Below are 69,582 nucleotides of genomic sequence, written 5' to 3'. Positions count from 1 at the left end.
TGTTCTCATGTGAAAAAATTTATTTTCGGTGCAGTTTCTCATTTTGGTTTCTTTATTTTTCTTTTGTGTTTTGGCTGATGAATTTCCTGTATGAAATAAAAAGAAAATTGTTGGCTTTATTTGCTTTCAACCATGATTTTTGTGGCAAAGTTAGCAAGAAACAATGTTTTAATCTCTTTGATTTGAACTGGTTCATATCTTTTGATGGTGAGGATGCTTATTATGGATTATGGTTCCTACTGTACTATAACAATCATCAGTATAAATCATATCTCATCGTCCATTTTAAATTTGTTTTGTTGACAACTTACATCCAATTGATAATATTTTTGTTGTGTCTAATAAAACTAATTCTAGTTGAGTATACTGCATCTTCAGTAGATGTAGATGAATTGATGTTAAAGGTCATCATGGTAGTGGTATTCGGTTGAATCATGGTCCGTATGCTTTGGTCAATAGTAGTTGATGTCTCTATTTTTTAGAAAGCGGCCCAAATTACAATATGTTTGGGTATCCATCGCCATGGGCTAATCCAGGTTGTGACACTGAAAATGTAGGAAAATAAACTTTTGGGCTGTCTGAAGTCTATAGATTTTTGTATTTTTTTAGTCATGAAGTGGGGGGAAAAGTTCAGTACAGTTAATAATATAAAATAAAGAAAAATGCTTACTGGAATTGCTCACATTGTCACACTGCCAATGGCAATCACATGGCTTAAGTTTGAACCCCTTGTGAAGGTGGGTTATTTGAGTCCCTTATATGGCCTGTGGACTGGATTTTGACACCAAAAAAAAGGAAAGGACTACAAAGCCACACTGAGGCTGGTGAAATTAAGATTAACTTGCGAAAATGAGTTTTGACAATTCTTTTTTTTTGTGTATGCATATTCTGCTAGGTGTAGGTTGTCTTACCAATTTTTTTAGCACCATTTGGTTTTTAACTGTGCTTCTGCACTGTAGTTTCATCTTCTAAGTTTCATATCTAACTAGGGAAGTTATTAGCTGAATGAATGAATTAGCTTGAATGTTACTTATGAATAGCTAATACTAAAGAAGGGCAAGTGTGTGAGAGGGATCTGATACTGTTGTACCTTTGAAGTGATCTATTACCTATGAAAAGATGTTTCTGTACAGATTATTCATCTCACCTTCTGAGACCATTGCTAATCTTTTTGGTATGATAATGTAACGTGTAAGAGACCTCGTTTTCTGTATGTTTGCTACAGTGATGGTTGAGACGTATTCTCAGTGTGTTCCATGGAAATGGGCCGTAGATGACATGCCATCTCTCTTCTTTTTTGGAAGCGAGAATTTCATTCATAAGAAAATGGACCTTGCATCCCTCATCAATTTATGACTCATGTTTTTCATTTGGCAAAGAACACTTATTAATATTATATACTGCAAACTGTGTTTTACCAGATTTAGGATTAGTAGGAAATACACTAGCCAGAGTCAATATTTTATCGTAAGGGACTAACTTATATATTATCTTAAGGTTATTATTTTATTTCTTTTCAGTTGGCATTTTTTTATAACAAACTACCATTCCAACGCTATCAATAAAGAAACTCAATTCAATTTACAAGAAGCGACTGATATAGTCAGTTTATATATTCTGCTATTTATAATTATGATGGTTCAAGTGAGAATAACTTTTTTATACAAAACCTGTCAAAGACACTGAGAAATAAGCATAAAAACATTGGCAAAAATCTTACGACCTTTTCTTTCTCTTAATTTAAGTAGTACTTAATAATTCACCTGTGATTTTCACATAAAATTGTTGAAGATGGAAGACAAACTCTGAGAAAATCTGTTCACATACAAAGCATTTATTTGCTACGGTTATAAAATTTTATGAATTAAATAAATTCGAGAAAGAAAAAGCATGGTGAATAAGTAATTCATGTTTCAATTTCATCTGCAAAATTTTACCAAATAAGAGGAAGTGTCATGAGAGATAGACATAGCAGGGAATTTTTTGGATGTGACAATGACGTGCTGTAGCATTTAATATAGACAAATTCATTTGAAAGGAAAAAGATTACTCAACAAAAAGATTGTAAAGATTTAGGAAACCAGTAAGAACTTTGCTTTAACTGCATCTCAAGCCGTTAAATGCTTAGATTTGTTGTTGCTGTTTTCCTTTCTCTTCACCTAATTATAGGCTAAGTACACCCTTCCCTTTCTTCTCTGTCTTCAAACTGCTAAAAGTAAAATACCACACCAAATTGAGAAAGGAAAACAAACTCCAATGAAATGTTTCTTTCTCTTGTGCTTTTCTAGACCATCTTCATTAATAATACCCTACACATTATAGTAGTAAACCAAAATTTGAGCCTCAACTCCTTTTTAACTCCTTTGAACAAAATGGTGTGAGATTAGTAAATAAAGCAGATATTTAATAGTGTGAGGACAACATGTTAACTTACTCTTTCCTAGATCTTTACAGCATATCCATGAAAAATTGACAACATTCTCATTTATTATTGTCACTGAAAAATACCCATCTGGAATTTAAATGGTCAGGTCAACAAATTGCCACATTTAGATGCCCTAAACAATGTAGTCAGTGAGTTTCCAAAACCTCTACCACAACATCATTCTCTGTACTAATTGGTGTTTAACCCATTTCTCCTTTTTTTTTTTTTTGTTTTTTTTGCTACTTCATTTACTGCATAAACATGACAGTTTCCCTGTGGGAATTGCCGACAGTACATTCCTTGAATTGAATCTGAGATCAAAGTTCATGTAACATAGACAAAAACTACACACTGAGGTCATTGCTTGAGATTGACTCTCCCATTCATGGGGTTAAATTATTTGAATCTAACCCTTTTGGTGAACTAATTCTGGTTTAGCTTTGGCTTTCAACTTGTGGAAAGGGTTTCACAGTTTTGCACCAATCACTCATTCTGATTGCTGTGGTGAAGAGTAACATAGAGTTGGTTGGTACTTGGCACACCACTTTTCACTTTCAACTCTTACCTAGATTAACTAGCCACAAACACAACATCAAAACTTAAATTAAATTAAATAAACAATAATTTCTCTTAACGAATAGTAAAGTAATCATTTTGTTACAAAATCTTTGTCCAATTGTGTATCATTCATTGACATAATTATCTACCTATCAGCTTTAAAAAGTCTAAAAGCTAAATCCACACTAATCCATTTTTTTTCTCTCTCTACATCCCATCCTTTCGTTTCTCCCTTTAATATATTTTTTTAAAACAATGAATAAGTAAAATTTATGGTAAATTTTTACTCGACATTTAAATTTGTTGAACTCTAAATTAAATATGTTAAACTAGATTGACTTTTAATTTTTAGATTATCATATTTTAGGTATTATTGCTTTATTTTCTTACGAATGTGTTTGATGTTACCATTTTTTTAAAATTTATTATATTATTTTAATAATATGTTGACTAAAAAAATTAATAATACATTTAAAGTAGTATCTGCAAAAATCTAAATATATAATAAAAATCATTAAATACCAAATAATATTTTCTTTTGCATTAGGATAATATTAACTAGTATATGAAATAAATAAGAAGTAAAACTCAAAACTCAAAACTTTAAAATATAATAATTTATTTTTATCATAATCACTAAACCAGTCTAATTAAGTATTAAATATGTTAAATTTACTGTAAACCCAAATTAATCTAATCCACACACTCTTACAATTCAACCTCAATTATTACTTCCATGATGATTTTTTTTTTTGGTGATGGTGTGAGTTTAGTTACAGAGAAGTAACAAAAAAAAAAGTTGAGAAAGAAGGGTTTAAAATGACAGAGAAGAGAAGAGAGTCACAGACATGTGAGTGAGTTGTTTGTGAGAGAAAGAGAGATCCAACATTGTAAGTCAACTGAGTCCTGCTCTTACAGCATCTCTGACACAACACAACCTTCAAACACAAAACACAAACACAACACCCACAAAACAAAAATTGCATCTTGAAATGACCCTTTTGCCCTTCGCTCCCTCCCTACTTCTGCTCTGACTCTCATCAACGCCACCGCTCACAATGGACGCCTCCGCCGAGCCCAGCCCGAGTTCGGAGCTACGCCTCAACGGGGCATCCGAGGATCCAAATCGAGGTGGGTCGGGTCAGAATTCGACGGCGAGGTACAAGCTGATTGCGCCGGCGAAGCTTCCGATCTCGAGGTCGCCGTGCATCACGATTCCTCCAGGACTGAGTCCGACATCGTTTCTGGAATCACCGGTTCTTCTCTCTAACATGAAGGTGAGTGAGTGAGTGAGTGAGAGTGTGTGCTCTTTTGCTTCTACTTCTTCCTCCTCTTTTTTGGGAACTCCAATTGAAGTGTTTACTTTGGTGAATAATGGAAATAAGTGGGTTGGTGTTTATGGGGGAGAATTTTCATTTTTTCAGAGGGTTTTATGTGTTTTCTGAGAGGAGATGGAACAGAAGAAGGAAAGCTACATGCTTGAGTGAATTCAGTTGGAGAATGTTGTCGTTTTTAGTTCATTTTGGGCAAAGGTTGTGTTTTACTGTTCTTTTTTTACTTGACACATATAAGGTAAAGGCCGCTTATAGCGAGTGGCATATAAAAAAATTGTTCTTTTCACTGTGATTTTGTTGGGGTTTCTCAGTACCCAATAGGGCTTATCTGGGTTGGTGTCAACTCTTATCGATTTGGTGGAATAATTTGATGATTTAGAATGACTTGATTTGAATGCTGGTGAGTAATGAGCTGCAGATGCTTTTTTTTGTTATGCAAAATTCGAAATTCTTATATGCTGGTTCAGCCTCGTGGAAAATGGTTTCTTTAGAGCTGGCTCTTTACTCGTTTGATCCTTCACTTAGTAGTACATTTTTTGAGTATGGGTCCGTTAGTTTCTGATGCTTTTGCTCTTATAGGATTATGTATTGGCTGCCTTATGCTTAAATACGGTATTCTCTTTGGTGGAATATAACTTTAGCTGAGGATCGCTAGACATTCTCCTTTTATTTATTTTAATGTCAGTGTTGTTTTTTCACATAATGAATCTTCTTTTTTGTTGGTGCTTGCCCTTTTTGTTTGTTTTTGTTTCAACGGTGCAGCAGAGTGCACAGAAAAGCCCTCTTCTTTTCCTTTACTATTTATATATGTGGAGCAAACGAATCAAGCATTACCGACGATTAGTGGATTGATTTTAGTTATGTGTGCTGTGAGAATAATATAGGGAATGTCAGAAAGGTTGTGGGTCTGGATTTTTTGAAAGGACTTGTTTCTAGACGCTAATAGTCTGTATGGTCCTAATTCGAGTGGAATTATTTGCTACATTCATTTAGGAGAGTCTTTTCTTTGTTATGATTGATTGTTTATATAACTAACTTTTGCAAATTATAACGACTGTGGTATCTTTGTCAAACGGGCTCCAAATAAACAATATGCAATATCAGCAGCAGGAGAAAGTAAAAAACTTTGCTTACGTTCAGTTATAGTGGGTTGCTTACATCACTAGCTGATAAACCATTCAATTAGTTTAGGTTTATTGGTTTACTCAGAAGATTATATATGTGGTTTCTTTCTGCTGTTATTACGGATTTCCTAGGTTTATTGATTGCTGTTTGAGGCCTTAGGGTTTTCAGAAATTCAGGAACTTGCTGTTTTTTGCCTTTTTCCTCCTCTCCTTTTATTGGTTTTCTGAGAAGATAAATTGTTCCTTGTATCTTTCTGTGCATTATAATTTTTCATCACTCCACAACTCTTGCTCAAAAAGCTCATAGTTTAAATATTTTTTGTCCATGCGTTGCAGGTGGAGTCTTCACCAACTACAGGGTCCCTCCGCAAGCTTCAACAAACAGTACATGGTTCTAAGGCCTCTGCTACATTTGCAGTAACCACTGCATGCTTCAATACCAATACTGTTGATGACAGGAAATCAAGCTTCTTTGAGTTTAAACCACTCAACAGGTTGAATATGGTAATGCAATTGATGTTGGCAACACTTTGATTAAAATAAATTTCAAATGACATGGACGAATGGGCTCAAATTTTGTTTTCTATCCTGATTTTACTTGGTTTAAATCTGTATACTAACTGACAAAACAAGATAGGATAATTCTTCAGAATTCAAATTTATCAAGATGGATATTACTCATACTTTGTCGCATGAGACAAAATAAATTCTGAAGTCTTGTTTCATTTGAATGGTTTTATAATTTACAGTCGTATACATGATTATAGTGTTAGATAAAAACAAATGGTGTTTCCATGTTCTGATTAATATTATTTTGAAGATTTGCTAATTTCATAGCACTTATCCAATGCTATTTGCTCATGTTAAGGTTCCTGCAGACTTCAATAACCATGTTATCAAACAATCAACTCAAGCAGAAGGTCTAGGAAAAGCACAATCATTTGTTTCCTCACCATTAGTTGAAAGTGAGATAGCAGTTCCTGCTAACGAATTAAGTCTATCATCACCTGTACAAATGGTTAGTTCTAGTCCTAGTGCTCCTGTTGATGTTGATTTGGATGACGTTAACCACAAAAGCAACACAGCTACTGGGCTTCAAGAATCGCATGTTGAGGTTAGAGGCAATGGAATTTCAGTTGCAGCTGAGAAAACATCTGATGATGGATACAATTGGCGAAAATACGGGCAAAAACTTGTTAAAGGAAGTGAATTTCCACGCAGTTATTACAAATGTACACATCCTAACTGTGAAGTGAAAAAACTGTTTGAACGCTCTCATGATGGTCAAATCGCGGAGATAATTTACAAGGGAACACATGATCATCCTAAACCTCAACCAAGCTGCCGATACTCTACTGGTACTATTATGTCTATTCAAGTAGAGAGATCCGATAAGGATTCTTCTTTGGCTGGCCTAGATGGTAATACCAGCCAGATGCTTATCATAGCTTCCATGTTAATATAACTTATTGCAGAGAAATAAGCTGAATTTCTTTTTCTTCTAATTTTTTCTTGTAGACAAAGCATCCTCCATGTATGGTCAGTTGTCCCATGCTGCTGAGCGCAACAGTGCTTCTGAGCCATCAACCATAGCAACAAACGATGATGGTTTAGAGGGTGTTGGGTTTGTGTCAAACAGGATTAGTGATGACACTGATGATGATGATCCCTTCTCAAAGCGAAGGTATGACAATTTGGTTGAAGCTCTGAATTTCTTCAGCACGTGTGCCCACTTGCTGCTGCTGAGTTTTTTTCTTTTTTGTTGAGTAGAAAAATGGAACTTGGAAGTGTTGACATCACTCCTGTAGTGAAGCCTATCCGGGAGCCACGGGTTGTTGTACAAACTTTGAGTGAGGTTGATATATTGGATGATGGGTATCGCTGGCGTAAGTATGGCCAAAAGGTGGTGAGAGGCAATCCTAACCCAAGGTATGTCCTCACTGAGAATAGAAGTTAAATTAATAAGTTCAATTTAATGTATGTGATTTGTCAAATGATATTTTTTACTATTGTCAAGCATTTGATCTTGTACTTGCTGTGTAGACAATAATTGAAGTGAGGAATTAACATGATATAATAGTTTTTTGAAACTTGAATATTCACTTTTCAATCTTTATTTTTATCATGATTGTTGTTAGCTAGTCTCTCGCATTGAGACCCCTGTTGCAGCTATAGCTTACCTTGTCCATAAACAAAGTCTGCATCTTTCACTAGATTATATTCAGACATGCAAATGCGAGGGCTATATATATATATATATATATAGACACACACACACACACAAAGTTGTACAAGAAGGAAGAAAGTTTATTATTGTTATTAGGCTCTTGTTAAAAGTAAGCTAGACAAATGAATCCCGTAACAAGAACATTTTGGTATGGGATACTTTGATGGAGCTATGGGCGAGGTAGATGATATTTTACAGTTTCAAGAACAGCATTGGAAAAATAACTTGTTAGATTATTAGGTGGAGGAATTTCTCTTGGATGACTTTGAAAGCTGTTTTTAATATTCATTCAGAAGCTTTTTATTTTTCTCCTTTGTAGTATAAAGTTGTTGAGAATGAGGAACTAGAGTGATTAAATTACTTGCATGGGTATGACAAACTGAAAATTAATAGCATGATTGCTAAAATTTTGCTACGAAGCACGGTGGAGAATTAAAGTGGCAGTAGACTATTAATTATAGGAAAGTATTGACGAGTAGATGTCCCATCCAAAAGGAAAGAAGCAAACATTATTTTTGTATATACCCTACCAAGTTGTGAGAAAATTTAGGGTGCGGGGAGGGGAAGGACAAGAAGATATTCATATCATTGCAGGCTTTATACTCAGTCATAAAGATTGAAGGACATGTGGACAGTGTATTTTATTTTGTTCATGAGGAAAGTAGGATTACTATGTTGCTTGTTTTAATGAATGACTGGTGTATCTGTTCCCAATGTCACAGCTAAACTTGCTGTCATTTGATGAAGTCAATAGACAGTTGTGAGCAATTAGTTATAAGTTGGGCTACATATACATGAATTAATTTTGTTGTTATAGTTGTCCTTGGAAGTGTATGTACCACCCTTTCTATTTCATGGAGACAATCATCAATGTGGATGTCATTATTAAAGACTCAAAAGGTTACTTCTCATGATTCCTCTGCTATATTAGTGTGCTGTGTGGCTACTTCAGGAAATGCTTTAAAAGCATGGAAGTCAAATCAAATATGTGCTTTGTAGACCTTGATATTCTTGTTGCATGTTTATGATCCATCCTTATGATTCATACTAACTGCAGTGCTAAAATCTGCTACTCAACTACATATTTCTTGTTAACCTTGTATCTTACTATGCTGCTTATGTAGGAGTTATTACAAATGCACAAATGCGGGTTGCCCTGTCAGAAAACATGTGGAGAGGGCATCTCATGATCCAAAAGCAGTGATAACCACATATGAGGGTAAACACAATCATGATGTACCAGCTGCAAAGAATAGCAGCCATGACATGGCAGTAGCTGCAGCTGGACAGACAAGAATTAAGTTGGAAGAAAGTGATACTATTAGCCTTGACCTTGGGATGGGAATTAGCTCAGCTGCTGAACATAGATCAAACGCACAAGGGAAAATAATGCACTCTGAATTTGGGAGCACTCAAACTCACACTAGTAATTCTAATTTCAAGTTTGTTCATACTACCTCAGCTCCAGTATACTTTGGTGTTCTAAATAACAGCTCTAATCCCTATGGTTCTAGAGACAATAGGAGTGATGGTCCAGCTTTAAACCATGCCTCGTATCCTTGCCCACAGAGCATGGGAAGAATACTAATGGGTCCATGAAGTTGATCACACAACAGACATGAAAATAAAAGTTCTGAGTAACATTTTACTTTGTTTTTAATTTTTGGCGGGTATAGCTTCAAAGGTGTAACGTCTCATTTTCTGTACGGAAATGCAGATAGTTCTTTTATGTTTATATCACTATTTGAGAGCTGCCGTTATGTAGAATTGGTAGCAGCTCCATCATGTTGACTTTTAAATCTCTGTAATTGTATAATTATTTATAATCATATCCAAATTCTTCTGTATAAATATGAGGCTGATGTCAAAGTTACTCCTACAAAACCTTGTAAAAGTGCATAAAGCCTTTTACTAAATATTGTATCTCGTGTTCAGTATTCCACGTTGGTTAGACTTGGTCCCTAGTCCCCACTGCACTGATTTCAAGTCGTACATACCCCGTGATTGATGATCTGTTTTGATATAATGAAGTTGGACTGCACGTGATCTGTAAATGTTGGATATTCTTACTGTTTTGTTTAGATTAGACTTGCATAATTTTTTATCTTGTTTGGAAATGGAGCACGGATTTGGTTTTTCACATCAAAGTGAGGGCTACAAGTTTTAGCTTTAGCGTTTCTCTCATCGTTGTCATGATTTTCTGATCTCTGAACGTGTTTCAAAACACCCTCTTGCGTGACTGACAAGGATGTGAGGTGAGATAGATAACCATTAGATTTTTACATAGATAGATGTGTCTTCTCAATTCACAGACAAAAAACTCGGTGGACGTTATGTTATACGTAGTTACGTACATATATGCCTTATCCTTACTTTGGCAACTGATAAAGCGAAATCCCTTGGTTTCAGCATTAGAAAAGGACACAGTCCCTTTCAGACTGTAATTTGGAGGGGGGGACCAGCATTGCCGAGTGTGCTGTGCTTGTTTGTTTCTAGAAAACTGAACAGAAAGAAAAAAAATAGGGTTTTCTTTTCTTTTTCTTTTTGCAAATTTCCTAGTACATTCCATTATCATTAGTTTAGCAGCTATATTGTATTCAGTTGTCACATGTCAAGACGTGATTAGCATAGGTAGAAGAATTTTAGGTGCATTCAAGAATGTTTCTAGAAAGAGAAAAACAGCTGAAAGGTTGCATAATTAGAATTGAACGTGCAAGCTTGATGAAATACCAAGATGAACTTTAGAACTATTTTTACAGTAAATATATCAGCAACCGAGATTTGCATAATGCTAGCCTTGGCATCTTGATAGAGTACACCCTTGATGACGATTGGATTCTCTTGGCTTTATCTTTGAACCGGTCTGACATGTTCACGTTGGCCTTTAATTGCGATGCAAGTAAAGTACAACTTTCTTAAATTCATATATTTGTCTTAGCTTAATCAGGACTGAAGAATCATGCTGCCACGTCTTGCTCCATTTGTGGAACCAAGATGTATAGATTCCGGGCTGATCCTTGTCCCCTCAGAGTCAGATGAAGCCACCCATGAGCACAATTCTGCATCCTTATCATACCATCATTTTGAACCCTTCATAGCATTATGCCAGCTCAAATGGTTCTAGATTTTACACAAACAAACACTAAATTAGAGATAAGAGAGTTTGTTCTCTTACTTGCTTTATTTGTCATGTAAATGGAAAAGCAGTTGCAGTGCTAGTGGCATGACTCTTTATACCAAAGAAAAAAGACAACCATGTTTCTGCATGATTGTGTCTTTGATATGTGAAGCGACTTTTCAGAACCATATACAAACGGCCGATATTCTATGTTGTCTTTAGACTCGAGCAGATCGCTTTTTCTTTTTCATAAATCAAAAGAGAAACTATATTTATACAATAAGTTTAAAGTCTGTACAAAAGAAAAATAATGTTGTAAAGAGAAATACAGAGAAAAACTGATACTGCAAAAAGTCTTCTATGAGTAATATAGCTAAAAAGTAAGGTTAAACACATTTCATGATTGAACTGGTGCAGTTAATCTTACCTTTTTAGACAAATTTGATTAGCTTAGCATTTGATATTGACATTGTAAGTAAATTTAAAACAAACGACCGCTTGGACCAAAACTGACAAAAGAGCAATAAATGGCTAAGTAGAGTCCACTGGTGTACTGCCTTGCTCAAAAACATTCCAGAGTAGACATTTCTTTCTCATTTTGAAAACATATCTAGCATATGTGTCCCGTAGTGACAGAAGGAGAAAGAAAACGTTAAAAGATGTTTGTCTTGATACCAAATGAATTTTAATCCAGAATGTGTACCAAAAGACAGTTTTAATTTTCTTTTAATGGTATTCCCTGTCTTTGTGCCGTTACAATACTCTAAAAGTAACACAAGGTCATGGTAAAATATATAAAAACTAAATAAAAGATAATTATATATATAGAGACAAAATTATAATCTTTTATCTCTATACATACATTTTAATTTTCGTGAACATAATACAATACTATAAATGGTTTTAGTATTCGAAGTAAACTTGAAATTCATCTTTGTTCTAAAATTTTGATAAATTTAGACTCCAAAATTCAAAAAATGAGTGAAATATAATTCTTTTAATTTAATTCTATTAAATTTTTTTGACAAACATATTTTAAATTAATGTTTAAATTATTTACATGTTTAACAATTATAACTCAAATGCCAATACCATTTAATAAACTTTTAGATAAAAATACTATATTAATTTTTAAAATTTAAAACCAAAAATGTATTAAGTTTCCGAACTAAAAATATATTTAATTTTAAAAACAATTATACTTATAATGACAAGATTTTATATATATATATATATATATATATATATATATATATATGTTGGTAAATTTTAAAATTGGAAATGAATTTAGTGAACAAAAGTTATATTCTTTGTTTTCTTTGCCCTTCACTTTGTGCATGTTACTGAGACAACGAACTTGTTCACTACAAACCATTTTTTCTGTGGTCATATATTCCAGTCAGCACAAAGAAGAAGAGGAGCAAAGAACAAGATGCACGCCTTATGGGTCTCTTTGAAGGATAATGTCAAATGTGGAAACAAGATCAACGATGTAATCAAGCAGCAAACGAAATGCAGCAAGGGAAGTGGCTGTGTTTCAGAATGGGAGAAAACGAATAGCTATAATAGATCTCTAATGCAAACCCCAACTAGCCCAGTAGTTTCAAGACCAAGCAATACACTGGGAAGGCTTCATGGTAAGATACTAAGCTGCATTCTGCTCCTATTTGCATCGACACAACATGCTTTCATGTCTTCAAAACTCAGTGTTTTCACTATAAAGAAGCTTGAAATATAAAAGTTATGATTTTTCAGAAGTCATTGTAATGTAACAGGCTTGTAACTTTTTAAGAGGAAAACTAATTGGAGTAGTTGAGGTATACTTGAAACTTCCTCTATCCTTTTTTTCACTAAGTGTATGTTAAATGCTGCGAACTCGTTCACATCATTATAAAATTTTGGCAGAACTGGGTGTTGGAGACCCATCAAGAAAAATTGTGGAAATGATCTTTCAAAAAGCTTGGCTCAACACATCAAAGCCACTGAAAAAGGTTAGAACAGTCCTCAGGGTGAGCTACTCAGAAGAAGTCCTTGAAAGGTTTGAAAAATATAGAGAAAATGTGAAGAAGGTGGCCTCTGAGCAATATCCAAGGCATCCAAGGAGCACAGTTGATGGGAATGAGCTGTTGCGGTTCTATGGTACTACAGTGAGATGTTTCCATGGGAAATCTACGAAGAGAGTTCATGATCTTTGTAAAGATCCATCTTGTTATCTATGCCAAATAATTCAGTTTAATTTCAAGATACAATACGCTCACTTGAATGCGAGTGACAAAGAGTTAAGTAACAGAGCAACTGCCACTGCCAGGGTACATAGCGTGAAAAAAGCTGCAATAATTTGCAGGATAATTGCTGGAATTCCAGAAAATGAAGTTGATGGTGAATATGAAGGACCTGGCTCAACTGGGTTAGGAGAAATGCAGTTTAGCTTAGAAAAATTTGTAGTAAAAAATCCCAGTTCTATTCTTCCTTGTTTTGTAATAATTTTCAGCTAACAAGTTTTGCAGGTGTAAATTGTCATTATTCTTTTTATCTTTGTAAGGGGTATCATAGAAAAATACATAATACACGTTAGTACTGGAATTATTGTAAGGGGGATCTAAATTTTATGTATCGTGTTTGCTGGTACTGGAATTATTGACATAAATATAGTGTGTTCTAACAAACTACAGAGTAGTTTGACTTTGAAACGAGGAATTCTGCTAGGATTAGGATGATACATAAACTAACCAAAGTCTGCAATAACAAATATGAACCAGTTGCTTTGGATCATCACCTCCAAGCACAAGAAGTAATAAGAGCTTGATTCATCCAACCAAGACATAGAGCTCCATCTCTCTCTTCTAGAGTGTAATGTCCTTGGTAGCTTTGCTGAAGATTTTTAATCGAACTGGTAATAAAGGAGTTCAATGGATATGGTGAGAATCCAGCCATGGTGAAACGTGATCTCCAGTTCTTGAGAAGCTCGTGACGTTCCACTCTTTCTGCCCCTTCACATGCTACTAAGTTGACAACTTCACGAGCCAAACAGTGCTGTTCCACGTTAATCCTTTCTTTGTTCTCCCTTGGAAGAGCAACATCAATTGATTCGAAAATAGCCAAGTAGTAGTTCATTGTCTCAACAAAACGGGGGAAGAATGGGAGGTTGCTGGTATGTGATTCTTGCTCAACTAGTGTCACGATCTTTGGAGACAAACACTTTGCGAGTCTCAACAACCGGCCACGATGGTTCTGACCATCCACACTTTCATCTGGAAGATGGTGCAGCATCATGGCAAAATTCACAGCAATAGCTTCACCAGGTCGAAGTTCAAGGTCTTTAATTTCAACCTCAGTGGGAGCAACTTCTAAGGCACGGAACTCAAAGGGTACATTATATGATTGTGCGAGTGCTGACAACCTTTCTCCCACAATTTCAAGACCTCCTTCCCTGGCATAAGCTGAAGTGGAGTCATCAAAACCTGTTATTCTGATCTTGGGGGGTCCTCCATGTCTGCCAGCAAGAGCTTGGATTAGGCTCACCCATTGTATTCCCTGGTTTATCTGAAAATCAATTATGTGGACTTCAGTTTCCCCCTTCACGACTTCAGCAATAGCTCCATTTGCAGACATGTAACCAAATTTGAGATATGGGCTGATTTCATAAAGTAGGTGCATGTGTGAAAGGAGTTCCCTACCAGTAGGCTCTTTACATTTCAAGGCTTTGTAGATTGTGCTTCCTGAAGAGGCCAGTCTTGCAACAAGAGCCTCCAACATGTATGCCCCCAATCGTTGGATTGGGTTGCCAGAAACTGAGACCATTTTGCGTAACTCTGACATCAACCATTCAGTTGTCTCCATATCATTTCCTGCCACTGCTATTGCACATGCACAAAGCATCTCTTTCAAATCCCCTCTAGATATCATCTCCATCATTTTCTTCCACCTTTCTGCCTCTAGCAAAAATGAATCAGATTCCTCCGGAATTACAGTATCATACATATCGAGAATATCTGCATCATGTCCCAACATAGCACTTTCAAGCTCTCTTATCTTGTGCCTCAGCTCATTGTCATTATGCGTCAAACATGATTCATTTTCTATTGAGTCATTAGTAATTTCAAGAGAACTATGTGAACTCAACACATATGATTTTGGTTGTAGCTTTGAGAGTGGGCTATGGTTAGGTGAGAAGCTGACAGTAGTTGGGGAATTTAGGGAAGGAAAACTGTTCTTTGTAGAAGATTCCAGGGTGCAATATTGCTCTAAAGTACGAACAGAAGGGTAGGTTGCATGGCTACTGTTATCAGAGGATGAATAGTAGTCTAGGTTCTCACTTTGTAGGAAGCAGCATGACCCAAGATTTTGGACAGCCTCGTAGGACATATTATGTTTCTGAGACATTTGCATTTGAAAATTAACCGGTTCTTTGAATATACGTAGAAAACACCAACACCAATGTGTTTTTCTAATATAAACAATCCAAACTTAAGTGTTCTCTCCTTTTTTGGAACAAGAATTGTTGGTGCTATTTAAGCTGTGCTCGTTGTCCACATTTTACTCAAATTCCAGCTGAATTTGACCACTGTACTCGAAATCTGTGATATTCTGCAGAAATGGTGACACAAAAATTAAAGCAACAAAGTTAGATAACAAAATAACGAGAGCAATAACTATATAAAACAAGAACGCAGTCTCAGTCCTGAAAGAACAACAAGCAGGTAGAATTGAGGCTATTGCCTAAAATTAGTATTCTTTTGAGGTCAGAAACCAAGGTCTTTGGAATATATTGCTCAAATAAAGTCTAGAAACCAGTAAAAGCAGAGTTGGATTGTTTATTGAAGACCTAAGAGAGTGTCTGATTTTTCACAATCCTCATGCATACAATAGCTCTTAAGATATGTACAAAACTGCGATTTTATCATTTTATACGAATCTTTTCACAATTATTACTTATCAGCCTCTGCTTTAGCTTTTAACTTTCCACCATGTTATTGTTTGTCTTTCAAATTTGATGCAATCTAGAAATGGAGATTAGCTTGATAAACCAATTAAATGATGAATCTTGGAACACCTGCTGCTACTTAAAAGGAAGAGCTTTTTTCATTCTTTGTCCCATTATTCCTTCTTCATTATAAAAGTGAAAAGATAGGATTGTTCAGAAAGGCATCCCATATGCCATTCATGATTTTCAATTCCTTAAAGAAATAATACTCAGAAGATCCATTTGTATTTTCTTGAACTCAAACTTGAAACATGCTCAAAACTTCAACTCAACTACATAGAAAGGTGAATAGGGACTTCCTAGTTTAAACCAAAAAACGTTTAAGGAATCAAATACAAATAGACTCCAAGTTCAAACACACAGAAATTCTGAAAAATCACCCTGTTTACTCAACAAAATCCGAAGTGTTCCACTAAACTTTTCCCTAAGAAAACAGAAAAGCAGGACAAAAAAAGCGAAAAATCAGCAAGCAATTCTCAAACTTCAAAGTGATTGCTCCCAATTAAACAGAACATATTGAAAGTTAATCAGCAACCAATTCTCACAAACTCAATAACTGCCATAAAAAGCAACTTTTTTCTTCACTGGTCAATAAAACAAGGAGCTGCTTCTCCTTCAACTACAACTTAAACTAGCACAGACACTTGTATGGTAAAATATGTAAAATCAGTTTCCTCCCATAACATCATCATACAAAAGAAGATCAGCAAATACTTTCAGAGACTCTCACCTTAACTGAAAAGGAAAGCATGATCTGCACTTTGAAGCCAAAACAACAGAGAACAAATCCAAGGACGAAGCACTTCTGCAGCTAAAAGTAACCGGGGCTTGTCATGCATGTGGGCTTTTGTTTATTCAAGAATGGAGGCAAGACCAAATACAAGGTTGTTGAGTGCTATATTTTATAGAAAACGTTTACTTAAACAACGAAAAAGTCTTTTTTTTTGGCTCATGAAATTACTTTTAAGCCACTAAACTAACGTATTCAATCACGTTTAAATTTTATCTCCCAAAGTTTTCGTTTACTCGGAGTCAATAAACTTAGTTAAATTCCTGTAATTTCTATTAATCTCCTCTTAAGCTTATTTTATTTCTTCATTTTTCTAAACTCATTTTCTTACTGCTCCCTCAATATGAAACTAAATAGCATCTAAATTTTAACACAACTTAAAATTCTCTATTAAAGAATAAAATTAATTTTGTTTATTAAAATAAGATAATATATATATATATATATATTAATATTAATATCATATTTTAAAAAAAATTACTTTACATATTCACCTGTTAAAATTATTAATGCATAACAAAGAAGTATGAAACTGCTGTGTTCTATTTGGTTCAAACTGTTCCAAATGCTGACACACGTGCATGACGTGTAAACATTTTTAATTTAGATTTTAAATTTGTTTATTGAAATTATAGATTTAATATTTATTCTTTGCCTCTCACTCATCACTGTTTTCCTATGTATTTTTTTACAACTTTTAAACTTTATTATCCCATGTCTCTTTTTTTTATATATGTAACGAGTGATTTTAAATTTGTAACATACTAAATTTAAATCTCATAAGCAATATCTTACATTTTTTTGAAATTAATATATACATAAATTATAACATTTATTACAATGATTAAATTAAATTTATAATAAAATAAAAATACAAATATGTAATGATATTAATTCCTAAGATATTATATATTTTAATCTTAGAACATGAAATTACTTTAGTGGAAAGTTTGTAGGTAAAGCAAACCCTAAAGATATACTATGTGGTTTCTTACATCAATCAAACATCTTCCACATCAATAGAAGTAATTAATTTTGATCGACATGAAGTTTGGTCGGCGATTTCTCTTGTGTTCTGTGCGTCTCAGAAAGGCAAAAGAAAGTGTGTGCGTGTGTTGTCGTAAAGGTGGTTGAATAGTGTTTGTTCCATTGACCCCACACGCTTTCCCATTCTCAATACCATTATGGTCAAGCCAAATTCAAGCTGAAAATTTTAACTTTACAATTTAAATTACTAACTCTACTTAATATATATTTACAAGTGTTTTTGACGCACACATTGATTATATATTTTGAATTTGTTTAACATCCAAACTTAACTTATCTTCAATAAATATCATATTTTTAAGATATTTGACTGTTAAATTAAAAAATAAATAATGGTTAATGATTTATTTAGTTTTTAAATTTTAAATTTTTACGTAAAATTAAAATTTATTTCTATTATAAATTTTGATAAGATAATCATACTTTAACAACATTTTAACTTCATATACGTATCATTCTGTTATTGGTTTATGTTGGTGTTTATGAATGTTATTATTGATTGTGAAATAATTTTGGATCAATCACAGAATGACACGTGGATGATGTTAAAATGTTGTCAAAAAAATATTGTCAAAGTATCATTATCCATTTTGATATAATTCTCAAATTTAAAAGACGAATAAATATAATTTTTATAATTTCATTTTCTTTTAAAAAATTTTAACTAGTAAAATATTAGGCATGAACATTTTCAACTTAAACTAAAATATCATTAAACACATAAAACGAAATTTTACGTTATTAACTTAAAATGATTAGATTTATTATTTTTTAAATTTTAGACTAAAATATATTAAAATAAACTTTAATTTTGCATCTAAATTTAAAGAATAGAAATGTATATAATTCAAAAGTAAATAACTAGAAATGACTCTCATAAACTGGTCAACTAAATTGATCCATTCTATTAAATTATCCGCACAATGCGATGGTTGATACCAAATTATACATTTAATTAACCACCAACTCCACGTTTTTGGGTTCAATTCAACCACTTTTACGAGCAATCGCACCGACATGCATAAATGTATCTTTATCTGTTTCACATCAGAATTAATGCTGCATTTCTTTTCTTTCTTTTCAGTCTTAAAAACCCGTTTTTTTGTTATCCAGTTCTGAAATTTTAGTTTATTTGAACTAAAATGTCTTCATTTGTTCTTTTCCGTTTGTTCTAACTTTCAATACCATAATTATTGCCCATGTCATAAATCATAATATACGATGACACGATTCTATTGTCAGCCATACGTCATACATTTCTAATGGCTATCAATTTCTTCTTCTTTTTTCCACTTTGTTTTACGGCTACTCAATAATCGCAAGATTGGTGCACGTTAATGGAAGATTGACCAGTATTTTGTGAATTAGTCAAATGACTTTAAAATTTCTCAGTGTTGACTAATATTGCAGAAAAAAATGACTAATTTTCATTAGCATTGACCAATTGCAATCAACTAGTGTGCTCCAATTGATGTGATATTCAACTGCGATTTGGTAGAGTTTGAGCCACAAATTGGACGCATAGTGTATGGATAGTATGATGGTCCGGTTAATATAAGGGTGAACGATTTTATTAGTCTAAAATTCTAAATGAGTCTTTAAATTAATTCAATTCTTGAGTTAAATAAAGATTAATGTTAAGATGATTGCATCAAAGTAAGATATTATTAATTAAGTCATAATTAATTAGATTGACTAATTCAAAATCTATTTTAAAATTTATAAATATAAATTCAGAGACATTTTAATAAGTTGATTCCATTTATTACGCATTGGTAAGACTATCAAATTCTTATTGATTTTAGAATAGGATTACCTTCAATTCTCCTGTTTATGATAACAAGTGTAAAGCAAATGTAAAGCAAATGAAAAACTTTGAATGTGTTTAGATTTTGAAAACCAGAAGAATTGACTTCGATCCCATGAACCGAAAAAGTAAAGAATTCACGGTCATCACATCACCTCTTGCTCCAAAGCAAGAAAATATACCCAATAAAGTTACAAAAATTTGCAGTTGAAGTCCATCAATAATATTAAAATTTCCATTGATGATACAAAAACATTGAAGTCCAAAAGAGTGGCTGTACCAACTCAAGCACCAAGCCAAGGATTCTTAAATGTAAAGCAGAAAAAAAAGAAAATAGAGAAGACAGGGAATAATCACCATACAACCATAATTACTAACGTGGCCCTTAAATTTTTGTCACTAAAGTCTTACCTTACTGCAAGATCCACGCAGAGAGATGGTGATGCACTGTTCAGAGTCAATATGATCAAGTCATGAAAAAGTTATCAATTATGTGAGACTACAGACCAAAAAAGTAGATGAAGATAAGAAGTGAAGATTTTGTCACAGATTCGTGTAGACTAATTTCGGTAGCCAAGGGTCAACTCACAATTACTCCTATCTGTCATAATGACACAATGAAGTCTGCATAATTTGAAAAGAATCTTCTTATGTAGTTGGTATTGATAAAGAAAGATTTTATGTAATGTCAGTGTCCTTTAGTACACTTGGCCCTTTTAGCAGAATAAATGCTTAAGAAAACAGATTTTGACCACCTTAATCCGAGGTACATTATTTGTGGATGGAACAAACAAATCAACCTTAAAATGATAATCTTCCCTTGAGAGACTTTACATGATGAAACTGGTTTTCAATTCTTGGTTTTTTCAATGAATAGCGAAATGGACATGATTGGTGTAAAAGATGTATATTATTTGGATAAGGGATGAGAAAAAACAGCTAGGAAACCAAGCTTCTACCACTTTCACAAATCGTCTAAGTATTGAGACTCCGCAAACATGTCTCCGTTGCTGCACATTTTTTTTCCTTGTGGGCATATCAATAAGGTAGCAAATACCATTTCTCTCAGAAGGAAATTACAATGTTTCTAATGAAAATGGTAGTTGGTATTGCAAATAGCTTTACTATGTTGTTTACGTTTGTGTATGATAGAGTATTCTCACAAACATTGAATCTCTGTTAAATAAATTTGTCATTATTGAAGTATGGTTTTTTTGTACAACGCTGTAGAAACTAGCCTGAAAAGAATCTTTTCCAGGACTGCCAAGGAAGGAACCCACCTGCAATAGAAAGCATGTTAAGGACTGCAAGATAATGAATTATACAGGTGGTTGGGTAGATCAACAATACATAAACCGGAAAGACAAATTAGGAAAACAAAGCAACGAGACATAAAGCTCTTCATACTCTACGAAGCATGGACACGGATGCCTTGTCCTGTGTACGGCATATGCCTGGTGTAACTTATAGTTCATACTTACGATCATAATTTGCCAAATTTCTATATCAATTTCATACTTTTCTTCCTTCTCGTTGATACTTTCAGAGTAATAAAGGGTTTGAAAAGTGATACCAATAACTTAAACGTGTAGCAAGAACCTGCTGGGATACCAACCTAAAAGAGTTTTTGAGAATTTATCTGTTGAAAAGAAAAACTCCAAACTTCTAATAGAAAACCTTGACACTTTTAATGAAAAAAACTCTTGAAATGTTCTACGTGATATTGAAGTGACACTGCTGGAGTGAAATTACTGAAGAAATGCTAGAATTGACCAATGTATCACTTGTCACAGCTCCTCACAACCAAAATGAAAGGAATTGTGGACCCAAAGGGGAAGGGCCTATGAAAAATCTCCATTTAAACACCAAAATATTCTCAGGTTGACAATGGATATTCAAATTAGCTTGGTAATGCAAGGTTTCTACAATTCCTAGGTATTCAATGTACATCCTAGTAGGTTGTAGTTGACCCAGCAAACATGAGATTTTAAATCTTCTTACATTCAATATTTTGAGTTTGATGTTCAATTACTGGACACATCAGAAATTAATTAGGAATATTTCAGAGTGATACATTGAAATTCTACCACCTGCATACTTAATTGCTTGAACACAGTACAAGACATGAGAAGAAGTGAATGCAATCATACCACATTCTGGGCAGCGGAAGTATTCCTTTTCCCTTAGAACAAGCCCCGACCCACCACACTCCTCACATCTTTTTTGAGCTATCTGTAACAGCATTCAACAATGAAGACATGAAACACGCCAGTTTCATACCTAATGACTTACAAACAAGTCATAAACTCAACCAAAGGAGTGACTTACAATTCTTTTGCGAAATTCGATCCCTGCCACCACAAAAGGGGTAACCCCAGCTGAAAAATTCAAACCCAAAGAAAATCAAATCCCAATTTCTTACACAAAAACACCATTCTCTTTCCATCAATATAAGAAAAACACAAAACAGCTAAAAGGATCTGCCTTTAAGATTTGTTTGTCCCTTAGATAAGAACATTTCTAGAAAAGTGAAAACTTAAAAGGTTGTGATTGTGTGAGTTAAGGTACCTATAGCTCCGACCACAATTTGCCAGGTGACTTCCACCGGAGCTGGATCAAATACCGTGATTATATCTTCCACATTCGCAGCACTCACCCTTACACTTCTTCTTCTACTTCCATTCTTAACCAAAACATTACAACCTTGTCTCCCAGACACGCGAGAGATCCGAGACACTCTGCTCCTAGTTTTTACACTCCCCAATGAAAGAAGAGACAAAGAAGACGCTGCAACTGCTCCTTCCATAGTTAACTAACTCCCCAACCTCATTCATTTCACACTTCACAGCACCACAACCGTTATAAAGAATGCCACGTGGGCTTTTTTAGCCCACGGGCTCGCGCCACCTACGCGTTATTTTGTGTGACTCATGTTCCAGATATGGTTTTAAGTAAAAACGACACCGTTTTAGATAGAAAGAGGATAAACCTCTGGTATTGCAGAGAGAGATTCTGACTTAGGGTTTTGGAGTATATTCTTTTCTGTTTCTCTTTAGCAATGGCTGCTTCTGTGTCTCTATATCCCTATAAACCCCTGCTATACTTTTCCACTCCTTCCTGTTTTCAGTCTCAATTTCGGAACTTGGAGAGAGGGCATTTGGGTTCTGCAAGGTTGAAGAGTATAGTGAAACTTGCAGCACATTCAAATCCGAAAATTCTCAAGACCAACAGGAAGTCAAAGTATGGAGAGGCACTGTCGCTGTACGATAGTGATGAAGACGATGAAGAAACTGACGAGGAGGAGGACGACGAAGATGATGATGATTGGCTTTCTGATGTGAGTTGTGTGCTTTCATTGCGTGGTCAAAGTTTTTGCTTTAAATTCAATGGATAAGTGAAGTGGGTTTTAATTATGCATTTGAAATATTTCCTTTGTCCAAAAGGTAACAAAATTGTGGAATGCTCGATTATCTGCTGAAATCTGGTATTGATGTTTGTTTGTTTATTATTAATTTCCCTTTCATTGTGTAACGTGTGTGCAGGAGGAATTTGCTGAGCCTGCTAAATTTGATGTTAGGAACAAGAGATTGAAGTCGAAGACAGTTAAAGGTATGTATAACTGAAAGAGTGTTATTGAGTGATTTAAAGGGGAAAGTCGGATATTCATAAGTAACCTTGTTTGTGCAGGAAAGAATAAAGAGCAGGAGTGGGAGTGGGGTTTGAGATCTTTGGACAACGAACATAGCATTAGATTGCCTAGAAGTGAGAGAGTGGCATCCTTACAACGAAATGAGAGTGGAAAGGTACCAAATGGTGATACGGTGAGCTATTTAGTGTCAAATCATGTCATTAATGTACTTGTTCTCCTCTTGAGCTTCATTTTTCTTTTTCCAATTTGCAGGTTAGTAGAAATGTAAAGAACAAAAAATATCCGCGGTTGTCCGAAGAGATTCCTTTGGACTTGAAATGGTTACCACTTCTTGATTACCTGAGCACCTTTGGAATGAAGGAGTCACACTTTATCCAAATATATGAGAGGCACATGCAAGCACTTCAAATTAATGTTGGTTCCGCACAGGAAAGGTTAGAATACTTAATGAGTGTTGGTGTTAAACATAGAGATGTAAGAAGAATCCTTTTGAGGCAGCCACAAATTCTTGAGTATACAGTGGAGAACAATTTGAAGTCTCGTGTTGCATTCTTGAAGGGCCTGGGCATACCGAATTCTAGAATGGGGCAAATCATTGCTGCTGCTCCGTCTTTGTTTTCTTACAGTGTTGAGAATTCATTAAAACCTACAGTTAGATATTTAGTTGAGGAAGTAGGCATCAAGGAAAAAGATTTGGGTAAGGTCATTCAGCTTAGTCCCCAAATTCTTGTGCAAAGAATTGACATTTCATGGAATATGCGTTATATGTTTCTTACCAAGGAGTTGGGTGCACCCAGGGATAACATTGTGAAGATGGTGACAAAACATCCCCAACTTCTCCATTACAGCATAGATGATGGATTACTTCCAAGAATAAATTTCTTAAGGAGCATAGGAATGAAAAATTCAGATATCTTGAAAGTATTGACTAGCCTTACGCAGGTGATTTTTAAATTCATTTCCCTCGTTATTAATTTATGAAACGTATCCTGTTTCACTGTTCCAGATTTCCATTCCTTCTTTCCATTTTGTATATTTTGAATTGATACTCGTTATATAATATGTAAAGAACAGTTTGTACCTGTTGTTAATGCTGACTACTGTGTCTGCAGGTGCTATCTCTGTCATTGGAGGAAAATCTAAAGCCCAAATATTTGTACTTGGTAAATGAACTTAACAATGAGGTGCAATCCTTGACCAAGTATCCAATGTATCTTAGTTTATCCTTGGACCAGAGAATTCGTCCTCGTCATAGGTTCTTAGTTTCCCTAAAGAAAGCTCCAAAAGGACCATTTCCCCTTGGATCTCTTGTACCAACTGATGAATGTTTTTGCGAACAGTGGGCTGGAACAAGTTTGGATAAATATTTGGCATTCCGTCAGAGATTATTACTTCAAAAGTTTGCTAAGAAATATGAAAGAAAAATGTGACAGAACAGAATCAAGTGAATATCAGTCAACTTGCATGAGTACTGGAAGAGGAATTTGTTGAAATATTATTGTCATGGAACGAGTTGATACAAAATGTTATTTATGGTCCGTTTCGTGGCTGAAAACCTCAGTCAGTCATTAGAGTTTGTTCAACCTACTGGCATACCGTCTGCACATGATTTCATGACATTCGAATCAGTGTCTTATTTTCGGCAGAAGCTGCTACACTAGTGTGAAATTCATTCTTGCTGTTCGTGTTTGATTCAACAGTTTTTAACAAAGTGCTTGTGGCTGAAAATCAGAACACACGGTTCCTTGAGGTGAGTTTGTTGCTGCTTAATACTTACCACATTCAGTATGTTGTTATTAACCCTTTAGTCCCTAATTTATCACAGGTTGTGGACAATATTGCAAACTTATATTGGCATAATTTGAAGAACGAAGCTGTATCAACTTTAAGATTGAACTTATGGATTCTGTCATCGCTACTCTCATGCTTCGTTTTTACCTTCAGTGACATGTGTTTGTAGATATATTTTTCCTCTATTTTCTTCTTTTGTGTATCTGAAATGAATAGGGCTCATTGCCATCACCAGAACTGTACAATTTTTGTTACCTTGCGGCAGTTTTCATTAATGTGAGTTGATGAAATAACATTCTTATTCTCCAGTTTCTCGGCATAAATTCTACCTCGTTTATTAGATGTTATACATTTTCAGTTGGTATAATATATCACTTTCATAATCTCACTTGTAGAAAAATGAATAAATGGAAAATCTTTTAATCAAATATTGGTAGATTATTCATGGATTATAGTTCTTATTTTATTCTATCATGGTGACTCATTTCATAATTTTTCTGTGTTGTACTCAATTCTCCGTAGCTTGTTCATTATCCTGTATTTATATTAATTTGCCGGTTTAGTAATATAAAACATGTAATGCAAAACAAACTATTTTACTTGTTTCTCAAACATCTTTGACCTTCAAATAGAAAAGAGGGTTATAACGGAAGCAAATTGCAAATTATAAGATAATCAATTTAATAAAAATGGCCAATCTACTGGTTAAATTTTCTAACTATAAGTTTCTAACTATTCCTATCTTATTGTCCAAAAACGTTTTCAAGAGAATATCTACTTAAGCGTTCAAAATTTAATTAATTTATAGATTAGATGGTCAAAAGGGGTTTAGATCTCTCAATTAAAATCACAATGATTAAGTATCAAAGGCACCACAATCACAATCAAAACGTCAAATCACCCATTTAAAATATTAAATAAGAATGTAAACATAGTTCTAATCTTACTTTACTTTTATTTCTTTTCTTTCTACCAACCAGCCCAAGAGAAAGATTCAACCGAAAACATGACAGTGCTGAACATTGAATAAAAAAATTCATTTTGGTAGAACTGCATTTATCACTAGCCTTAGATTTTAAATCATGAAAAACCAAATTTTGGGATAAAGCAACCATTTGATTGACTTAGTAGCATCAAGTTTACCATCAAATAGTGCCAAAAAAAAATAGAATATAATACTTACATGAGGGATAAAAAACTTTATTGAAGTTGTTCACAGTCAATACATCCCTTAGTCATAGACAGATTCTAAGGTTCTTAAGCTAAGAAAAACTGTGGACAACAAAATATTAGTTCTTTTCATCCACTAATGACTTCATCAAACAAAATATAACTATAACTATATGTTCTAAAATTCAATGCTTCTGCCACCTGCCTCCTGTCTGTTGTAATTAAAAGCTATAACCTTCTTACATGTATCATTTAACTTTTTGTTAATGCCACCAATTTCAATTGTTAAGAGGAACTCCTTCCAATGTCTCTTCTTCAGCATGTATGCACTATCTGGAATTTTGACTAAATTGCTGCACTGGTTGAGAAAATAGTTTAACACAAGAATTGTCTTGTGTATCAAAAGAAAGCTGATACCTCGGGCCTTGATCTATTTGAACTCTATATTTCTTGTATATGTATCTGAAACTATGATTTGTTTACATCTCACTATCTATTGGAAACGCGAATGGACTGTCTGGGAGGTTGAGGCCTTGATAGCTGGATAGAATTGAAAACATAAATTATATGATCCTTAGTCAACAAAATATTTCAGGAGATGTGGTTGCAGCCAAACTGCATTTTTGCAAACAAATAATGTCATCTACACATAAATTGTATCAAGTCTCATTTTCTACTTCACAAAACAAAAGCTATGTTAGAAATGGATGCATACCTGGTTAAATTCAAGCAACAAATTATTAGGATACCAAAATTGACATTGACCATAGAGTAAAATTAAACCTCAATGTATTAAAAAACAAGCAGGCAGTAGAATGTAATAGAAAAGTGAAATGAATGCATACCTTTCCTCATCAGAGAAATTGTCGTCTGTATGTATGGATTTGGCATGCAGTGGAAAACGGAAAGATTCTTCTGGTGGCTGAAGATTGAAGTGATCTGCATGATAATTTATTTCAACCAACGTAAGATAGATAGAATATATACTAAAACTTGATAAGCAAACATCCAATTTATTCTTACACACCATCTGAAACTCTTGTCTCATCCAAGGAGAAACCAAAATGAGGTGAGCTGGATAAAGGTTTTGAGGAAAACTGCAGTTGTGCAAGGCTTCTCCTCTCATGTTCCAGGGCCTGTTCTTGCTCTTGCAGCTGCCTCCTAAAAGATTTATGGTTCCCCAAACTTCTTGGAGCTAAATAAATTATAATTATGCATTAGATTGTACAAAATCTTCTTCCAAAAAAGGGAAGATAGAGAAAGCATAACATCAAATAACTTGGATGAGAAATTATATTCTCTTCTAAAAAAGAAATTAAAGAATTTAGGTTCCAGACTAGATAATATCATACTTGAGTTAAGTTCAGAATCTGTATCTACACAGTGTGGTGAATAACAAAACGTGTGCTCAAGTCTATCTGTGAACTTCCTGCATCCAAATTGAAATGCAAGTGCAAATTATTATGGTAAAAGGAATATAAGAAGAATTTAATATTTCTTAAGATGTAAATACTGATTCAAGATACTACATCAGTCCATCTTTCTTCTGAATTTAAAAAATAGGCTACAGACACAATCAGAGAGAGCAAACTAGTTTTTGACAGTTCAAAGAATGTATTTGAAATCATTATATGTATTTGTTTAATTATTTGGTATGCCTTGACTTAGAGTGAATTGACCATCTAATCTCTTTTAGAGTCAATGTGATAAGTCAGATACTCCGTTTGAAGGACACATAATGCAGTAATTTGCATCCTGAAACTTATTAAAGTTGTTCTGAGAAAAGGTCTCTTATATGACAACAAAAATCACACAAGTAGTAGGACGGCAGGATACTGTATTTCATATTAAGCAGGCACTCCCTACTGAAAGGATATTATCACTTTTGGGTACTGCATTCCTATAGTGATACATGTTATTTCTATGAAAGCAAGTGCTGTTGCAGGCCCAATGCAGAAGTATAATGTTAAACCATGGCCCTAGCCACCTGTAACTTAATTTGACTAAAAATGTATCATCAAAAAATTGAGGTTCGGGGAAGTTGCACCAATGATACATGTTTGTGACAATCAGGAAGTCCTCCGTTTTGCTTTAAATTCAATCCTTATTGACTTGAGGACCAAACATTGAGAGATCACCACATCATCAAGGAAAAGATCTTATCAGGAGACATCCCTACTGAGTTTGGCAATTCAAATGTTCAACTAACAGACGTCCTCGAAGGCACTGAACTGAAATGTTATCAAATTATCGGTGATAGATATGAGGCTGTGTAATCATCAAGGAGGAATAACTAAGAACAATGGAATCATCAAGGAAGAAAATTTCATCAAACTTTTCTATCTCTAGCAAAACAGATAACAATTGTTTAGTCATTTCAATCCAAAAGCTATAAGCTTTGATCTTAAAACATGAACTTCAAATAACTACAGTTAAAAGAATAAATGAGAATTTGAAGCCATAATACTACAAAAACCTGCAATAAAATAACAAATTGAAAGGAAGCGACAAGGAATTCACCTTTCATTAATCTTTGCTTTCTCCCGGTAAGGTTTCACAAGAACCCGAGAACCCCGAACACAATGAGGATTCCCTTTATCCAAAACAGTTTTGACAGTTTCTGAATGAGCAAATGTCACAAATCCAAACATCCTTCTCTGCTGGTTTGGAATTCTAACATCTGCAACAGGCCCAAATGTGCTACAAATGAAAAGTATAAAAGTCAGTTCATTAGTGCAAATAATCAACTGCAAATGCAAAGTAACGTGAGCATGAACTATAACAACAAAAAATTGTAATATACTTGAAGTAGTTTGAGACATCATCCTCTGTGAAAGTGCTGTCAGCCGGAAATGTCAGATATATCTGTCGTGAAGCACTGATATTTCGAGGAAACTCTCCCTTCTTCATTTGTGTGGGAGCATCTTCTGCCAGAGTCACTGAATGCTGCCCATGAGGTCTGTAATTTAACCACAAAAAAAGTCAAATAAGGATCACAAAGATCAAACACTAAATACGCAATACATGCAAAAAAATATAAGAATTTACCTCACTATTAGCCGAATACTATTTTTCAGTCGCGCAAGAAGCTTTGTCAAACTATAGCCAGACTTACCGTGTCTTTGGCTCTCAGTTAAATAACCATCTGCTTGCAGTACCTTCTTATATCTATCATAGTACGCCATTGGCAGAGAAGCAATCGATATTGCATCATCCCTTGATCTTAGAAGCTCAATAATTTCTTTCTCTAGCTGTGCCAGTGACCCTGGGGAAATCACCTGATCCTCACCACTAGCATCACTTCCATACATCTGAGATAAATTCTCAGGGGCAACTTGCCCATGGTAGAATCTGCAGTTATTTCCATGTTTGCAGAATCCTTTGTTGAAATAGTGACAAACTTTCATTGGATATTCAGAAAACCTTTTCCCAGCTTTGCCACCCAAATTGGCAGCAGAAGCATCTCTATAGTAATCGTTGGCAACCCCTACAGTCCCAGTCTTTACAGCATCTATACGATTCTCCAAACTGCACAATTGTGTCTGCTTCTGAAGCTCAATGACAGAATCCATGTAATTCATTGCCATAAAGTCTTGATTGATATTGCCAGCAGGTTGTGGATCCCAATAGAGAGGGGGAACCTGAAAGTTTGGTGTAGTAGGAGTTCTAGGAGACATTATTGCTAAATGGCCATAACCTTGTTGAGGGTTGACCATATGTGAAATTGGAAGGATATCTGGTTTCGCAGACAATCTGAGAAGCTCCCTTTTGGCCTGAAATGCCACTTCACGGATGTAACAGTCAGGGTACGAAGCCCATTTTGCCATTTCTAGTTCTCCATGGTCTTGTAGAAGGAGATAACCGATTATCTTTCTAGCATGCTCTGGCTCAAATTTATGAATTTTGTCAAAGACAATCCTTGTATAGTGAGAAATATCCATAACTCTTATATTGTCACTGAAAAAGAAAAAGAAATTACCGTTTAAACAAGTTTGAGTGAACACTGTTCACAGAACAAGTACAAAGAAACTCAACCACATCGCAAAAAAAAAACAGAGTCCTGATCTTACAAAGCGAAATTGCAGACCTAATATACCATAAGAATTAACTAAAAAAAAAAAACAGAAGAAAACTTTAAAAACTGGGAGCATTAGATTTAACAAATCCAACGGAAACAAAAATGGTGATGCTCCTTCGCAAAAAGAGGCCTTGTTCCAGGGATCAATTATAAATAACCTAGCAAGACAGGAAGTGTGACAGATACTAGGAATGGAAAAACACTCCACAGTGCATTATATTTTCCTCAATTTTCTCTGTCATCACCCAAAAAGGAAGGATTTTTAATGCAGCCCAGAAATGGAACTTGCTCCTAATATGGAAATGAGCACGAAGCGCCGCTCAGAAATACCCACATGCATTAATCACATACCAAAAATTACAAAGTCATAGCAGAAAACAAATGATTACAAGAAAACTGACCAGCATTTGCGAATTAAAAACCGGGAACAGACATTTGAAGATGGATGTCTAAAGGTCCTTTCTTTTTGGAAAAGTAAAGAAAAGTCGGTTTAACTCAAACACCCTTCTCGAAAATCAAGTACAATCCCCCCAAATAAAAAGAAGAAGAAACAAATAATAAATACAAAAATCTTCAAAAGCTGCAGCATACCCATAAAAAAGCAGGAGATAAACAGTGCAGCAAATGTTTAAAAAACGGAACTTTTTCATATATTGCTCATTCCATCAACCTTAATCTCTGTACTAGGAACTTCACGTACAATCAGAGAGGTGTATAATCCTAATCCAAAAGACAAACAGATAAATGATTTTCGGAAAGGCTCAAAATCCAGAGAGTGACAAAGACACCATCTATCGATCTGTCTTCTCTTTTTCAGAATCAACTCCAGTGAACTCTACACACTCTGAAGCAGTGACTGTGCAGTCTTTGTTTCCTTCCAAATTTAAAACCTTTAGAGAATCACAGATGTTGAATAGTCACGAACTCCAGGCAAAATATTTTGCTTAATTTTCGTCGACTATAACTGCTTGGAACTGCTCAATTTCCAGTATCACCCTCTTAACTCTCCTTTTCTGATTATAAAATAATAACAATAATTCGGAAAATCCAACGTGGTACTAAATTTAGGACTTCAACTTCTCAACCGCGCAGCAAGGTCGGCAATCTTTGTGACAGAAAAAACTGCAACTTTTATCTGTCTATATTTAGAGTTAAACTATTTCTTTCTAAACCATTATGTTTAGGAAGATTGAACATGAAAATTTGCATATATATAAAAAAAATCTAAGCATTGTTAAAAACTTAGATTTTAAAAGTTTATCCAAATAATCACGATTAATGTATTAAAAAATAGATAAATGTGTGGCATTGGCTATGATCATGAAGATTTATAAACTCCAAAGGGGGACCATTGGAGGGAAAATGTAGACCTTGGAAATTGGCTAAGCTTAAAGGGCTGGTTGTGGTGCAACATTTTGCATTTCAATTTGTTTGGGAGGGAACACACACAATCACAGATGGGACAATGCTACATCTCCAAATCTTTATATTAAATACTATAAACTAAAAGTTGCATAAATCAATGTCACAAAGCCAACTTGGTGAAAGGTCCACACATTCCTTAAGTTGAGTTCTTTGTTATGGGAAATGGGGCCCTTCAAAATTCTGAGAGGGTCCACAACATCCAACAATGTCATTTTATAATCTTAATGATGCTGATATGGCAATTCATTCTAAGTTTTGTTATACTACTATTTTACACATAGCTATACCCTACCTGTGGGAGGGTATCAAATGAAAGGCAAATATTCCTATATCTTATCCTTTCATGCCACCTCAAACCTTAGTTTTTGTGGTCAATAATGGATCAAGGTGGGTTTTCTTTTTGTTAGGCTTAATTCTCATTCTGGTTTATGTGTAATTTTAGAGTTTTGTAATTATTTAAATCACTTTGTTGTTATAAAATTTCATCTAATAATTAGGATGGACGAGATGTAAATAATTGATGTAATATTAATCTATATAGATTTTGTAAAAGAATATATATATAAAGTATCTAAATAAAAATAAAAATATTTTGTGTTACATTTTTCTATTTAATACTTTTGGTTTACATAAATCAATTATATAGTTTTGGAACATACTATATAAAATTTTGAGGTAAAATAAATTATTTGAATAATTAGAAAGTTAAAAAATGGAAGTAAACCCTAAAAACAGACCACCTATATAAATTAAAGTATTTGAAAAAAAAATTCTTTTATTTTTTATATTTATTAAAAAATCCTAATAAAATATTATGGTTGAGTTGTTCTAAGGAGTCGTTTAAATATTTTTGTTCTTAATAAGATTATTATTCATTAGTTTTAGCTTTCTTAAGACGTTTATTAGCTGGATAGAACAAAAAGTTGTGCTTTATTAGGTATAATAGAAGAAATAGTTGTTAATCATAACTTAACATATTATTTGTTCACTAATTGGTCAAGAAAAAAAATTAATGTAGCTGTATTCAGGATTTGATGATAGAAGAGTGCAATAATTATCTTTTGAATACCATTTATAATATTTATTAAATTACATTAAATATATTTCAATGTAATGTAAACGAATATTTAAAAATATAAATGAGATTATGTATTTTATTAGAATATGCAATACTTATAATGTGTTTTATTATTGAGTGGAAGAATTGCATTGTGAATTCAGTTCAATTTGTTTTGATAGTATTATTAGCTTCTGTTATGTCAGTTATACCATCTCTCTATATATGTCAGCTAACACTTGTAAAATCAATATTTTTGTAATACAAATATAAAAAAATTATACTAGCAATACATTTTATTTAAATTTTTTTAAGTATGAATTATTATTTTATTAGAACCACTAATGAAAGATGTACTTGAAAAGACATAGCTACCAAGATGAAGTGGTCAATTAAAATAAACAAAGAAGACTAGTGAGTTTTTTTTTTTTAAGATTTGTTAAAGAATGACTACATAAATATGATCTGAGATTAATTTACATATAATTTTCAATAAAAATCTTAAAAACAATAAGTTTAGAATTTGTTTCTTGAAACTTTGTATATATAATGAGAATTAAATTCATTATTGAATTCCAAATATATAATCTGTCATGGTAATGATTGAATTTATATGCAAAAAGTCTGACATGGGATTATCAGTTCACAACACTTATTTCTGTATATATGTAACTGTGATTATAGTTTATTCCTCTAAAAAACAATTTTGATGTAATATGTTTGTAAAACAAGTAATGTATCTCTTATTTGGTGTATGATAAGTTGATTATAAGAGGATAAATTCATAATTTATAAACTTTAGACTATCCTAGCCTAATTTATTAAATTATAAATATTTTTAAAATTAGTTAATATGATAAAATTTAGTATCATGAAACTATTTTAATAAATTTTATTCTTAAAGATTAAATTATAGTTTATAATCAAATAACCTAGAAATAAAACTTATTACTAGTTTATATTCTAATTTAGCTACATATAAGTTTTTTATTATAATTCATTAATAAAGATTAACATATTGTATTTATAATCTCGTTCACAATCCTCTATAATATATGAATTATTTCAAACCACATTCTAATATCATTGGATTGGAACAGACTCAGTTATGAATTACTCAAACCCTTAAATAGTTATAAATATGAACTAATTAAATTCTATTTGACGAATTTGAAAATTGTGTACAATTAATTACATGCTCATTTATTAATCTGATTTTGGTACACTATTAGAACAACAATTAATATTTAATTTTTCCTCCACTTTTTTTTCACTAAATTATAGAAAACCTGTCTATATAATAGTAATATATAGCATATTTGATAAATGGTATAAAAAATAACAATGTATTTTTTATTTTATTGAGAGTTAAACAAAAAAAAATTTACAATTTTTCTACGTATTTTGATTTCAGATTTCAAAATTTTATATTCTTACTGGTTTATTATTATTTTTATATTATTTTTAATATTAAAGGTCTCTCTCTATATAAATGTTTAGTTATTGCCTTATTTTTATTCATGTAAATTTATGTTGTATATTATTTTAGGTCTTTAAAATATTCCATACTTTTTTTAAAATATTAAGAGTCTTTTTTATAGGAAGATGTATAGAATATAATTCACATATACAAGCAACCAATTTAGATATTTTTATGATTTTTTTTTTAGTAAATGACATCCATTCCACTAAAGATCATTCAGTTACATTTACATATACAATTATTACACACGACATTTTATATATAAAAAATATTAAACATTATATAAAATAACAGTCACTCACAAAAATATCTGTATATATTTGGTAATATTGTTTATGAGAATGGAAAGGAAAGATTTGGGTAGGTGGCAGTGATTTCCTTAGTCTCATTTGAAGAGAAACATGTACAAAACAATAAGTTAAAAGTTACCAAACTTGTAGGAATATGAAAGAAAAAAAAACTATTTTAAACATCTTTCTTTGACATGATAAATTTATAAAGGTGTTTTTTTAGTTTTGGTTTTTATATTATATAATAATAACAATAAATATATGAAAAATATCAATCAAACTAAAAATAAAAAATTAAATTACTGGTACTAAATAAAACTATAATAAAATAAGTAATTAAAATAAAATATGAGAGTAATAATAAAATAAAATAAATTAAAGTTTTATATTTTATAAAGAAATTTATTTTAACATATTATTATTTTAAAATATAAGTTTTTATTTATTAAAAATTATTTATATATAAAATTATTCAATTAAATTAATCACATTTATTATAATTTTTTTACTTATTTTTGGTTCTGACCCTTTTCATGCATGTGGTGTGCCAGTTTAATGGTTAAAATATATATTTTCTCTGTGCAAGTTTAGGTTATACTGCAGGCTACAATATTGCTGTTTAGGGCTGCAGATAAAAACTATACTGAGAAATATGAAGAGAACATACACTTTATGATTACCTCAAATGTTTGAAACATAATACACAACCTAGTATATCTCTCTCTCCACCAACCTGTCTATTTGACTAAAATGTTTTCGGTGGAGTGGTCCATTAACACGTGATGCAAATCATGTTCGTGTGGCGAACATTTTATTTCCAGATTAAAATAATAATGTACAAACACTCTTCAGATGTTGATAGATATTCATCCAATCGACCGAGTTTGCATACTGTAAACTATTTATGTTTTCGAAATTTCGTGTTGTGTACTGTGTTTCGATAACCTGTCACTTTTTCTGCTTGTCGTTGTCCTATGTTTATGGCACCGAACAAGAGACCCAATCAACCAAAATTGTCAACCTAACGTGGAAATGATACAAACAATTTAAAATAATTCGTGTAATACAAAGGGAGAGTGAGTGTGTTGAATTTGATGACGTTGCGTTACAGCTAAATTATACCTATTTTTATGAAATTAATTTCATTCAAATATCCGTAGATGGAACAGCTAATTGGTATGCCTTTCCACTCGATTGATTTTTTTTTTTATGTTACAATGTTATTTTATGAGATGTAAAACATGGATTTGTGGATAGATTATAAGATTTTAATGATAGTTTTATAAAGGATTCTTTAACATAGAATTGTAATCTTTAAAAATATGATAAATATACATTTGTATAAAGTGAGTATTTTTTAAAAAAATATTAATTATATTTATAAAATTAATAAATTTATGTTTATATTGAAGTAATATGTAAATTATAAATAATTATTATTATATCAAACTATTAAGATTTAATTATAATAAGTAAATATAATTTCAATAAATATAAATATGGACTGTTTTATAGTAATATAATAAGTCTTATCAAAACATGTTTTTTAATATATTTATTGGAACAGATAAAAATACATTGCATCTGCCAAATTCATAACTCATTGTAAATTAGTCATTTTTAAAATGAATTGGAAAACAACGAGGGTGTAGAAAGCAAAATATCTTAGAACAAATTAATTCTACTATTGGGGTATTCAGTTCATGTCTCCCTAACTAGCCCAAACATGGACTTGGGCTGTTAAACGCCCTTTTCTTACTGTATTCTCATTATTACTGAGTGTACTCTATATTAACAAATATATATATATATATATATATATATTGTTGTAATATTATATGACTGATGTTACTCTCCCTGTCATGATAGTCATCATTGTGTCATTTTATCTGCATCTTGATTTTCCACTGTACCTTTAACAAGAAGAGAAAGAGAATGCTCACTGTGAAAGTTAGAATATTTAGAAAGTTTCTTCTGAAAATTTTATTCTAAAAAAACACTACAAAAGTCTAGTTGGAAAATATATTATATATGATTTAAGAGATTTTTAGAATAGATAATACATAAATTATTTTTTAAAAGATAAAATGTTTATTTTAAAAAATATATGAGTGCAATTACAAATCATTGAAGTATAGAAATAAAAAGGCTTATTACACAATAGATAAGCTGTTCATACAAGAAAAAAGCTAAAAATAATAAAAATATATTAAAACATATTAAAATATAAACAATAATAATTAAGTTATAAGTTAGTTAAAGTAGTTTTGCAACTTAACTCAAACATATAAAATAAAACATTTTACTAATTAAATTATTTTACAGTAATCAAACTAATTTGTAAATTAGTCAAATAATATTAACATTTTTCAGATATAATAATAGGAAGATTCACTATCAGGTAACCATGAAGAAACACCTATTATTATAATTAGTACCAAATGAACTAATACTCTAATAACTCATAATAATTGAATACAGACATATAGTTATTTATTAATTAAATAGTAACATACAATGTTCAGTGTGGAAGTCTTATTCTATTTTGACCGATAATTTGAATGTCCACAAGATTATTTGATTTGACCTAATGCATAATATACAAGATATTATAATCCTCAATAAAAATATATTACATGCTAAATTAAGTTTTTTATTTTTAAAAATAAAAATCTTGTGCATTATTATACAAATTTTATTAAACAAATTTAAAATTGCATTTGAGAGTATTATGAGGAGACAGTTATCTTCTAATAAGAAAAAAAAAGTAGGTGATACTAAGTAAATATAAATCAATGTAATAGTATATAAATAAATAAAAAAGTGTAAAACATTATATAATCATTAAAAAGGTATAATTTAACTCAAATGATTATATTTAATTATTCATAATAATTAATAGTTAATATTTATTCTTCTAACTTTCCTTTGTAGACTTGCAAAAGTCAAACTATTTCTTCTGTGGAATTTTAATATTTTGGTTTTATTTCTTATCATGACTTTTTTTTATTAAATCTTTTATTGAAAAGAGGGATTACAAGAAAAAATATAAAACATTTAAAAGTTATAAAGATAAAAAGAATTAACTACATCAAAAATTAAAATTACTTGAACGAAATATGTGAATTGTTGTTAAACCTCTTACATATGTATTCAATTCCTATGAAAAAAATTATTATTATAATTTTTATTAATTGAAAACAAATATGAACTTCTTGTAGTATTCCTAATAACTTCCATCAATTAACATGATATTGAATAAAATTTAAAAATTAGTCTGTTAAATATAATTTGAAAGTCGTGATGTAAAAATGCATCTCCATATAACTTACTTAAATTTCATCACGTGATAGACAGATCCAAAAAAGGTGGTGAATCACACACCCCAAGGTATTGAACACATGCATTCTCTCTATATATAAGTAGCATGCATGCAAGAGGAATTCCATGAAAAGACAGAAAGAAAGAAAGAAGAATCTCAACTTAATTAAACTGTTATGTCTGTAAGTAATAATTATATTCTTTTGAATTTCAGTTTTTCTTTCTTCTTTCTCAAGAAAACTTCAACTTCATTGATCACTACCATTCCATGTAATAATCAATCTTCTTTTTCCATATACGAGTTTCATGTAATAATCAATCTTCTTTTTCCATAGACGAGTTTCGTTTGAGGTAGCTAATTTTACACTGTGTGCAGCAAGTGATCACGATTAGGGTGTCACTTCACTGTGAGAGATGCAGGAGGAAGACTATGACTATATGCATGACTGCAGATGGTGATCATGCATCTCACAAAACACTTTCAGTCATCATAAAATCTTTTATTTTGGACTTAATATTATATATTAATTTATATGCATAAATATAAAGCTTAATAACTGTTTATATATATAGGTGTTAATTCTGCTGCTTTTGAAGGAAGAGACACAATAGTGATGAGAGGAGAAAGAGTAGATGCAGCAGCAGTCACAGCACGTCTGAGGCAGAGGGTGAGCAAACATGCTATGTTAGTCAGTGTAGCCAATGATGGATGAACAGATTCATAATCATCATCATTTAGATATGATTTTATATTTCATTTTTTTTATAATTGTGAAATTATAATAATTACTATATGAATTTTGTATCTTTATGTTGGTATAAGTTAATGTGTTATTTATTTCTACTATTCATATGTGAGTGGCTGTAGCATGTGTTGCAGAAACTCTATGTAATGGAAGGAGCATGTTATAATTTGATTTAATTATTCTGTAAATGTCTGATCTATTATTTTCAATGCACAATCTTTATAAATTTAAGTGTAATTTTTCACTTTATCATCATCATATATATATATATATATATATAATCGAATTATTTTATGTCTTTCTAATGATAATTTATATTTGTAATTAAAAGGAATTGTGAATTTTTTTCTAATATAGGACAACTTTCATGGAGTTGATATAAGTATATTTTAACCCAATTTAATTATGTTGCATAATCAAACCTTTAATTCTGTCTATGTTGAATGAATGAAGTTTCATGCTGGAGCATCATTAACAAGGGAGTTAAAATATGTCACTTTTAAATTTAAAAACATATTCACACGGTTTGAAAAAGAAAATAGAAACAAAAACCATGATATATGTTTTGTTACAAAGTCAACCAGTAAGGACCAATCATATATATACTGCCAGAACTTGCTTTTGAAAGGGTCAAAATAACATGTTGGGTTGTTGCTTCTTAAATGAACATTTGACTACTTTTAAGTTGAACATTTTATATTAAGTTTCATCTCATTTTTTCTTAAAACATTCCAAACTATCTAAAAAAATCATAGTTTTTGTTTGTTATTATGAGATTAAACAGTTAATTCGAATTATGAGATACATGTATATTGTGTATCTCTTACAACAGGGAATGAATATATATCTAATTATTAAGAAAAATGAATATCTCTGTTTGAAGAAAAATGGTTTTTCATCTAATTATTAAGAAAAAAAAAGTTCAAAAAAATTACACATGCATAAGCTTATAATACTCATTTTTAAAAAAATTATATAATCAATTATGTCCGTAATTTCAAATAACTTGTTTATTTCTGGGTGTTTTAATGATGATGTAATTAAAATCTATAATATGCCGTTTTGTCCAATAAGTAAATGGATTGTTGTGAATAAAAGTGTGTTAGAAGAGATAATTTGCTACTGATTTTAATTTCTTGATAAAAAAAACTATTCAAAGTTTCTTACATTATGAAAAGTTTTTAAGAATCTTCTAAAATCTTAGCAAAAGATATACATTCCAGAATTACAATTAAAGAAAGCAGTCTTGAAAGATAATTTTGAATTATAATTACCAACAAATCATAACAAGTTATTTCGGAAACAAAATAAATAAATAAATAATTTTATTTTTTTTCATTTAAAAAACTTAGAATTGTGATGTCTTACCCACCAAAGAAATTGTGATCTAAGGAGAAAAAGTTGAAGGCTTTAGAAAATTAAGAAGCATTCAACAATATATCTTGTGTTGGTGTGAACATCATAACTAATTATCTTGTGTTATAGTGTGAACACAATTAAGAAAAAAATAGTTTCAAAAGTCAGCAGCAGCACCACATCCTATTTTATTATCAACTTCAATTAAATGATCTTATTCATATACTTAATTAATAATTTAGTATAAACCTTCATTACTATTCATTCCCTCTGTCCTCAATCAATTGTCTTTACATGATTAGTAGTATATCAAAGGCATTCTTTACATAACCTTGTGTGTATTTTAGTCATATCCACCTCACCAACTTTGACTCACAACATCAAATCAAATTATCAAATATTATAATGAAGCATTTTTTTTCAATTTAATTCACTAGGTGCACGTATAAACTAATTAAAACTATAAAGTTCTCATATATATATATATATATATAATTATCATAGATAATATTTTTTTTACTTTATAATAATAAACTATAAAAATAATTAAAATTTTATTCATTTTTAAAACAGTTTGCATTAACATTAAAGAAAAATAAAATCTTCCTTTTTATTGAGTTGACTATTTAGTAATATATATAGTTTAGTTAATTTAAGTACATCCTTAAGTCACATGTTTAGCGTACATAGTATTCAAATGTTCACTATTCTTAAAGAATAAAACTAGGAAGACTGAGTAAGTTTTGACTTTTGAACTATTTATAAAAAAATAAGCATCTAGAAGCTGCATGATCATGCATGGTTGTGTGAACAAAAACTCACGTTACGTAATGATGACATCATCAACTCATGAAGTGATGAGGTAAGCAATAACGCACCTTATTACACTGAAAAAGAAATATTTAGGTTATCATATGTGGATGTTCCTTAACAGGTAAGAAATACTAATTAATAAATTAAAATAATTTGTAAATATATTATATAATACATTTTTAAATATTTTTTTAACATTTTCCCGAAAACAAAGGTTCAATATTAAAAGAAAAAAAAAACTTACCAATTGAATCTCATGAGATAGATAACATTACGATGAGTGAGAGATGATAAATTCAACAGTTGAGCAAGTTTTAGAGTTGACTTTTAGGGTTGACTTGTTTGAGTTTTATGATCCACTATGGCAAACGCGTTGAATCCATAAAAGGTGGATCGCATAGCAAGTTAATTAGTTGAAAACATTCTCATATATATATATATATATATATATATATATATATATATAATATGCATTGATTGGTGCAACATTCACACTTCTAACTAAGAAGAATCTTGCTAAATCAAACAAGAAGAGGAATCGGAAGTTAAGCTAATATAATCTGAGGAGAATATGACTGCGAGGGTAAGAAATTTGCTTCATTTACTTTCAGTTTTTGAGTTTTCCTCTTCCTCAAGAAAGTTTCATGCAAATTCTAGAACTTTTTTTCTGTTTCCATGATTATGTAAGATATAGTTGTAGATATATATATATATATATATATATATATATATATATATATATATATATATATATATATATAAGGTTACTTATGAAGTGTTGTACCTATAAATTATGCAGCAAAAGATAGAAATTGAGGTACCACTCCACTGTGGTAAATGCAAGAAGAAAATTATGTCGATATGCACCACAGCATATGGTATGCAGAATGTTTATCAGTTTTAAGATGACTACTAATACATGCTAGAGAATCTGATTGATGAGAGTGAAAATTTTCATGTTTTGTGAATGAATGGTGTAGGTGTTTGTTCAGTTAGTTTTGAAAGGGAAGGCAAAGAAAAAGTGGTGATTAAAGGAGAAGGAGTAGATGCAGCAGGGGTGACAGCATGCTTGAGGGAGAAGGTGAACAAGTATGCCAAGCTAATTACTGTGGCTAAGGATACATGAACAACGTTCGAGAGAGTTCAATGTTTCACCATATTCATGTCATGCTGTTAGTTTTTTGTAAACTTTAGAAACTGAATTTTGGACTGCCATCTAGTTATAGTTTGATGTATAAGTTTATATCTGATATTCATGTGTTATAGAAATCAGAAAGTGATTTTATTTGCTGACACTTTCCTAAATTTCCCAACGAAATTGTATCCATCATTATTTGTACCATGGTTCATTTGTTGAAATTTTATATACAAAGGAGCATGCGTATTTTATATGTATAAAATAATCAAATTTTAATCATTCTTTCTCTCTGCAATTTTGCGCAATAATCTCATAATATATATATATATTATTATCATTATCTATTGTTACTGTTTTTATGTGGTTTATAATTAGAGTCAATTATTATACATTTTATTTGTTTTAAAGTTCAGTTGTATTCTTAAAAAGTTTCAAAGGTTGAAAAAGAAAAAAGAAAAGCATTTAAACTATATTTAACCTCAACTCCTAAATAATGTGAAACTATTAGATATATAATGAGTGGTTTATGTTGGAGAAAATGTTTAAGAGAATTTATTTGAATTAATCATGTATAAAAGTATTTATAACATTAAAATATTGTATTTTTGATTTATTTCAGCAAGTTTTATTTTAATTAGTATAGTGTACTTAACAATTAGATTTGGAAATTCTCATTTGATCAGAGTTTATTAAACAAGTATTTAATGAAACTGTTTTCTGTGAAAAAGATTAATCGTGTATATGCTGAATGAAATTGAATTTTATTGCTAGAGCATCATTGACATGGGAATTAAATTGTCTCCTTCAAATTAAGTTGCAAAACACAGACTTGTATATTTGTCTACGTTAAGGGATTTATAAAGTTTCAATTTAATTTTAAAGTAAAATATTCAAACATAAACTACCAAGTTATTATTTTTTATTGAATTTAACAACTTTTCCTTTATTTAATTTTCTAATTTAACAAGTTATTTTCAATTAATTCATGTGTAAATTGTGTATCTTATAATGGAAATCCATAGTTTCTCACATCAAAATTTTTGTGTAACTCTCGTAGTACATTATAAATAAGGTTAGTACATTATATATTATGGAAAATTTTGATTAAACTTAAAATAAGTCTTTTTGAAACAATTAACTTTTAAAATATTACTTGTTTAAAAATATATAGCATGTTTCTTAAACTTAATAAAAAAAATATTTACTTTAAAAATAAACAAATCAGATAAACATGTAAAAAAGAGCGACAGAATTATTTTTTGGTTAAATAAGTACTTTAGAAATTACACAAAGCCATCTCATATTCATAAATTGTTATTAAACTTGTTGGAATAAGTTAAATTTGAGTTTATTCTCAATTAAATAATATATCGATTTCACACCATATTCTGTACTAGAATTTAAACTAAAACCTATACTGTAACCCCAAAAACGAAATTAAATACCAGATACATACAAATCAAGATATATATCACCTTTATTACTTTTGAAGATTGTGTGTATACACATATATTAAAGTAAGCTTCATATTTGATTTTAAGAAATGTCTTTGTTGTACAAAAACTGTAAAAAGCTTTGAACATAGGAAGCTTTGAAAAGCATAAAAGCCCTAAAAAGCCACCACAGAGTAAATAGCCATCCAAATATAGAAGATGTGTGTGCGGGTTAATCAAACTGACATCTTTATTACACCAAAGCCTAAAAGACTTTTGTTAGCATAGACGCCTGTAATTTGTCTTTGCAGGGTTTTGTGTTTCAACTCATTGCTCCTCATTTTGTACACGCCTCTCAATTTTCCCATGTTATAGATTATTGCAAAAATAGCACAAAAGCATGCCAGGTATAAAGAAAGGGGAAAAAAGAGATGAAGAACGAAACAAGCTTATTTTGTACTAGAACTTTCCTGATCAACTAAATATTCACTAGAAATGTCATCATGTGGTTCCTTTGCAAATGTATCTCCATCATATTCTGTATCATCCTCCAAGTTTTCAGCGTTGTTCCATTTTCTCTTCATGATTTTGGGGACCATGCGAGTGACTTTAGTCTCCAACATCTCATCATTATTATTTATTCTTTCAAACCGAACTGCGCTCACCTTTCTGGCATTTCCAGCTAGTATCTGCACCAAAGACAAAGCAGCTGCGTGTTTTCCATTCTAAAGAAAAGGGGTTGGGGTAGGCTAGGGAGAAGCTCTAGATCCAGTTTATTAATTCACACAGATCAACAAAAAAAAGTTAATTTGAAACCTTGTGAACATGGCTCACGCAAGATAAAAAAATTTTGATGGTGGTGCAAAAATGTAATTCCAATCCCATGACAAGTTAACAATGTACAAAGTACTCTTACATCGATTCTCTAACCATATGCTCAAAAACCAGAAATCAAAGCACAACTTGTGAACAAGTTTTTTGAGGAAAAAAATTGACATCTTTAGTGTAGCTCGAGTAATAGTCGAGCAATCATATTTAAAAGACACATGCAAGTATATTATAGCTGTGTGATGCTGTCGTTATAGTTGTTGGTATTACTTATGTGTTCACCATCCATTCTTTCCAACTCTGGACAGATCTAAGCAAAAATTCAACAAGTGACAATTTTAGACGGTAAAAGATTGATTACCTCAAGTTTGAAAGTTTGATTCTTTTGCTTCTGATCCTGCTGGTCAGCACTGGACTCATTGTTATCATCTTCATCTTCCCTTTCAAGAACTACTTTGATGCACTCACCTGTCCTTGGAATGTATCCAAATGCCTCACACACAAAGCCTGATACTGTCTCATATTGATGACCCTGAAATTGCATGTCACCTAAGTATCGAGAGGGCTGAAATTCTTCATCAGACTTAACATTATGAACAGTAAGCAAAATTAATTCCAAAATGAGATCATTGTCTCAAAAACTCTAAACCCAAGGATGCATCAAATGTTATTATAGTTAACAGCATAAATTTCCCCAAAATATAGCATATTTGCGCATTTTCCCAATTTGTCCATGACTTATGTCGATAACAAGCTGGCATAGAAAATGCGTTGACAATGTGCCTACTTTAAATTCAATGCTGTGGGGTGCCTATTTGAGATGCAAAGATAGGTCTACAATGCTACAATGATTCTGAGGAGTAAATTCATAAACAACTTAGTTAATGCTATACTAATAGGAAAACTACACAATCTCTAGTCAGATAAGTAGGGTCATAGAAGACAAATGACAGTTTCATGTAATCAATGAAGTGTTAGACCTCCGGCATCTTGATGTTCAAATCCTCTGAGAGCTGATCAATAGATGTGTTTGCATCCACATCAAAAACACCCTCAGCTCGCATTACTATGTAACCAGTTTTTTTCTGAATCTCCTCCTGTAGTAATCACCAGGAAAGTAGTTGTTTAAATGAAAAATTAGTATGGAGTAAATGATTATAGTCATCAGCAATAAAATAATTAGGAACAAATAGCTAAATTCAAAGTGCATTAAGGTCCTACTGCTGTTGCAGACAATGACTTGCACTTACATGCATTATTATCACTTTTACACGGCATCACTGATTCCCCACTCATTTACTTCAATTTCATACTCACATATTTACATTATGTTTTGAAGAGTTTGTAATTGAACATTGAACATGGCTAAAAACAATTTTATTTTACTTTAAACTCTATCAACCTTGACTGCCTAATTATGAAATAACAACATTAGCTCGTCAAATAAACACTGATCCATTTCACTAGTTTGATCACTTTCTTTCCTGCTGGAGCTTCCATTACTTTACACTATAAATTCGGCTCATGTTGTGTTACTCATAAAACTTACACCTTTTTATGTGCTTTGAATTATATCAATCTGAAATCATGAAAATAGACAGCCTAATACACAAGCTGAACTTTCAGGAAAGCACCACTTGTGGCCAATTAAACAGACCAATTGTTAACATATAAATTTTTGACAGTTATGATATAAATATTATGCAGTAAAGACAAATAAACATTCCATATAACCTGTTGAACAAACGTACAGAGTAAAAAGGGCTTTCTTTTGTTCTTTTGGGTTGATAAGCGTAAAGATAGTTGAATTCAACATAATGCTTCACTTTCAGTAATTTAAAATTAATTTAAAAGAAACAAAGTGTGAGAAATGGAGAGGATTGGGAGAAAATATCCCCTTGTGTATTGAATACACATAGGGTAGTTTTATTTATAATGAAATATACGGGCCAATGCCCTTAATACAGAATGGGCTAAGCCCAACTAACAGAAAAATAAATCCTTAACATCTAACACTCCCCCTCAAGCTGGAGTATATAAATCATATGTTCCAAGCTTGTTACAAAGATAATCAATTCTAGGTCCTCGTAAGGACTTAGTGAATATGTCTGCCAACTGGTTGCTTGAGTTAACAAACTCAGTCTTGATGTCTCCGGATATGATCTTTTCTCGAATAAAGTGACAATCAACTTCAATGTGCTTGGTTCTCTCATGAAAGAGAGGGTTAGAGCTGATATGGAGAGCAGCTTGATTATCACATATAAGTATCATTTGAGTGACATCTCCAAATTTCAATTCACTGAGTAATTGTTTAAGCCACACGAGCTCGCAAGTAGCTGATGCCATAGCTCTATATTCTGCTTCTACGCTGGACCTTGCCACAACACTTTGCTTCTTACTTTTCCATGATATTAGGTTGCCACCAACAGAGACACAATATTCAGAAGTAGATCTCCTATCAGAAGGGGAACCAGCCCAGTCAGCATCTGAATAGCAAACGATTTTTGTATTGTTGTTAGGACCATATAGCAAACCTTCAGTATGCGAACAACCGCATCCCAATGGTCTTCACATGGGGAGTTTAGGAATTGACTCACAACGCTAACTGCGAAGGAAATGTCAGGACGTGTAACAGTAAGATAGTTTAATTTGCCAACTAGTCTTCTGTACCGTTCAGGATCTGAGAAAGGCTCCCCTTGATTTGGTAGGAGTTTGATGTTAGGATCCATAGGTGTCTCAACAGATTTAGAGTTCATTAACCCTGTTTCCTCCAAGATGTCTAACGCATACTTCCTCTGAGATATGACAATACCGATGTTGGATTGTGCTACTTCAATACCCAAAAAATACCGGAGTTTGCCAAGATCTTTGGTTTGAAAATGATGGCAAAGGTGTTGTTTCATCTTAGAGATGCCAAGATAGTCACTTCCTGTGAGAACAATATCATCGACATACACTATTAAGTAGATACATCCAGCATTTGAGTGGCGATAGAACACTGAATGATCCGCTTCACTGCGAGACATACCAAATTGTTGAACAACACAACTAAATTTACCAAACCAGGCCCGAGGAGATTGTTTTAGGCCATATAAGGATTTGCGAAGACGACATACCAATCCAGATGACTCCCCCTGAGCAACAAAGCCAGGCGGTTGCTCCATATAAATTTCTTCATGCAAATCACCATTAAGGAAAGCATTTTTGACATCAAGTTGGTGAAGAGGCCATTGGCGAAGAGCGGCCATGGCAATGAATAGGCGAACAGAGGTCATTTTTACCACTGGAGAAAAGGTATCACCATAATCCAAACCAAAAATCTGTGTGTAGCCTTTGGCAACCAGTCGAGCTTTGAGACGATCAATAGTGCCATCAGGACCAACCTTGATAGCATACACCCACCTGCAACCAACAACAGACTTTCCAGATGGTAATTGGACAAGCTCCCAAGTTCCACTTTTCTGTAAAGCACTTAATTCATCCAGCATAGCTTGACGCCAGCCAGGATGAGTTAAGGCGTCACCCACAGATTTGGGAATTGACACAGAAGAAATGGATGAGAGACATGTGTAAAAAGATGGTGATAATCTGTGGTAACTAAGAACAGTATAATGGGGAGAAATGTTACGGGTAGAGCGTATACCTTTACGAAGGGCAATGGGCAGGTCAGACTCATTTGCTGGAGCCGGAGGAGACACAGGAAACGGCACTGAAAGTGAGTCATGAGGGAGACGATTGCGACGACTATACACCTGAAGGGGTGGTGGTGAAGGACGATCCTATGGTGAATGAGAGTCTAAAGAAGGAGGAGACAAAATGGGTGGAGCATCACTAGGAGAATCACAGAAAATAGGAATATCAACAGTAACAGGTGGAGGTTCAAAACTCGAAGATAGATGTGAAAAGTAGAAAGAAGATTCATCAAAAGTAACATCAGCAGAGATAAAATGACGATTGAGGGAAGGGGAAAAACACTTATAGCCCTTTTGTGACCGTGGAAATCCTAAGAAGACACATTTGTGAGACCTAGGAGATAACTTATCAAGACCAGGACTAAAATCATGAACAAAACAAGTAGACCCAAAAACTCTAAGAGGTAAAGGACGTAGAGGATCTTGAGGAAATAAGATAGAATGAGGGATTTTGTTATCTAAGACGGAAGATGGCATGCGGTTTATAAGATAACATGCCGTGAGAACGGCGTCACCCCAAAAACGTGAGGGTACTTGACCATGAATTAGAAGAGTACGAGTTGTCTCAATAAGGTGTCTATTCTTGCGCTCAACCACCCCATTTTGTTGAGGGGTATAAGCACATGAGGTTTGGTGAAGAATGCCATGAGAAGCCATAAAATGTGTAAACGATTGAGAAAGGTATTCACGACCATTATCACTACGTAAAGTTCGAATAGAAACCCCAAACTGTGTTTTTATTTCATTGAAAAATGATTGGAAAATAGGAAACAACTCAGAACGATTCTTCATTAAAAACAACCAAGTACATCTGGAGTAGTCAACAATAAAAGTAACAAAATACTGAAAACCTAAATTGGACTTAACACGACTAGGTCCCCAAATGTCAGAATGAACCAATGAAAAAGGGGACGATGCCTGTTGTGAGACACTACGAGGAAAGGAACTACGGGTATGCTTTCCTAACTGACAAGACTCACACGACAAACTTGATAATTGTGACAATCTCGGGATAAGTTGTTGTAGTTTGGCAAGACTAGGATGACCTAACTGAGCATGAAGAAGGGATGGTGACTCCATGATTACGCCAACATGTGGAGAAGGGCGGAGATGGTATAGGCCATGAGACTCACATCTTGTGCCAATCATGTGTTTCGAACTCCGGTCCTGCAACCAAACAGAATCTTTAGTAAATGAGATAACACAATTAAGGGTACGAGTTAGACGACTTATGGACAATAAGTTGAAGGGAGACCCGGGAACATAAAGTACATGATCAATGGATATGGACGGAAAAATATCAACAGTACCAACACCATGAGATGAGACTCTAGACCCATCAGCCATTGTTACCGAGGGTAAATTATCCGGACATGACAAAGAAGAAAATAAGGACTTGTTACCAGTGATATGATCGGTGGCGCCTGAGTCAAGGACCCAAGATCCGAGGTTGTGAAAGTGAGTCAGACCAACAAAAGGTGTACCTGTACGTGCAACAGATGCAGATGTAGTGGAACTAGAGTGCTGACGATCCTCATACCATCTGAGAAATTCGTTAAAGATTGCAGGTTTTTCTACGGTATTAGATGAAGTAGGAAGGTCTCTAGATGGATCAGAATTGGCCATTGCTACAGGTCGAGGAGGTCGTCCATGAAGCGCATAACATTGATCAATTTTGTGGCCTAACTTGCCACAGTGGTCACATTTTGTAACACGTCCTTTATTTTGCCTGCAAGGCCGACTTCGATCATTACATTGGATAGCCATAACTGAGGAGTCATCAATATGAGGAGATGTCTCAGTGACTGGTTTGCTCGGTATACGCAGAAGAGCTGAACAAGTAGAAGTAAAGTTGGGTATGACAGGAGAACCCAAAATCTGATCACGGACATGAGAGAGATCATCAGAGAGTCCGTATAAAGCCAACAACATGAAGAACTTTGATCGTTGTTCCAGTTCTTCAGCAGGAGTGGGAGCAGGAGGTAATATATCATTAAAATCATGAAGAAGGGCATGAATTTTACCCAAATATTCGGCCATGGGACCATGATTGCGTGGACCAATAACAGTTAATAGGTCCTGACAAACACCATACAGGCGTTGAGTGTCATTTGTGTATAACAACTTCGCCTGTGCCCAAACTTCTGAACATGTTTCATATGATCGAAACATTTGTTTCAACGAGGAGTGAATGGTGGATTTTATGACAATGCATAGCTGAGCATCAATTTTCATCCCGCGGGAAGTGTCATCCGTTGTAGCAGTAGTCACATCTTGAGTAAGGTGATCTAAGTACCCCTGACTCTTCAACCAAAGTTTGATGTCAGACGCCCATGTTGCATGATTTGTGCCATCTAACTTGTCAATAGACAAGTGTACATTCACATAATTGGTGTATATTGAAGGATCAGAAGAAGAGCCACCAACATAAGTGTTCGTAGACGAGGAAGATGCCATGGAGAAGGAGAAACCCTAAAAATCCAAAGTGCTCCGATTGACGCAACGACCACAGATCCAGAAAGAGGACGAGGAGGCGATCACGGCGGTTCAGATCGGCGACGGAACTCTCCGGCGACGCGCCGTCACGCGCGGTGGGAAGCGGCGGCTCCGGCGATTCTGGCGGCGGCGCGTGACTGGTTCGTTGGCTGCGATATTTGTACCACGGTGGTCGCCCGGGCGAGACGATGCCGATGGTGTGGTCGTCGGTCGATTCTGGAACTCCAACGGCGGCGGCGGCGGCGATGAGTTGTGCCGGAAACTGGAGTTGGCTGGACCTAATCCTATGCTCTAGATACCATGTGAGAAATGGAGAGGATTGGGAGAAAATATCCCCTTGTGTATTGAATACACATAGGGTAGTTTTATTTATAATGAAATATACGGGCCAATGCCCTTAATACAGAATGGGCTAAGCCCAACTAACAGAAAAATAAATCCTTAACATCTAACACAAAGTAAAGAATAAGCAAAAGCATTTTACCTTTGAGTCATTTTCATCAAAGATTTCACCAACAATTTCCTCGACAACATCTTCAAGAGTTACAATCTGTTAGATGCAAATATCAATTAGACAAACCAGATTTGATAAACTGAAAACTGTAGAACTTATAAACAGATTACATAGAATGGATTTCAGAAAACTTGGAGAGTGTAATTACAATCTGATAAACTGTGAAGAAATAAACCTTTCTTTTGATTTAGTCATCAACAAAAGCAATTTATGCCTACACCTAGTTGTAAATTAGTCATTGCTAAATGCAACAGCCGTGTGGGAGGATGAACCATAAAATCATTTAAAAATTGAACTCAAAGGACCAAAGAAAGACAGCCATTAGACATTCAAACTTAATTGTTACTATAAGCAGGAAAGATGACGGCAACTGCATAATGAGAATAGTAGTAAATAAGGGCATTTGGTAAGTCAGAATTGCCTTGTAACCAAAACAACTTTCGGTTTTGTTACAATAACTTTAGATCAGTATAGTGAGAAAAAATAATTTAAATTATGTACAACACACAATGTATAGTACAACATAGACACAAAAAATAAAAATTCTATTTATAAAGTTTCTTGTCACAGTTATTGTGATGGGAATGATCTTATTGTCGGTTCCATTAGCTTTTATTTAAAGTTAAAATACAAAAAGACGTTGGTATATAATTGGAAAAGTTTTTGAAATAAATAAAACGAATGGGGATAGCATGATCTAATTGATATCTTTAATATCAGTCTTTTTGGGTCAGTAATTGTAATTAGCAGTTATGTATTAACAGTGAAGAATAAATTTACAGATTTATGTTCATATTTATGTCAAACAAAGATCTGAGTTGGTTGCATTCTGTATGGTGTGCACATACCCCCACAGTTCCACCATACTCATTAAGAACAACCGCCATGTGAACCTTCCTGATTCTGAACTCTCTAAGAAGATTCCAAACAGACATTGAATCTGAAAAATCAGTAATGATATTTTTTTCAACATTCTGCACCAAGTCAAATAAATATAGATGTGTTCCTATCCCAGAAAATTCAATCAGTTTAACAATGCAATTTCAATATAAAGAGAAAAATTGTGAACCATGATCATCAAATTTAGGAGTCAAGAAGTCGTAAGCTGATGTTTAATTCTAGCACAACAGAAATAAAAATTGTTGAAGATTCCCCTTCTGCACTCCAATTGGTGTGTTTGTACTATAAGTTTATAACAGGGTATAAGAGATATTGCAAATTTATTATCAATGAAAAAAAAGGATATCTTAACGAAACAAAGATAACACAGTATGTTTAACTTTTAAAATAGATTCTGAAAATGCACTGAAATCCATGGAGTACCGCAATCAACACAGCAAAGATATCAAAGTAAAGAGTAAATAACAAACTTGTTTTAATACAACAGCAGTTTAGATGAACAAATTGCTAAACGTAAAAAAAAGTATGAAAATGGATTTAATAAGGAGAGTATTGATGATTCCAAATAGAGTCATAAGTTAAAATAGATAATGCTTTATATGACTGCTTACATTGCAAGAATATGAGCGACCGGTAAACTCAAGATGAGAAAGAATTACCAGGTACAAAATAAGCAGGCTTGTGAGCCATATCTCCAACTGTAGTACTTTCCAGCAACTCCCCCTTCAAAATCAAACAGATTATAGTTCTGCAGACTGAGACTGGGGGATATAATTAATAAGTGAAGAACTTGTAAATCAATACAATAGGGAGTAAAAGCTCCCAACCTTTTGAACATAATCCAGCAGATCCATTGCATACGCTATACCCATTATATTATCAACGCGTTGCTCAAAAACAGGTACCCTAGCAAACATGTCATGATCCAGTCAGCAGATTGGAAGTTACATCATTGTAAATTTGAAACCAGAAAACCTTTAAAATACCTTGAGTACTGATGTGTGACCCACAAGTGATGAAAGTCTACCAGGCTTGAACTTGCATCAATTGCAACAACATCAACAAGAGGGGTCATAACCTCTCTGACATGTGTATCTTTTATCTCTAGAACATTTTCAATCATATCCTGTAACATATTACACATATACTTAAGATGCTTAACAGATAACAGACAAATAGAAATGGATTAGAATATCGATAATAATCAAATGAAGATTAGGCTTTTGTAAGTGTTCTAAAGAAAAATAATGATAAATTAGCAAATATTATAATTAGAAAAAATGGAGGGACACACTTCTAAATGGAAAATTGAAAATTTATTTATGCTTTTCAGATGAAATTTCAGTTTCCATTTCTTAAATACATAATGTACTTCAAAAAAAACAAATTATTGTAAACAAACCACACTTATTAAATTCTATTGTCAATAAATGAGAGCAAAGGCTAAAAGTTTTGAAGAAAAATATATTGATACTGTTATAATATTAAACCTTATATTTATTACCTGTTCTTCCTCCTCTATTGCCCCACTTAATTCTGCACCTCTTAGCATCAATTTTAGCTCATCTTCTGTCACATATGGCTCACTGGTAAAGTAAGCAATGACTTTAGCATTGAGGCTTAAAAAATCAATAACAATATGTCCCACAATCATTGCTTCAACAAACAGCTGTCACTGTCCATATGATGTACATACAAATTTGGCAGACCAAGGATTCTTTCAAACCAGAGTTGAAAAATACACAAAAGAAAAAGTACTGCCTTGTGCCAGATGATTCAACCAAATTAGAAACCAAAAAGAAATTATGAATAAAATGATTACACTTCACCATTTGTTCTCTTTGTCATAACATTGAGGAAAAAACTCAACCTTAGGAAATGAACAGTTATCATGGAATGTGGATAAAAAAAAAGCATCATCCTTGACATGAAGGAATTAAGATTTAGCATCAGATAAAGGTTGGATTAAAGTTAGATTTCACAAAGCATCCATAAAGAAGCAAAAGAAACAGATACAATTCGATAAAAGAAGATTAATCTTAGGCTATCTTTTCAGCAGACCTTCTTCCTTTTAGGCCAAGCAATTTCAGCATCCCCATTGAAAGATAAGTAACAATTCTTCCTACAGGATACAACACCAGGGAAAGCCATGCCACTGGCCTGACCTAGAGGCATTAGGACCAATATCAATGTTCGTTACAAGAAGAAGTTGAAGCACAAATATCATGAAAATATGAATTGCGTGTGAAAAAAAAAACCACAAATGATTAATGATCAGCATCTTTATGCTATCAAATATTATAAACTACTAAAAGAATGGGCATGAAATTTACAACTTACCACAAAACGAGCCACCTCAGTGGCATTATGAACAGCTATGCTTTTTGGAGTGATTTCAGTGAGAAGCAAAATGGCAACCTTTTTTATTACAGAGAGAAAAGAAAAATCAGATATGCGAAAAAAATGTACATGAATACAAGTATACAAACGTGCACACACCACATGAATTGTTCTGCGATAAATCTGATAGAATAGACCTGATTGAAAAGATAATTTATACTACTATAGTAAATCCAATAACAAAAAGAAAAAAGAAAAAATCAAAACAATAAGACAAGGTATATCCTATATCCTACATCCTATAATGTTGTCTATAAACTTCTGATATTTGACAGCTTTTTAAATGTATAAATTCAAATGATAGATCATGTCACTCTCCTTTTCTATCTTACTCAAAAGTTAGCTTAGGCACCTTTTTCACAAATTGGTGATCAAGCTAGCAAGCTTTATATGTCCATTTCTTGTTCCCACCACATCAATTCAGGAGTTTGTAAGATTAATGTGGCAGAATGTTGATATACTGAAAGATTTAATGTTCCAAATGAATAATAATAAAGTGGCCCAGAGAATATGAATTTCTTATAATCAAAGTAATATAAGCCATTTAAGCATTTTTTAACGTCCTGGAAATAGTAGAATTTTTTAACATTTGAGCAATAAAATCAAAACATACAGTCATCACTCCTGTTGCAGCACTGACACCAGCTTCACCAAACATAGCAGTTGCTGCTTCAGTGACCAGTGCAGTTGCCCCGATATTGACCACCCTGCATACAACAAAATAGCATGAGATACATTCTATACTCTGGGTGAAAAACAAATGAAATTTTCAATAATAAGATCAGTGAAAAGAGAATACGTTGTGCCAATAAGTATTGTTGTAAGGAACCGAGTAACATCACTTCGGAGTAGTCTGAAAACGCCATTTTCGGACTCCTTTTCAGCCAACTCACGAACCTTAGACATTGTCATCAACAGATATTAGGAATTAAGGGTCAAACTTTAATCAACTAAAATAATCATAGGGAATAACAAATCTGATGTGCAAAAAATGCAAGCATATTAAAGGACCCCAAAAACATTAGTGAAAGGAAAAGGAAATATAGAAATTGATTCTTAAATCAGTAACATTTACTTTTCTTTGGTCATCTTGGCAATATAATTATTTAGTAGGTCTAACTGAACAATGCAATAAGGGATAAACTAACGAGTTCTTTTTTCCTAGGCATAGCTTTCATATAACACAAAAAATCATTCAAAAAAGGAGGATAAAGTATTCAAGATACCTTCCAAGGCCAAAGTGTGGTGATTGAAGTCTCTGCCATAGAGAAAAAGGCCGAAATGCCCAAAAGCAGTGTCAGAACCAAACCTTGCTCCTTGAATATGCGAAGAACTTGCAACACTTTAGGCCAAGTATTTCTAAGCAAAAGTATGCTCTGTCCAATAACGCCATATCCTGCATCCACAACATCTTCAACTGCGAAAACTCGTGGACATCCAAACACCAAAACCCCACAAACAGTTGCAGCTAGGATGATTCCCCTCTTCAACAATTCATGCATAAACTTCAAATTGGTTTCGGAAACAGCATTACTCTCACTCAAACCATCACTGCTACCATCTAAACACCTCAACCGAGTTCTATCTAGTAACCTAGCATCTCCTCCAAAACTTGAAACCTGCAGGGTTGAAAAAGTGGATGGACCAACACAACTGGAAACAAAGGGAAATGAATATCTACTGTTTCTACCCAAAAAGTTGATTGGTATGCTCTTTCGCCGATTTTCATGTGCAGTGTAAAACAATCTGGAACTGGGTTTGACGCTTTGATAACTCAGAACCCAAGATTCGAGTGCCATCAGTCATAACAGAGCAACAACGCCCACCAATTCAAAATCAAAATTCCATGCAAATAACTATAAGGAAACCCACTTATGCTCTGAAATTAGGAATTAAATGGGTGCTGGTAAAAGAATTCGATGTGCGATGCAACACAGCAGGGAACAACAGCAAAAGAATAAACGAATATACGTAAAATGGTTTATATTTTTGGGTTTCTTTAAATGACAAGAAAAAGGAAATGTGAAAAGGAGAATGGGAGAAAATTTAGGGTTTGAAAGGGTTGAAAACTGGCAGAGGTGGCGCGTGCATCAGACTTTGCTACTTGCTGGATCCAAGGTTGGCCGAAACAAGTGGGATTAAATTACAGCTATTTCAGTTTTAAAACACACTATCCATTGAAAGACTAATTGTAATATTTTTGTTTTTATAATCAGACATGTATACTATTATAATATTAAAATTAATTTGTTTATGGGTAGTTTAAATAACAGAACATCAGAAAAGTTGTTTTTGTTTTTTTAATTCACATTTTATTTCAAATTTCTAAATATAATCAAATTACTACATTTGGAATATATAAAAACATTTAAAAGCGTGCTATTGTTAATTAAAAAGAAGAAAATTTACACTTTACGGAAGGATGGAATAGAACGAATAAATATGATATGAGATTAATGAATAATTTTTCGAATCATAGTTAATTATTTTAAAAAAAATATTATTTTTATTATTTTTCGATGTTTTACTGAATACCTAAAAAGTACAAATAGTTTTTATAAGAGATATTTATTTATTTTGTTATTAAAAAATTTGAGTTATAAATAGAAATTTAGTTAATAAAATTTATTTTGTAAAATTTGTTATCTCTAAAAAAATTAATATTTTCTTTTTGACTCTAATACTATGTTTGCTTAAGACGAATGCAATGGAAGAGAAAGTGTGAAACCCTGAATAATTAGTAGTAATAATTCTCTGACACATCACCACTAATACACACACCACGTCACTGCTACGGGTAATTAAAAACCCACTTCCAACTCTGATTTTCACCTCTGCCGTGCATGGAAAGCTGAGCCACAATCATTTCTCTGCAACATTAAAAACGCACCACTCTTTGCATGCAAGCACGCCACGTGTTGCGGTAGAGGCTTCTAAATCAGTGATGGGTGTGCAGGTGTCAGCCTGGGACACGTTCGTTCAAACGAACGGGAGTTTAACAAAACCAGATTTTTCTGAAAACTCTCTCACCTGCATCACTCATCTTCTTCCTCACGAAACACACCCATTCATCTTCTCCAACTTCTCTCTTAAACCAGTAAACTTCTCTCTACTGTAACCTCTCATTTTTCTTCTCCAAATCCCATTTCAAAACCATAGGAACGTTTCCAGAGACGCGGACGTTAGTTTGGACCGAACAGAATTTGATTCTAAGCTGGTAAGTTCCTTCCTCTAGTAGGTTGTCCATTAGGGCTTCACTCTAAACCAAGTCTTCAGTTCATGCATGGACTGTTTCTGAGAAAACTCTGATTTTGGTGTTTAGATAAAGGGTTAGATTTAGTAGAAGGAACTTAAGTGGCTGTTGCGTATAGAAGAGTTGTGGTTGAACGTGTGGAAGTCATATTTTAGGGCGTACACTGCTATCCAGGTAAGGGAAGCTTATATGTTTAATTTATACTGTATGATTATATGATCTGATGTGCATGTATGAAATGTATGATGTTTGAGCTGTATGGACGACTACTGTTATGGAAAATGATTTCTGATCTTTGCTTGATCTGCATGTTGGTTTGATACGTATGAAAAATGGGTGTTATGGTGTATGAAATAAATCTGTATGTTGATGTTGAATATGAAGTTACTGGAATGAATGTTATAAAGTTATAAATTGAAAATCATATGAATTATACAAGTATAAGTTTAAATCTGGAAAATTCTGTTAAAGTTGAAAGATCTGAAATTCATATCATTCCCTACGATAAATGACGCTCGTCATCGTACGGTCTTCGACCGTTCGGTTTTCCTTAAAATAACTTAGAATGGAATTCTTTCATTTGGAAAGAATTCTGCTCGAGAACGAGCGTCCCCATCTCATGTCGAGCGTTCGTCTTTAACAGCGTTCGGCCTTATGTCGAGCGTTCGTCTTTAATAGCGTTCGGCCTTATGTCGAGCGTTCGTCTTTAATAGCGTTCGGCCTTATGTCGAGCGTTCGTCTTTAATAGCGTTCGGCCTTATGTCGAGCGTTCGTCTTTAATAGCGTTCGGCCTTATGTCGAGCGTTCGTCTTTAATAGCGTTCGGCCTTATGTCGAGCGTTCGTCTTTAATAGCGTTCGGCCTTATGTCGAGCGTTCTTCTTTAATAGCGTTCGGCCTCATGTCGAGCGTTCGTCTTTAAGTATCGTTCGGCCTCATGTCGAACGTTCGTCCTTCATAGCGTTCGGCTTCTTGTCGAGCGTTCGTCTTTAATAGCGTTCGGCCTCATGTCGAACGTTAGTACGTATTCTCAATTTCTTATTGAGTATTCTTCTTATATTGAATCTGGTCCAAGTTATTTATTTTGAAATCTTCTAAGTACCAATACACTTCAAATTGAGTCAGTGCGATTGACTGGTCAAACAGAGAGTCACGTCTGTCCATCCAGTATTATATTTGAACGTTCGTCCTACTTCTTCAAAGGGCTGAACGTTCGTTCTTTTGTACTCTTAAAGTTAAAGATGAGATTGATTATAAATTATGACAAATTACAGTGCGAACGTTATATCAAGTGATTTTATGATTATGGAATTTGAACGAGCGTTCCAAGGAGGAACGTCTCAGATGTATTAAATACTAAATTTGGTAAAGTATGAACATGGATAAGTTAGGCCAGGCTTGGTCCATCCTGATATTCCGTGATACTCATCTTCACGTAGAAGGGGGTAGTCATGCGTGGGAATGGCAGGAGGTTCTTCGTTCATCGCTTAGATATGGGCGAGGGATTAACCTCGAGTGGTAGCTGATTAGGTATATCCCGGCTAGTACACCACTCGGGTGCAAGGACGCTTGTAACTACATGGTTCATACAGTCCGGAAGGTCTGTCTTATATACGTATTTCTATGATTATTATTTGATAAGTTACATGTTGTATGTGTGAATTGAAATGTAAATGTATGTGTTAATTGTATAAATTAAATATTATAAGCTTACCCTTGCATTTCCATTGTGTTGTCCACTGTCCATGTACGTTCGTCTTGTCTTGCAATGATCATCCGTGTGGATGTGAGCAGATGGTGGTGCATCTCTTGAAGAAATGCTGGAAGAAGAAAATTTGGAAGATGCAAATCTGGTCGACGTTGAAGTGAAGGCCGAGCCTTAGAGCGCTCGTAGATGTTAGGCTGTAAATGTTAGCTCGTTTTGGACGTTCGGTTAGTCCTTTTGTAAAACCGTTCGTTCCGCTTTATTCCCTGTTACTTTGATACGCTCGTTATTTTGTAATGACGCCGTTCGGCTTCGAACCTTTGAGCGCTGTTAATATTAAAGACTGTTTATTTTACTGTTAATTGTAATTAATCCTGATTCATGGTAATTACTGTATTTGGGATGTTACATTAGTGGTATCAGAGCAGTTTTGTTCTTTTAAAAGGACACTGTAGGGTTATGAGTGCATTGTGTTTGTGCTGTGTGATTATTGTATGTTTAATGAGTTATTATTGTTTTAACTCTTGGACATAACTAACGCTCGTTTTTCTCTGTATCCAGAGAACAAATGGCACCTAGATTGCCTCCCCCTCCTCAACCGAATGAACCTGATGCTTCCAACAACTCCAGATTGTTGGAGAGCGTCATTGAGAGACTCCAACAGCAAAATACCACTCTCATGGAACAAAACGCTACCCTGATGCAGCAAAACCAAGCTGCTATGCAGAGTCTGGAGGCCTCTCGTGCGAATTCTGAAACCACGCAGAGGCAGTTGATGGAGATACTTGCAACAACCAGAGGTACGCCTAGAGCATCCTCTTCAAACGCTGCTCAACCGACTGCAGAGTGGAGTTTGGAGAGCTTCCTGCAGCACCACCCAACTAAGTTCAGTGGGAAGTGCCTCCCGGATGAGGTGGACCAGTGGCTAAGGGACATGGAGAAGATCTTCAATGCCAAGAGATGCCCGGACGAGAACCGCTTGGCTTACACTGAATACTTGCTGTCTGGAGAAGCGAGTCACTGGTGGGCGAGCGCAAGGGCTATTCTGGCCGACGCTCGACAACCGATCACTTGGGAAGTGTTCAGAAACAAATTTTATGAAGAATACTTCCCTGACAGCGTCCGTTTTGCAAAGGAAGTCGAATTTCTGCAGCTCGTCCAAGGCAGTATGTCAGTTTCAGAGTACACCAACAAATTCAAACACCTTGTGTGATTTAATACTATGGCCACCAGTGGAGAGTGGCAATGTAGGAAGTTTGAGAACGGCTTAAGGAGTGACTTGAAAGTTATGATTTCAAGCTTGTGCATAAGGACGTTTCCTGCCATGGTTGAGAGGGCCAAGGTGCTGGAAAAGAACATGGCGGAAGCTGAACGATACAAGAAACAACAACAAGTGAGTAGGGGACCGATAGTGTCCAGAGGAGGTATGGTTCAGAGGCGGACTCCTTACGCTCGTACTAGTCAATCGTCTCATGTAAGCGGATCACAAGCGATCGTTCCTGTTGGGCAGTCTGGACATGGGAACATTACTTCCTACCGGTGTGGAGGGCCACATTATAGGAATGTATGCCCTCAACTAACTGGAGGAAAGCACTGCAATCTTTGTGGAAGGAACGGACACTTAGAAAACGAGTGCAATGTGAGCGGACGTGCAGTGACGAGACCACCTGTTGCTGAAAGGAATCAACCGAGAGGTGGTAGAACGCAAGCAGCTGGACGAGTATATGCTATTACTGGTGCAGAGGCAGCTAGCTCAGGTACACTCATCATCAGTACATGTTTAGTGTATGGTAGATCTTGTTGCGTACTGTTTGATTCGGGAGCAACACATTCCTTCATCTCGAAGGCGTGCGTTGGCAAACTGGGATTAAAGTTGAGTGAAATGCAGTTTGATCTGGTGGTGTCAACCCCAGCGGCTGGAGAAATCAGGACGTCCACTATGTGCGTCCGGTGTCCTATAGAAGTGGAAGGCCGTAAGTATAAAGTTAATCTCATCTGCCTACCTCTTCAAGGTTTGGAGGTGATTCTAGGAATGGATTGGTTGGCTACCAATCACATCCTCATAGACTGTGGGAAGAAAGAGTTGGTGTTTCCGGATGAAGAGAGTGAAGAATTGAATGTAACGCTTGGTCAGTTAAAGGAGGATATAATGGAAGGTGCAAGCTGCTTCTTGGTCATGACGCATGAAAATCAAGAGCTTGGAGAATGGAGGCGTGAACGAACGTCCGTTGTTGGCAGTAAAGAGCGAACGTCTATTTTGGAGGAGTTTCAGGACGTTTTTCCAGAAGAAATACCAGGGTTGCCTCCTGTTCGGGAAGTTGAATTCACCATTGATTTGGTGACCACGGCAGCCCCTATATCTGTTGAGCCATACCGTATGGCGCCTGCAGAGTTGGTTGAACTCAAGAAGCAGATTGAAGAACTTATGGATAAACAATTCATAAGGCCGAGCGTGTCACCATGGGGAGCGCCTGTGCTCTTGGTGAAAAAGAAGGATGGCAGCTCTCGTTTGTGCATAGATTACAGACAATTGAACAAGCTGACCATCAAGAACAAATACCCGTTGCCAAGGATTGATGACTTGTTGGACCAATTGCATGGGGCAACGGTGTTCTCTAAGATAGACTTGCGTTCGGGATATCATCAAATTAGGGTGAAAGAGGACGACATTCAGAAGACAGCGTTCAGGTCTCGTTATGGACACTACGAGTATGTAGTGATGCCATTTGGAGTGACGAACGCTCCTGCAGTGTTCATGGATTATATGAACCGCATCTTCCGGCCATACCTGGACAAGTTTGTGGTCGTTTTTATAGATGATATTCTCATCTACTCTAGGACGCAAGCTGAACATGAAGAACACTTGAGGGCAGTGCTGAGCGTGTTGAGGGAAAAAGAGTTGTATGTCAAACTGTCCAAGTGTGAATTCTGGATGAAGGAGGTGCAATTTCTGGGTCATATTGTGTCCGCTGGAGGGATCTCGGTAGATCCAACAAAGGTACGTGCGGTTATGGAATGGGAACGTCCACGTTCGGTCACGGAGGTAAGAAGCTTTGTTGGTCTTGCGGGCTACTATAGGCGTTTCATTGAAGGATTTTCTAAGATAGTAGCACCACTGACTCAGCTCACCAGGAAAGATCAACCGTTCGCGTGGACCGACTTGTGTGAGGAACGTTTTCAGGAGCTGAAAGTGAAACTGACGAGCGCTCCAGTTTTAATCATTCCAGACACGTCCAAGCCCTTTGAAGTGTACTGCGACGCGTCTCATCAAGGATTGGGCTGTGTGTTGATGCAAGAGAGACGAGCGGTAGCGTACGCGTCTCGTCAGTTGAAGGTTCATGAACGCAACTATCCAACGCATGACTTGGAATTGGCAGCGGTTGTTTTTGCACTAAAGATTTGGAGGCATTATCTATACGGATCAACATTTCAAGTCTTCAGTGACCACAAGAGCCTCAAGTATTTATTTGATCAGAAGGAGTTGAACATGAGGCAGAGACGTTGGTTAGAGTTCTTAAAAGACTATGAGTTTGAGTTGCTCTATCATCCTGGGAAGGCCAATGTAGTGGCGGACGCTCTAAGCAGGAAGTCAGTGCATGTCTCGTTAATGATGGTGAAGGAACTGCACTTAGTGGAGAGTTTCAGGGATCTAAGGTTACAGTTTGAGTTAGAACCGAACAGCATCAAGTGCTGTAACTTTAGAATATCAAGCGCTGTATTTGACCGAATCTGGATGAAACAACGAGAGGATGAAGAGCTAGTGAAGATTTTAAGCGCGCTCGGTACGGATCAGGCCAAGCATTTCAACGCTGGAACGGACGACATGTTACGTTACATGGGTCGGACGTGCATTCCTAATGATGGCGAGCTGAAGAGGATTATCTTGGAGGAAGGACATCATAGTCGTCTTAGCATACACCCTGGCATGACTAAGATGTATCAAGACCTCCGGAAATCATTTTGGTGGCCTGGAATGAAGAGTGATATCGCTCGCTTTGTGGCATCTTGCTTGACCTGTCAACGTGCAAAGGCTGAACACCAAAGACCAGGTGGATTACTTCAACCATTGGAGATTCCAGAATGGAAGTGGGACAGCATTTCCATGGACTTTGTGACTCATCTACCACGAACGGTTAGGCATCATGACTCAATCTGGGTAATCGTGGATAGACTAACGAAGAGCGCCCACTTCCTGCCCGTGAACTTGAAGATGTCAATGACAAATTTGGCTAAGTTATATATCAAGGAGATCGTTCGTCTTCATGGAGTGCCTTCAAGCATCATTTCTGACCGAGACACGAGATTCACATCTCGGTTTTGGCAATCATTACAAGGTGAATTAGGAAGCAGACTGCAGATGAGTTCAGCATATCATCCACAAACGGACGGCCAGTCTGAACGTACTATCCAGACGTTGGAAGACTTACTGAGGACGTGCGTCCTAGACCACTTAGGCGCATGGGATGAAGTCTTGCCACTGGTAGAATTCACGTACAACAATAGCTATCAGTCTAGCATTGGAATGGCGCCGTTTGAAGCTCTCTATGGGAGGAAATGCCGAACACCACTTTGCTGGTTCCAAGAGGGAGAGAACGTGCTAACTGGACCTGAACTCATCCAGCAAACAACCGAGAAGGTTAAGTTGATCCAAGATAGATTAAGGACGTCCTTGAGCAGGCAGAAATCTTATGCGGATAGAAGAAGAAGACCATTGGAGTTTGCTGCAGGAGACCATGTGTTCTTGAGACTCAATCCGATCACTGGAGTAGGCAGAGTCGTTCGTCCAAAGAAGCTGTCTCCCAAGTTCATAGGGCCGTATCAGATTTTGAAGAAGATTGGACCAGTGGCCTATGAACTTGCCTTGCCTCCCCAGCTATCAAACCTTCATCCTGTCTTCCACGTCTCACAACTCAGAAAGTATATAGCCAATCCCTCTCATGTCTTAGAACTGGAAGACATTCAACTACAACCGAACCGAACGCTGGAGTTGCAACCAGTCCGCATTGAGGACGTTCGCACTAAACTATACAAGAGAAAGGACATTCGATTAGTGAAGGTGGTGTGGGATGCCAAGACTGGAGATTCAACGTGGGAAGTGGAGAGTGCAATGAGGGACTTGTATCCGCACTTATTCACGGGTAAGTTCTAAATTTTCGAGGACGAAAATTTTTGTAGTTAGGGAGAATGTGAAACCCTGAATAATTAGTAGTAATAATTCTCTGACACATCACCACTAATACACACACCACGTCACTGCTACGGGTAATTAAAAACCCACTTCCAACTCTGATTTTCACCTCTGCCGTGCATGGAAAGCTGAGCCACAATCATTTCTCTGCAACATTAAAAACGCACCACTCTTTGCATGCAAGCACGCCACGTGTTGCGGTAGAGGCTTCTAAATCAGTGATGGGTGTGCAGGTGTCAGCCTGGGACACGTTCGTTCAAACGAACGGGAGTTTAACAAAACCAGATTTTTCTGAAAACTCTCTCACCTGCATCACTCATCTTCTTCCTCACGAAACACACCCATTCATCTTCTCCAACTTCTCTCTTAAACCAGTAAACTTCTCTCTACTGTAACCTCTCATTTTTCTTCTCCAAATCCCATTTCAGAACCATAGGAACGTTTCCAGAGACGCGGACGTTAGTTTGGACCGAACAGAATTTGATTCTAAGCTGGTAAGTTCCTTCCTCTAGTAGGTTGTCCATTAGGGCTTCACTCTAAACCAAGTCTTCAGTTCATGCATGGACTGTTTCTGAGAAAACTCTGATTTTGGTGTTTAGATAAAGGGTTAGATTTAGTAGAAGGAACTTAAGTGGCTGTTGCGTATAGAAGAGTTGTGGTTGAACGTGTGGAAGTCATATTTTAGGGCGTACACTGCTATCCAGGTAAGGGAAGCTTATATGTTTAATTTATACTGTATGATTATATGATCTGATGTGCATGTATGAAATGTATGATGTTTGAGCTGTATGGACGACTACTGTTATGGAAAATGATTTCTGATCTTTGCTTGATCTGCATGTTGGTTTGATACGTATGAAAAATGGGTGTTATGGTGTATGAAATAAATCTGTATGTTGATGTTGAATATGAAGTTACTGGAATGAATGTTATAAAGTTATAAATTGAAAATCATATGAATTATACAAGTATAAGTTTAAATCTGGAAAATTCTGTTAAAGTTGAAAGATCTGAAATTCATATCATTCCCTACGATAAATGACGCTCGTCATCGTACGGTCTTCGACCGTTCGGTTTTCCTTAAAATAACTTAGAATGGAATTCTTTCATTTGGAAAGAATTCTGCTCGAGAACGAGCGTCCCCATCTCATGTCGAGCGTTCGTCTTTAACAGCGTTCGGCCTTATGTCGAGCGTTCGTCTTTAATAGCGTTCGGCCTTATGTCGAGCGTTCGTCTTTAATAGCGTTCGGCCTTATGTCGAGCGTTCGTCTTTAATAGCGTTCGGCCTTATGTCGAGCGTTCGTCTTTAATAGCGTTCGGCCTTATGTCGAGCGTTCGTCTTTAATAGCGTTCGGCCTTATGTCGAGCGTTCGTCTTTAATAGCGTTCGGCCTTATGTCGAGCGTTCTTCTTTAATAGCGTTCGGCCTCATGTCGAGCGTTCGTCTTTAAGTATCGTTCGGCCTCATGTCGAACGTTCGTCCTTCATAGCGTTCGGCTTCTTGTCGAGCGTTCGTCTTTAATAGCGTTCGGCCTCATGTCGAACGTTAGTACGTATTCTCAATTTCTTATTGAGTATTCTTCTTATATTGAATCTGGTCCAAGTTATTTATTTTGAAATCTTCTAAGTACCAATACACTTCAAATTGAGTCAGTGCGATTGACTGGTCAAACAGAGAGTCACGTCTGTCCATCCAGTATTATATTTGAACGTTCGTCCTACTTCTTCAAAGGGCTGAACGTTCGTTCTTTTGTACTCTTAAAGTTAAAGATGAGATTGATTATAAATTATGACAAATTACAGTGCGAACGTTATATCAAGTGATTTTATGATTATGGAATTTGAACGAGCGTTCCAAGGAGGAACGTCTCAGATGTATTAAATACTAAATTTGGTAAAGTATGAACATGGATAAGTTAGGCCAGGCTTGGTCCATCCTGATATTCCGTGATACTCATCTTCACGTAGAAGGGGGTAGTCATGCGTGGGAATGGCAGGAGGTTCTTCGTTCATCGCTTAGATATGGGCGAGGGATTAACCTCGAGTGGTAGCTGATTAGGTATATCCCGGCTAGTACACCACTCGGGTGCAAGGACGCTTGTAACTACATGGTTCATACAGTCCGGAAGGTCTGTCTTATATACGTATTTCTATGATTATTATTTGATAAGTTACATGTTGTATGTGTGAATTGAAATGTAAATGTATGTGTTAATTGTATAAATTAAATATTATAAGCTTACCCTTGCATTTCCATTGTGTTGTCCACTGTCCATGTACGTTCGTCTTGTCTTGCAATGATCATCCGTGTGGATGTGAGCAGATGGTGGTGCATCTCTTGAAGAAATGCTGGAAGAAGAAAATTTGGAAGATGCAAATCTGGTCGACGTTGAAGTGAAGGCCGAGCCTTAGAGCGCTCGTAGATGTTAGGCTGTAAATGTTAGCTCGTTTTGGACGTTCGGTTAGTCCTTTTGTAAAACCGTTCGTTCCGCTTTATTCCCTGTTACTTTGATACGCTCGTTATTTTGTAATGACGCCGTTCGGCTTCGAACCTTTGAACGCTGTTAATATTAAAGACTGTTTATTTTACTGTTAATTGTAATTAATCCTGATTCATGGTAATTACTGTATTTGGGATGTTACAGAAAGCACGGAAAAGAAGGAATAAAAAAGTACTTAAAAACGAAAAACTAAGCAGTATTTGAATTTTATCTTTCTTTATAAAATTTCAAAGATTTGCAAAGAAACACGTTCCAATGACCATTTTCTCCTTCCATAATTGTTTATAGTTCAATCATTTTCATGATAACAGTGAATATAAAATTAATAAAATAGTATAATATAATAAAATACTCATTCTAATTAGGGGTGTGATTATATCTTGTGTTATTAGAGATCATCAGAGAGATTTTAGAATTATCTGACTATTTTAAAATCAAGTTATAATAAATATATAATTTGAAATATTATAAACAATGAGAATGGTAATGATGCATGATTCAACTGAAAGATCCATTTCCCAATTGGCCTCAAACTCTACCATATTTGAAAGTACTGATTTTTTTCTATATTTATAAATAGTTTGAAACATAACTTTAATTGTAAGCACTTGCAAAGAATTAAAAAGCCTAACAACGGTGAAACTAGTTGTGTTTTAATGATGGTGAAGTTAGATATATAAATAAAAATTTTGAAATTAATGAGAAACTAAAACATACTAACTCTAAAATATTTTTATCAGTAAAATTAAAATTAAAATTTTAAATAAAACCAATACTGTAATATACTTATTTTTCTTATTTTGTATTTATTAACTACTAATAATTTTTCAAAAATATAATGTAGTAAGTTATTTTAGCTAGGTTTAGCTATCAACTGTCAACTTTTAATCATTAGTTAAACATAACCAACAATAGTGAGTTATATAATTTTTTGTAAAAGACTTTACAATCAAGATTTTAAATTTTGAAACGAATTTATATAATGAGAATTTAAATTATTTGAAACGACTTTATAAATTTATCATATTTGAAAATAGTATCAATGATTTTATATAAAAACATTCGAAATTATAATATTTAATAAAAAATGATAAAATTAAGATGAAGAGAAGTCAATCAACTATAATTTATTTTTCTAAAATTATTTATCTACATATTTAAGCTATTTTTTCGTTAAAAATCATTTTCATTTCATGTATTAAATTTTTCTCGTTTTTCTTGGTTTTCAATAATAAATCAAAATTATATATTTTTATTTAGAAATATAAAATTTATTTATTTAGTTAGTTATTTAAGCAATTATTTTAAATTTTCTACTTTGATCAGTGCAGAAAATATTTTTTAGATTGATTAAAATTGGAAAGATAATTTTATATTTTTCAAACTATACCTGATATAAAACATCATATTGATATTATTACAACCTCACTTCTTAAAATGTAGAAATATTTGTAGTCTTAAGAAATCAATTAAAGTCGCTTGAATCTTTTTTCTTTTTTTCTTCATTTATGAAACTGCTGATAAAAATATATGTTAATTAAATAATTAACAAAAATGACAATCCTTCAGACAAAACAAATATTGCATATAAGAAAACAATCAATTTAATTATAGATGTTTCAATAGGAATGCAATTAGTAAATAAACTTGGTAGACTTATAAACTTTGAAACACTCTTACAAATTCATCACAATCAAGACATGGGAAAAGAAAACAACATATCACATTTGCATAAGCTGATTTATGAGTCCTCAATACAGTGTTCCTTTTCAGCATATAATCACAAACATTCTCACAAGCAATTTAGGCTTTCCAATGAGAAATACAAAACTTCCAATCCCCACTCCAAATACTGTTCCACACCCATATCCTATAGCCACTGCTTTCCAACCAAATCCAAATTTCTCTTTTCTCCACAAGCTTTGTGAAGGTGGAGAATGTTGATCATGGTTCCTGCTGCATTTAATTGACAATGGATCTCCACATAAGCCCAAGTTTCCCTTATAGGAATCATTGGAAAAAGAACCAAACTGCTTTCCTATGGGTATTTCTCCCACAAGATGATTATAGGAAAGATTCAGTACTTCAAGAAACTTCAAATTCAGGAATTCTGTAGGAATACTACCAGTGAGCATATTTGAAGAGAGATCCAAAGACTCCAATACTGTCAAATTTCCCATGGATTGTGGAATATGACCGCTGAGTCTATTGTGGGAGAGGTTAAGTCCTGTGAGTGCTTGAAGCTCTCCAATTGCTTTTGGAATCTCTCCTTCAAATTTGTTTCCTGATAAATCAATGTTCACAAAGTTTGTTGGAACTTTTTTGAATGACACACTCGTGCCTTTTGTTGTTACAGTCGTAGGTGAATAAATTATTCCAATACTGTATTCCCATTGCATGTATGGCTGTGGATTACCAACCACCTCATCTTGAACAACATTCTTCATGGATTCAAAACTTTGTATGTAGTTTTCTGGAATTGGGCCGCTGAAGTTGTTGGATGAGATATCAAAAATATTTAAACTGGGAAATCCATGCTTGGTCTTGAATAAGGAAATAGAACCGTGCAACTTATTATCCCGCAAAACCAATACTTTCAAATATGGTAGAGTTTGAAGCCAATGGGGAAATGTATCTTCCAGTTGATTGTTGCCAAGATTTAAAACCCCCAGTTGCATGCAATTGGACAATGATTCTGGCAAAGGACCTTCAAATTGGTTGTCATTGAGATGGAGAGTCTTGAGATTGTTCTTTGCAAAGGTATTTGGTAAAGTTCCATTAAGTTTGTTCCTTTCTAGACTCAAAACGGAAAGGAAAGGTGAACTCACAAGGCATTCTGGAATGGTGTCTGTCAACTTGTTGTTGGACAACACGAGAAGCTCAAGCGAACTTGCATTACAAATTGACGAAGAAATACCACCAGTGAGTAAATTGAAACTTAGAT

General features: G+C 34.2%; 9 protein-coding genes and 1 pseudogene across 16 annotated transcripts; 5 read left to right on the top strand and 5 right to left on the bottom strand.

The window, feature by feature from the left end:
• The first annotated feature begins 3,764 nt into the window (after window positions 1–3,764).
• Window positions 3,765–9,546, top strand: LOC108322857 (probable WRKY transcription factor 20). Of its 3 annotated transcripts, none has more exons than XM_017555131.2 (6): window positions 3,765–4,260; window positions 5,778–5,945; window positions 6,310–6,799; window positions 6,960–7,125; window positions 7,212–7,370; window positions 8,793–9,546. In XM_017555131.2, exons 1-6 carry the CDS (start codon window positions 4,042–4,044, stop codon window positions 9,265–9,267), a joined length of 1,677 nt encoding a protein of 558 aa, XP_017410620.1. In that variant the 5' UTR covers window positions 3,765–4,041; the 3' UTR covers window positions 9,268–9,546. The 3 variants fall into 3 exon arrangements, with proteins under 3 accessions (XP_017410620.1, XP_017410619.1, XP_017410621.1); XM_017555130.2 differs by having other exon boundaries at window positions 6,310–6,862; XM_017555132.2 differs by lacking the exon at window positions 3,765–4,260 and adding an exon at window positions 4,286–4,717 and having other exon boundaries at window positions 6,310–6,862.
• A 2,540-nt stretch (window positions 9,547–12,086) lies between these two features.
• LOC108322864 (uncharacterized) lies at window positions 12,087–13,301 on the top strand. Its single transcript, XM_017555139.2, has 2 exons — window positions 12,087–12,423; window positions 12,692–13,301. Exons 1-2 carry the CDS (start codon window positions 12,219–12,221, stop codon window positions 13,279–13,281), a joined length of 795 nt encoding a protein of 264 aa, XP_017410628.1. The 5' UTR covers window positions 12,087–12,218; the 3' UTR covers window positions 13,282–13,301.
• An 89-nt stretch (window positions 13,302–13,390) lies between these two features.
• Window positions 13,391–16,664, bottom strand: LOC108322863 (scarecrow-like protein 21). Its single transcript, XM_017555138.2, has 2 exons — window positions 16,501–16,664; window positions 13,391–15,373 (listed from the first exon to the last, which is right to left on the bottom strand). The coding sequence occupies exon 2, from the start codon at window positions 15,173–15,175 to the stop codon at window positions 13,559–13,561; it is 1,617 nt and encodes a 538-aa protein (XP_017410627.1). The 5' UTR covers window positions 15,176–15,373; window positions 16,501–16,664; the 3' UTR covers window positions 13,391–13,558.
• Window positions 16,665–19,617: 2,953 nt separating this feature from the next.
• Window positions 19,618–22,332, bottom strand: LOC108322867 (uncharacterized). Of its 2 annotated transcripts, XM_017555143.2 has the most exons (4): window positions 21,983–22,309; window positions 21,743–21,792; window positions 21,565–21,646; window positions 19,618–20,694 (listed from the first exon to the last, which is right to left on the bottom strand). In XM_017555143.2, the coding sequence occupies exons 1-4, from the start codon at window positions 22,218–22,220 to the stop codon at window positions 20,648–20,650; spliced, it is 417 nt and encodes a 138-aa protein (XP_017410632.1). In that variant the 5' UTR covers window positions 22,221–22,309; the 3' UTR covers window positions 19,618–20,647. The 2 variants fall into 2 exon arrangements, with proteins under 2 accessions (XP_017410632.1, XP_052736361.1); XM_052880401.1 differs by having other exon boundaries at window positions 19,618–21,646; window positions 21,983–22,332.
• Window positions 22,333–22,347: 15 nt separating this feature from the next.
• On the top strand, window positions 22,348–25,162 carry LOC108322865 (transcription termination factor MTERF9, chloroplastic). Of its 2 annotated transcripts, none has more exons than XM_017555142.2 (6): window positions 22,348–22,751; window positions 22,957–23,023; window positions 23,102–23,217; window positions 23,316–24,005; window positions 24,176–24,813; window positions 24,889–25,162. In XM_017555142.2, the coding sequence occupies exons 1-5, from the start codon at window positions 22,473–22,475 to the stop codon at window positions 24,491–24,493; spliced, it is 1,470 nt and encodes a 489-aa protein (XP_017410631.1). In that variant the 5' UTR covers window positions 22,348–22,472; the 3' UTR covers window positions 24,494–24,813; window positions 24,889–25,162. The 2 variants fall into 2 exon arrangements, with proteins under 2 accessions (XP_017410631.1, XP_017410629.1); XM_017555140.2 differs by having other exon boundaries at window positions 23,102–23,235.
• Window positions 25,163–26,035: 873 nt separating this feature from the next.
• LOC108322848 (zinc finger CCCH domain-containing protein 18) lies at window positions 26,036–31,301 on the bottom strand. Of its 4 annotated transcripts, none has more exons than XM_017555118.2 (8): window positions 30,694–31,301; window positions 29,073–29,981; window positions 28,828–28,983; window positions 28,545–28,724; window positions 27,377–27,453; window positions 27,052–27,219; window positions 26,870–26,963; window positions 26,036–26,639 (listed from the first exon to the last, which is right to left on the bottom strand). In XM_017555118.2, the coding sequence occupies exons 1-8, from the start codon at window positions 30,750–30,752 to the stop codon at window positions 26,603–26,605; spliced, it is 1,680 nt and encodes a 559-aa protein (XP_017410607.2). In that variant the 5' UTR covers window positions 30,753–31,301; the 3' UTR covers window positions 26,036–26,602. The 4 variants fall into 4 exon arrangements, with proteins under 4 accessions (XP_017410607.2, XP_017410605.2, XP_052736359.1 ...); XM_017555116.2 differs by having other exon boundaries at window positions 26,036–26,564; window positions 30,694–31,299; XM_052880399.1 differs by having other exon boundaries at window positions 26,036–26,963; window positions 30,773–31,299.
• A 6,521-nt stretch (window positions 31,302–37,822) lies between these two features.
• Window positions 37,823–38,418, top strand: LOC128197748 (heavy metal-associated isoprenylated plant protein 47-like). Its single transcript, XM_052880398.1, has 3 exons — window positions 37,823–37,860; window positions 38,055–38,133; window positions 38,252–38,418. Exons 1-3 carry the CDS (start codon window positions 37,855–37,857, stop codon window positions 38,389–38,391), a joined length of 225 nt encoding a protein of 74 aa, XP_052736358.1. The 5' UTR covers window positions 37,823–37,854; the 3' UTR covers window positions 38,392–38,418.
• Window positions 38,419–41,082: 2,664 nt separating this feature from the next.
• On the top strand, window positions 41,083–41,935 carry LOC128197747 (heavy metal-associated isoprenylated plant protein 47-like). Its single transcript, XM_052880397.1, has 3 exons — window positions 41,083–41,176; window positions 41,393–41,471; window positions 41,574–41,935. The coding sequence occupies exons 1-3, from the start codon at window positions 41,165–41,167 to the stop codon at window positions 41,717–41,719; spliced, it is 237 nt and encodes a 78-aa protein (XP_052736357.1). The 5' UTR covers window positions 41,083–41,164; the 3' UTR covers window positions 41,720–41,935.
• A 1,455-nt stretch (window positions 41,936–43,390) lies between these two features.
• On the bottom strand, window positions 43,391–56,145 carry LOC108338076 (DUF21 domain-containing protein At1g55930, chloroplastic). Its single transcript, XM_017574762.2, has 14 exons — window positions 55,221–56,145; window positions 54,794–54,891; window positions 54,608–54,701; window positions 53,935–54,012; window positions 53,656–53,759; window positions 53,099–53,180; window positions 52,581–52,720; window positions 52,422–52,500; window positions 52,254–52,317; window positions 51,543–51,634; window positions 50,665–50,730; window positions 44,973–45,089; window positions 44,354–44,524; window positions 43,391–43,853 (listed from the first exon to the last, which is right to left on the bottom strand). The coding sequence occupies exons 1-14, from the start codon at window positions 55,791–55,793 to the stop codon at window positions 43,614–43,616; spliced, it is 1,998 nt and encodes a 665-aa protein (XP_017430251.1). The 5' UTR covers window positions 55,794–56,145; the 3' UTR covers window positions 43,391–43,613.
• A 12,221-nt stretch (window positions 56,146–68,366) lies between these two features.
• The window catches only part of LOC108336495 (receptor-like protein 6), a 3,230-nt pseudogene continuing 2,014 nt past the window's right edge, over window positions 68,367–69,582 (bottom strand).

Source organism: Vigna angularis, chromosome 7 (assembly GCF_016808095.1).
Source record: "Vigna angularis cultivar LongXiaoDou No.4 chromosome 7, ASM1680809v1, whole genome shotgun sequence".
NCBI classification, from domain to species: domain Eukaryota; kingdom Viridiplantae; phylum Streptophyta; class Magnoliopsida; order Fabales; family Fabaceae; genus Vigna; species Vigna angularis.
This window is presented reverse-complemented; position numbering and strand designations above follow the sequence as displayed.

Excerpts from the sequence above, each read along its gene's own strand:
- LOC108322857 (XM_017555130.2), top strand. The coding sequence starts at position 4,042 with ATGGACGCCTCCGCCGAGCCCAGCCCGAGTTCGGAGCTACGCCTCAAC. Across the intron at positions 4,261-5,777 it reads TTCTTCTCTCTAACATGAAG|GTGGAGTCTTCACCAACTAC; the intron begins GTGAGTGAGTGA and ends CATGCGTTGCAG. Across the intron at positions 7,126-7,211 it reads GATCCCTTCTCAAAGCGAAG|AAAAATGGAACTTGGAAGTG; the intron begins GTATGACAATTT and ends TTTGTTGAGTAG.
- LOC108322864 (XM_017555139.2), top strand. The coding sequence starts at position 12,219 with ATGCACGCCTTATGGGTCTCTTTGAAGGATAATGTCAAATGTGGAAAC. Across the intron at positions 12,424-12,691 it reads TACACTGGGAAGGCTTCATG|AACTGGGTGTTGGAGACCCA; the intron begins GTAAGATACTAA and ends AAATTTTGGCAG.
- LOC108322863 (XM_017555138.2), bottom strand. The coding sequence starts at position 15,175 with ATGCAAATGTCTCAGAAACATAATATGTCCTACGAGGCTGTCCAAAAT.
- LOC108322867 (XM_052880401.1), bottom strand. The coding sequence starts at position 22,220 with ATGGAAGGAGCAGTTGCAGCGTCTTCTTTGTCTCTTCTTTCATTGGGG. Across the intron at positions 21,793-21,982 it reads AATTGTGGTCGGAGCTATAG|CTGGGGTTACCCCTTTTGTG; the intron begins GTACCTTAACTC and ends TGAATTTTTCAG. Across the intron at positions 21,647-21,742 it reads TCGAATTTCGCAAAAGAATT|ATAGCTCAAAAAAGATGTGA; the intron begins GTAAGTCACTCC and ends ATGCTGTTACAG.
- LOC108322865 (XM_017555140.2), top strand. The coding sequence starts at position 22,473 with ATGGCTGCTTCTGTGTCTCTATATCCCTATAAACCCCTGCTATACTTT. Across the intron at positions 22,752-22,956 it reads ATGATGATTGGCTTTCTGAT|GAGGAATTTGCTGAGCCTGC; the intron begins GTGAGTTGTGTG and ends ACGTGTGTGCAG. Across the intron at positions 23,024-23,101 it reads GAAGTCGAAGACAGTTAAAG|GAAAGAATAAAGAGCAGGAG; the intron begins GTATGTATAACT and ends TTGTTTGTGCAG.
- LOC108322848 (XM_017555116.2), bottom strand. The coding sequence starts at position 30,752 with ATGAAAAAGTTCCGTTTTTTAAACATTTGCTGCACTGTTTATCTCCTG. Across the intron at positions 28,984-29,072 it reads AGTATTCGGCTAATAGTGAG|ACCTCATGGGCAGCATTCAG; the intron begins GTAAATTCTTAT and ends GTTAAATTACAG. Across the intron at positions 26,964-27,051 it reads TGAGACAAGAGTTTCAGATG|ATCACTTCAATCTTCAGCCA; the intron begins GTGTGTAAGAAT and ends ATTATCATGCAG.
- LOC128197748 (XM_052880398.1), top strand. Across the intron at positions 38,134-38,251 it reads TATATGCATGACTGCAGATG|GTGTTAATTCTGCTGCTTTT; the intron begins GTGATCATGCAT and ends TTATATATATAG.
- LOC128197747 (XM_052880397.1), top strand. Across the intron at positions 41,472-41,573 it reads GATATGCACCACAGCATATG|GTGTTTGTTCAGTTAGTTTT; the intron begins GTATGCAGAATG and ends TGAATGGTGTAG.
- LOC108338076 (XM_017574762.2), bottom strand. The coding sequence starts at position 55,793 with ATGGCACTCGAATCTTGGGTTCTGAGTTATCAAAGCGTCAAACCCAGT. Across the intron at positions 45,090-50,664 it reads TTGATGAAAATGACTCAAAG|GAGGAGATTCAGAAAAAAAC; the intron begins GTAAAATGCTTT and ends TGATTACTACAG. Across the intron at positions 43,854-44,353 it reads ATCAAACTTTCAAACTTGAG|ATACTAGCTGGAAATGCCAG; the intron begins GTAATCAATCTT and ends TCTTTGGTGCAG.